Genomic DNA, 72,089 nt, shown 5'->3' on the forward strand with positions numbered 1-72,089 from the left:
ATAATCTGAGGCTCCTTTTATCTAGGGTTGGAGCAGATTTTTCTTTGTTGGCATTGAAGTTCAAAAACCTTTTGGAGTGATGAAGGCCTCTTGTGCCGTTCCAGTGTTCCCTGATTTTAGTTTGGATCCATTTTTTGGTTTCCTGTTTTATATTATTTTTGTTAAAGCTGGTAAATGCGGTTGGCACAATAAATAGCCCTTCTATCCTTCTTTTGGCACACAAGTCTGCGTTCTCGTTTCCTTCGTGCCCTCATGTCCCTGTACCCAAATCAGTGAGACCTGATTATGAGTGGCCAGTTTGTTGAGTTTGTTGCATTATTACACTCTATTAGGGCTTTTGACTTGAATGTGAAGCTATTCAAGGCTTTGAGAACCGATTGGCTGTCCCTGAGTATTTTAATTTTTACTTTCTCGAACCCTCTTTTTGATATGATTTGCACTGTTTCCATTATGGCGAAGAGCTGCGCATGGAAAATCGTAGTATCTGCACTTAGTGTTAGGGGCATTGTGTGCTTGTGGGCCCACTATTCTTGCTCTACTCCTTGGAGCGTTTTGTAATAATTTGTGTACAAATACCCATAACAGAGAGATGCAACATTCAAAGACAATAAAACAGTATATTTCAGGCGGAAGTCACTGCCATAAAAGAGGGACTTACGGTAATAAAAACGAGAGTATTATCCACAAATGAAGTCGTCATATACTCGGACAGTCAAGCAGCAATAAATCAGATAGCAGCAATGATCAGATAGGTGAAATGATTGGCTAACTCCGAGTTTATCGGAGTAAACTTCTCCACCTACTCTGTTGTCTAGTTTTGAGCTATCTGTATAGATGTTTATACCATTTTTCCTAACTTTAAGCCCGTTATCCCATTCCTCTTTGGAAGGAAATACTGTGACGAAGGATTTATTTAAGTTGATATCCTTGGTCTTACAGAAATCCGTTGTACCAGGAATGCAGGGGAATTTTTCTAAAATTGAAGAGTGTCCTCTCTGGTTCGTTCTGAGTAGGCCGATTTCTCTTAGTCTGCCAAAGCAGTTCTCTATTGGTAATAGGTTAAGCATAATATTTAGTGCCTCTGTGGGTGTAGTCCTAAGAGCCCCGCAGATGCAAAGACTGGCCATTCTTTGTACATGTAACATGGTTTTTTTAATATATAACTTATCTAAAGCTGGCCACCATACAAGTATACCGTATGTTAGGATTGGTCTGACAATTGCTGTGTAAATCCAATATACGATAGATGGGAAAAGACATCAACTTAGTCCCACCAGCTGCTTACAAGAGTAGAGTGCTATTGCCGCTCTTTTTACTCTATCTTCGACATTTGCCCTCCAATTTAGTTTTCTTTCTAGTATTAGAACTAAGTAGCGGGCCTCATCACTAAATGACAGTGCCGTTCCACCTCGAGTCGGGGGAGTTATATTTGGAATTCTATGTTTCCTGGTAAATAGGATGAGTTAAATTTTTTGGGGTTGACGCTTAGCCCATTTGCTTTTGACCAGTTTTCTACCATGTTTAGTAAATCTTGCATGACTTCACAATTTGGGCATTTGGGAAATTTCCCTCTTACTACCATTGCAACATCATCCGCATATGCTACGACGTGTTGTCCTCTCTCCCCCAGACATTTTAGCAAGAAGTTTTTCTTGATATTTGAAGCCCCTATGGTTGCGATCACAAATCTGCGCAAGATCATGTTTTTGATGAACCTAACCAGAGCCCCGGAGATCCCGAAATCAGTCAGGTCCCGGTCTAGAACGCTACAGAACTGCAAAAGGTTTTGTGACAAGTCCGAACAGAAAACTGTTAAGCTTTCTACTAAAACTTGGATAGAAAGGCGTTCGGTTGGTGGTCGGTATTATTACAGGGTACAACCATGGGTGTGCCTTTTTTGCTTGGAGGAGGCGGATAGCACTGAGCACTTTCTCTGTGAGATCCCTGCCTTTGCTAGAACAAGACTACGACTTTTGGGTTCCGAGATCGTGAAAATGAGTAATATTCGTCCTTTAAAACTGGAGGATATTTACAAATTTACCAAAGAATCTGGAAAATTCTCAGAGGACTAACTACTTTTGTCTCTGTCTCTATTCTTTTCTATCTCTTTCGCTGATACTTTTCTCCTTTTCTGCTTGACTATCTACCCTCTTTTCAGAGCTCTAAATACAATGGACTTTTTAGCCAGAGTGTTTTAGTAGCCACCAAAACTCTTGGTGTTCCTTGGCTCGACCAATTCAAATTTCAATTTCATTTCAACATGCAAATAAAGAGGAAGGAGTGAAAATTTCGGAAAATGTTTTGCGGCGCCTTATTTTATATCAAAGAAAACACCGTCAATACCGTCAGAAAACAAAAAATTATCAAAAATCAACGCAATTTTTGCGTCACTTAAAACTTACACATTTTTATATTTCCATTTCTTTTTTTGTTTGTTTTTAGTATCAATTCGATTACATTTCTGATGAGAAAAAAAGAAGTGATTAAATAATATCGATTTGTAAATATTTTATACCGAATTTCCAGAAAACTTAATTTTTCATATTTGAATTTAATGGCAGTCTTTAAAGCGTTCGCGGTACGAATAAATATTAAATAAGAAACAATAAAAAACGCATTAAGAAAAAATTTTCTGTTTTGAATCAACCTATTGCCTAGTTTCTTTACTTTTTACTTACGTTTCCTACACTTTCAATGGGCTCTACGATATACGAAAGCGAAGGTTCCATGCGTTTTTTCTTCTGTAGCAACCTGGTTAAGTGATAGCCACACCTCGCATTCAGCCAGCTGTTTCCAAATTTGCATGGATTTCATGCGTCAAACTGTGTTTATTTTTCTCTTTTATCAAAATAGTTTGAAAAATCATGAAGTGATTACAATTTTATGTTAACTGAATTGCTAATTTCTCTGTATGTTTGATGATATCTAAACTATTTATCTTTGAATTCATTTGCCGTTCCCACCTCCATTTAGTACGCTCATCTTTGAAGCCACGACTGCTTTTTACATCATTTATACATAAATATTTACTTTACTTGATCGTTTACTTTTCTTTGTCTGCGACTCTTGCAGAAAGTTTTTGGTTAAAGGTGTGTGCCAGCCTTCTGATTTGCTCTTCGAGTTAAGTGGATTTGGCATTTTATTGATGCGTTTATAAGCAGTTATTCAGCTTTGGTTATTTGTTTCTGTATTTTCTATTTGATTTTGGTAAAAGTATTTTGTTTTTCGGTACATTAATTTTGGGCTAAAACTTTTTCCACTACCTCCAGCAAAGGTGGACAAAAATTGATAGCAAAATAACAAAAGCAATAAAAATTGTATTAGATGATCACCGAAAATGCCAGAAAAGCAATTTCCATTACAGATGATTCATTCGCCAACTTATGTTATGTGGGATTTGCTGAGGTAAAAATCCATGCATATAAGTAGATATTATGAACATATTGTGGAGTGAAATATAGAAAGTATGAAGATAACTGCAATAATATAAAAATAAGCGCTAAGCTAAATGACATCTTTTGGCGAATAGAGGTGGCCAGAAACGCCAGAAACGAATATTAACAAGAGTGCGAATTATTCAATTGCCTTTTAAACTTTCCAAAAACTCTTCCCGAAACTGAAAGTTCTGATCCCAGCAGGCTCTATAAAGTGTAAAGAAGGGCCAACATTTTTCATGGTAATTGGAAATGATAACCTGACCTGTTGTGCAGTACGAATAAACTACCGCGCCGTGAACGGAACTGCGCTCACAAATACGGGGAAAATGCCTTAAATGGTTGGTTAAATTTCAAGGGCCGATGTTGAGTGTAAACCACACCTAAACGTCAAGTTTTTTTCTGCATTTCATTTAACATTTTTCAATTTCAAATGAACTCAATTTGAACCATAGAAAGATACACAATCGAACAACGCGTTAAAGTTATCCAGGCTTATTATGAAAACGGGCGTTCAAATCAAAATGCATATTGCGCACTTCGTGAAGAAAATCATCTTCAGTGATGAGGCGCATTTTCACCTCAGTGAATTCGTCAATAAGCAGAATTGCCGCATTTGGCCGAATGATAATCCAAGAGTGATTGCCGAAAAACCAATGCACCCACAAAGAGTGACTGTATTTTTCCAAAATGTGGCCGGTCAGGCAATTACTGTGAATAGTGTTCGCTATCGTGAGATGATAACGAACTTTTTATGGACCGAATTGGAAGATATGGATGTGGACGATATGTGGTTTCAGCAACAATGACTCTTTTGCGCGAAAAATTTGATGGCCGAATAATCTCACGTCGCGGCGATGTCAATTGGCCGCCAAGATCAAGTGATTTGATACCGTTGGACTTCTTTCCTTGGGGTTATTTGAAAGAAAAGGTGTACGTCGATAAGCCAGCAACAATTCAAGAGCTAAAGGATGAGATAATTCTGCACATTAACGGCATAGAACCTCAATTATGCCTTAGCGTCATCGAAAATTTGGACCATCGGATGGAGGTGTGCCGCCGAGGCCATGGCGGCATTTTGGCCAATATTTTGTTCCATATGTAATTGAGCCATACCAATATTATCATAATAAAGAGAAATGACAATAATTTCCTAAAAAAATTGTATTTTATTCAAAATCAACACCGGCTCTTAAAACTTAACCACCCTTTATAATCATAATGCTCATAATTTTTTTTTCAATATACCTGGTTAGTTAAATAAAGCTATTTCCATCGTGACGCAAAATTTTGTTCAAGCTTTTATTAATTCATATAGTAAAGGGTTTAACTATTTTATGCTTTTAGACTTATTTACAAAAATAACTCACTGAATTATTCCCTATTCTTCTACAAACCTTAAAACTTATATGCATTTGTTCTCAGTTGTTTTTTTTATAGGTGGAATTCAAACGTTTTAGCGCGCTTTTACTTAAGGGGTAACACCACTGTAGAAATTTCAAAAAATTAATTTTTTTTTTATAAGCTTAAAAAATTCTTTCAACCTTTTAAAATACAGAACAAAAAGTTTTATACGTTACCGAAGTTTATTTCATTAATATTTTAAGCTTTTAACCAAGCGTTAGTGACTGCTACCTAACGACTTCTCCAAATTTCCAAACTTTAAACGCGTTTTTCTCAAAACACGTTTTCTGAAATTGGCACGCAGCATAACTCAAACAATTTTAAATATTTTTAATCAGGTTTTTCACTACGTCTGTATAATAACCTTCTTAAGAGAAGAGCGTAGGGGATTTTCGATAGATTTATTTAAACGATTGTTATAATTATTTAAGTGCCCCTTTTTTCGTCCAAAATAGAGTTTTTTCCTTCAAATGCTTGCTAATTCCACAAAAATAAATATTTTTTAAATCCCCTACGTGTTTCTCTAGCTATTCTTATCTAGATTAAGAAAAAAAAATGTTTCTTTGTTCCAGATTAAAATTTGCACCCTCTGTGCTGCGTGCCGCGGAGCTCCTTCAAGAGAAACCACATTACACAAATGTCTCCAATGCCGCCATTTTGTAAAATTTTTCGATCAAACTTTGTAGTTTTGTATTTTAGTATATAAGTAATAACTTCCCAAATCAGAGCGATTGTTTTCCCTTTCCTTCTATACAAAAAAATTCTTTGAAAATCGTGTTTATTTTAAGCGTGTACAGTGGTGTTACCCCTTAAGCGCAGGTTCGCTACTTAAGTCTTTCCTTTCGCCGAATGCACCCACCACAGCCAAATAGAGATGCCAATGCACCTTATTCTCTTTCTGCACAATAGATATGTTCCCAAAAAATTCGTGTAAAATGAAATAGGTGAAAACAATATTAAAAAATTTCTTTCAGAGTTCACTTAAGAATTTATTTCGTGCTTACATAGTTTAATTCATTAAATATTTTTTAAGAAATAAATTATTGAATGGCGAGAGCAAAATCTATTGAGACTTTTCCTGAGACTAATTTCGCTTTTAACATGCGTCGAAATTCCTCGCCCTATTTGCTCTGTGAGATTCAAGAAAAATTCATAGAATATGGAAAATTACGTTAAAACAAAACAATTCGCGTAAAAAAAGAATTTGGCACTGCTTTATCTATGGTACACTGCCAGACCGAATGTGTATTTCAAACTCCCTAAAGCTTCCGCGTTCGGAATTTTTTTTATGCTTTGTTTTTGATGCCAACAGAGTGGTGTGGGACTTGCAGCTCGTCCCCTTTCTGTGTTAACCTTGTAACTTCATTTTTTTCTGAATTGAGATTTTTAGTGAAAAACACTCCTTAGCACTCCTGTTACGTAAAACAAAACATACAATGTTCATAATGATTATAGAATTTTTCCAAAGTGTTTCGACTTTTCTCCTATCTACATGTTCGAATTCAAAAACCTCGTATCTACTATAAGTATCGTATCAAATAAGTTATAACTTTTCATAGAAGTTAAGTAACTTTAAACATTTTTATCGATTTACTGAAAATTATGGTTTTGTAGATACTACATAAGTTAACACAGAAAGGGGACGAAATGCAATAGGGACTCGAAGAAACGAAGTTTAGCATGGAGGACCGAGAGGCCAAATTTGAGTGCCTCGTTATTTGTTGTTTTCTTCCGCTTATTAAAATCTTTGAAAGTTTGGTTACGAAATGTACGCAAATTTTGCCCCGTTTCAACACAATAACGTTTTCAGATTATGTTTTGAACATTTATATTCAGTCGGCTGTGAAGACACTTTTAGGAGCGTGGGCAAAGACATTATTTCTGTCTTTATAGGCGACAAAAAGAAATTGTCATAAAAGTGAGATCAAGTGATTTTCGTCAAGAAGCCTATTTTTGCAGTGCATACTTTTAAAACTGAGAATAACAATTGCGGGGACAATTTTATTACCGTTTATATTTGACAAGAGTCCAAATATTATGATCCCACATTTTACTTGACAAGGTCTGACACCTATTTAAAAACACATTTGTTTACTAAATTTTAGTAAAAAAGAAATACTTTTTACTAGGACTGAAAAATCCGCACTTGGAGTGCAATCTTGTCATGAAACTAAAAAAAGTATATTGTTATCATAAAGTACATACCTTGCCCTTCCATGCCCAAAAAGATTTTTTCGTTCACTGCAGAAAACAAAAGCACAGTTAACCATTACACATTATGGAAATATAAGATTGGCGGGAACAAAGATGTATGGTTAAAACAATGACTAAGTTCCAATGAACAATGCTCATGTACCAAATGCTGCGAAAATTCTGGCGTCTGTCTGTTTGATAAACCGATTATCTGCCTTCAAGAAGATTGTTTCTGTGATGAGATTAGACATATTTTTTTCGACTTATGACCGGCTTTTCCATACAAATACTCCTAGGTGCATCGCACCAAGCCCAAATTGTGCTGGATTATTTGAGCAAACACCAAGTAAATACCATCGTGAGACCACCACTTCGTGGAAGGAGATTTCAGTCGATAGAGCAGATCAAAGAGAATACAACGACGGAGTTGAAGGTCACCCCTTCGCCGGCTTACCAGGGGTGCATGGAGGACTGGGTTTAACGTTGCCATATCTATGTTGCTTCAGACGGGTCATATTTTGAAGGAAATAAAATAAATTTGCCTGAAATTTAACTCTGTTTTGGTTTATTTAAACATTCCCGGTACTTACAGGGTGAACGATGCTTGTATCTGTAAAACAGCTCATGACATCAACGTCAAAATCGTTCTAATGACAGTTCAATATATTGTTTATAAGCCATCAAAAGCATTTGCGTCTCAGTTTTATTGAATTTCTTTTTTTCTGTGATGGAATTCAAATGTAATAGTGTGATTGCGTTATATTTGGCTGGAAAATCACAACAACCCATTGTTCGTGAGCTCTGTCACCTCAGAGTGAATATAATGTTTGTGTATCGCACTATAAAAAGTTACAATGATACTGGTAGCATCGCGAAACGTCATGGAGGTGGTCGTCAAAAGACTGCAACGTCACGTGAAATGGTTCGGAAAGTGAAGGCTCGACTTGGACGAAATCCACGTCGAAGTGGAAGAAAAATGGCCAAAGAACTTTTTTTTTTTTTTTTTTTTTTATTAACGCATCTTAAAGTATAGGCAGAATAACGTTTAGAAATTACAACTAGTACAACGGAATAAAGATACTAACGAGCAATTTTTATTGAACATATATATTAAAAAAAGGAAAAAACTAAGATGCCTCAATATTCATAAATTCATTATGAATGTATAAATATATAAGGTACAGCTGCTACTGGGTGCCCATCTGGTCTAAAACTGTTTTACGCTTGAGCCGCCGACGATGAGTATTTGGCTGAAGCAAAGCCAATGCTTCAGCGTTGACATGTGTACTTAAACGTTGTCTGTGAGCCATGGCGTACTTTTTCGCCACGTCAGTGATGGGTAAGATACCAAGATCACGATGGAGGTCGAGATTTCTCACATAGTATGGAGCATTGACGATGTTGCGCAACACTTTATTTTGGAATCGTTGGATAACAGTCATGCAAGATTCGCTTGAGCATCCCCATAGCTGAATGCCATACCTCCAGACCGGTTTGAGTATTTGATTATATAGCAGTAGTTTGTTGTTCGTTGACAGAATAGAGTGTCTGCCAATAAGATAAAGAAGGTTTTTTGTTTTTAATTCCAGCTCTTTACGCTTTTTCTTGACATGCGCCCTCCAACGCAGTTTAGCATCAAGGGTTATACCAAGATATTTTGCCTCGTTGACGTACGGTATATTTACGCTGTTTATGTAGACTGGCTTGTAAATTGTTTTTTTCAGGCCGAATACAATGTGAACTGATTTGGAGTTATTTAATTTGATACGCCATTTTTTCGCCCATGTTGCAATAGAACTCACCGCTGATTGCAATTTCGTCGTTGTAGTCTCTATCACTTCTCCAACTGCTAGGATAGCCGTGTCATCTGCAAAGGTTGCGGTAACGTGTTGCTCGTGAACCGGTAAGTCATACGTATACAAGAGGTACAAGAGAGGGCCTAAGATGCTTCCTTGAGGTACCCCCGCGCGTGCTTTTTGCAATGAGGAATAGGCGTTGTCAAGTCTGACACGAAAGTATCTGCCATCAAGGTAGGAAGAAAGGATTTCGCAATAATTCCTGGGCAAAATCAATTTTAGTTTGTGGAGTAAGCCCGTATGCCAAACTTTGTCAAACGCCTGCGAGACGTCAAGGAACACCGCTGCGCAAACTATGTTTTCCTCTATCGCGCACTCTATGGTTCTAACAACTCTGTGAACTTGGTCGATAGTGGAGTGATTTTTTCGAAAGCCAAATTGGTGCGTTGGAATAACTCTCTTGTTTTCTATAATCGGCAACATTCGAGTCAGTAGCAGTCGTTCAAAAAGTTTGGACAGCATTGGTAGCAGAGAAATAGGTCGGTATGAAGACACATCATTTGGCGATTTTCCGGCTTTCAGAATCATAATTACTTCTGCTGTCTTCCAGTACATAGGAACATATTTTAACAAAAAACACAAATTAATCAATTGAGACAGACAAGTAACACAATTAATGGGCAATCTCTGAAGAATTTCTGCAGTTATGAGGTCGAAACCAGGCGTTTTTTTCGCTTTCATTTTGAAAATTTCGCTCATTACTTCTTCGCCAAAGAACTGAAAATATCGCAAGACAGCATTCGACGCATATTGAAAAATGAGCTCAAGGTCAAGGCTTACAAGTTCCAAAAAACACACGATCTTTCACCCCAGCAAAAAAAAGTTTGGTGCGAAAGAGCAAAGGAGTTGTTGCGCTTGCACGAACGTGGCGAATTTCCTAACACTGTGTTTTCTGATGAAAAAAATTTCCCAATTGAGCAGTTCAAAAACACTCAAAACGATCGTGCTTACTTGACCGAACGCTCATACGAGAATTTGAGTCTACGTATGGCCACTCGAAGCAATTTCCCATCGCAAGTAATGGTTTGGGCGGCAGTGACCGCTGATGGATGCTCTCCAATCGTTTTTATCGAGCCTGGTGTCAAAGTGAAGGCGACTTATTATCGAGAAAATGTTTCAGAACCTGCTTTAGAGCCGTGGACACGCAAACATTTCGGTCGTAGACCATGGACGTTCCAACAGGACTTGACACCGTCTCATAAAGCTCGTATGAACCAAGAATGGTTAAGAAATCATGTTCCACACTTCATTTCGTTCACACAATGGCTTTCGAATTCGCCAGACGCAATCCGATGGACTATTCCATTTGGTCCATTTTGGAGAGTAAGGAGAGGACTAAAAAATATGCCAGTATGAATGCGCTAAAAAAAGCGATTATACGAAAATGGGCCAAAATACCTCAAGATCACATTCGTGCAGCATGCAACTCATTTTTTGACCGTTTGAAGGCTATAGTCAAGGCAAAAGGTGGTCATATCGAGCTAAAGTAAATATGGTCCCCTTAGTATTAAAATAGCCTATAAATTTTTGGATGCTTTGAGAAAATGAATTTCAAACTTTTTGTCGAAAGTAGCTCTCACTCAAATCTCGTTATGTCTGTAAATATTTATTATTTTTTGACTGACGTTTTGACCCACTTTGTGGAACTAGAATTTGACAAAATTTTGACCACATATAAAATCGACGATGGAGAATCCAAAAATTCAAAAAAAAAAAATAATAGCCTATGAGCACATAGGCTATTGTTATACTAAGGGGACGATATATGTTAAAGTTGTAATAATTTTTGGACAATTTTGTCTTTGAAATCAATAAAAACTAATTCCACACAAAAAAGTTATGGTGTTTTGAATTGTTAACACTTCATATCGTTCACCCTGTATACTTAACCTTTCGCACAACCTCTGCTTCTCCTTTCAAGCGCCACCCTTTTCCCTTTGGCAAACAAAATGACACCCATAGTTTCGGTTTATAACTTTGGTTTCTTTATTATGGTTCTCCTTAAGTTCGTAATATGCATGTTTTGTTTTTGTAATATTCACATAAATATACTCATGTGCATGTGCACACATACATACCTAGATATAACATATGCATGTACAGTGTTTATTTGTATCTTTAAGAGATAAAAAAAACTGAATCTCGTATACGGTTAGCTTATTGTTTTTATTTATTTATGCATTTCGCGCGCACATTTCCGGCTTCATCGCCAAGCCTTTGATTAAATTGGCCTCATATCGTAACAAGCGAACCAGGCGAGTGCGAGACAATTGGCAATGCGCGGCGCCGCATACTACGCTTTATCACATAAATATGGAAAAATAGTGTCTTGTTGTTTTTGTACAATATTCACAATTTCTACTTGTCATTTTTGACGCTAAAAGTGCTGATTTTGTGCTTGTTTTTTTTTTTTTGGCTGCTATTTTGTTTTTCATTCGCTTTGCTTTCTCGTTTACGTGTTTTACAAAATCATAGACTGTTTTTCAATTTAATATAATTGTTGTTGTTATGGCTGCCATAATATCTCTAAATATGTAACTGTACATGTGCATGCAACAGTTTTTTGACTTTAATTACAAATTTCCATTTAATTTTCTGCAGTGTTTTTTCGTTTACCTTTCAAATCGTCTCTCTTTTAAACTAAATATTTATAGACTACCTACTTTGCTTATACCCTACACACACAAACTGTGAAAATATTTTGCATACAAACAATAGACAGTCAAAAGCCTCACGCATTACGCCCACACACACACACTCGCACCACCATTGGCTTTAGTCATCACATCACAATTGGCTAACAATAAGAATTTTTGATATTGAAATAAATTGGCGCTTGCTGTTTTTAGTATTTTGATTATTTCACTTAACAATCGGCAATCTTATTGCAGTCACCGTTGTTTGTGTGGGCGTCGGCGTAATCACATTACCGTCTTCCCAATGTCCTAACCCTAAAACCGTAAAAAGTTACAGAAAAGTATTAAATTATTACATAAAACCCATTAATGAGACCCCGCCCCCCAAAAGACTGACTACCCCCCTACACGGCACCCCACTCTTTGCACACTCCAAGCGTGCGCGCAGCGCTCACGTTCTACAACCGCACATTTGTTCGTTTGAAGCTGCTTGCTTACACTGCAGTTTGTGCAATCTCTCTTGGTCCTGCGCTACTCGGCAGTTTATCCCTAAACTGGGCCAATATCACTTTGGTATCTGACGGTCAGATAGTGAGCCGCCTCTGTCATTTGTTCTAAGCATTGGTAGAGCCCGTTCAGATGTCGTCGACAGCGTTTCGCCAATTCGGTAGCTTTGTCGGCATTGGCGGTGGAATTGGCGACGGCAGCGGCACGTGAGTCAGTATCATCACTGCCGCTGACAGATGCGGTGCTGCTTGGTCGATTGTCACTCTTATGGCCCTCCGATTCCATGCCCGAATCATTTTCATTGGAAATTTCACTTTCCGAATCGCTCAGATTGCACACCGATGTGGTGGAGACAATCGAGGCCACTGAGGCGGTGGATGGGCAACGATTGTGGCCTTTGGCGCTGTTATTGGTAGTAGTGGCGGTTGCGGTAATGGTGGCGGTGGTGGCGATAGTTGATGGTAGTGTGTTGGAATTTGTATTTGCCACACTCTTGGTAGCGGCGGCGACGGCCTCGGCCGATTGACTACTGCTCGCCACACTGGCCGCATCCGATTTGGTGGAATCGCAGCGCACATATAGAACATTTTCCATTTCAGTGTTGCGTAGCTCATCACACACGCCTTCGTGATCTTCTTCCGACTCATCCTTGCCCGTCCACAGCAAATCAGTCTTGAGCACCTTCAGCATGTTGTAGATGTTGAAGAGCTCCGATGAACTAAGGAATTCGTGTACGTTCTTGGAGTGTGCAGCGCTACGTTTGCCATGAGAACCAGAATGTTCAAGAGTGTGCTGATTGGATGTGGAATTCTTGCCAGGTGCTGGTATAATGTCTGTGCTATCACCGACCTAAAATGAAAGAGCAGGTAAGGGGAAAATAAGTTAAATGTAATTACTTAAGTATGAAATATATTTGAAGGCATAAAATGGATAGTTGGAATTAAAGGATTTCTTAAAGGAATGAATTTTGAGTACAATATAGCATTACAAAAACTAAAGGGTGATTTTTTAGCTACTATCAGTTGGTTTAAACAGCTGATCCACCTTTTGTGTTTTGTTTCACTGTCAAACATCTTCAGTTTGGTCTATAATTTAACCATGAATCGTCTTACAAACGAACAACGCTTGCAAATCATTGAACTTTATTATAAAAATACGTGTTCTGTTAAGAAAGTTTAAGATCCACTTTTTTATCGAAAAATTGTGTTCAGCGACGAAGCTCATTTTTGGATCAATGGGTACTTAAATAAGCAGAGTTGTCGATTTTGGAGTGAAGATCAGCCAGAAGCATTGGAAGAGCTACCAATGTATCCAGAAAAGCAGAAAAGGTCACAGTTTGGTGCGGTTTATGGGCTGGAGGCATCATTGGACCGTACTTCTTCAAAGATGCTGCGAATCGTAACGCTACTGTGAATGGTGAGCGCTACCGTGAAATGATATCCAAATTTTTTTTGCCCAAAATGCAAGGGCTTGACTTGCATGGCATGCGGTTTCAGCAAGACGGTGCCACATGCCACACAGCACGCGCAAAAATGGACTTGTTGAGAGGCGAGTTCGATGAACATTTTATTTCACTTCGGGACCTGTCAATGGGCCACGAAACATTGGAAAGAGTATGCCAAAATTGGACTAAGCGGATGGACCATTTGAAGCGCAGTCGCGGTCAACATTTGCATGGAATAATCTTCAAACATTAAATTATATGGACTTTACTATCGATTTAAATAAAAATTGCATGCATTTTTCTAAATTTTACGTATATTTTTTTTAAAAACTTTCCTATAGCTCTTAAAAAATCACCCTTTTAAAATCAACTATAAAGATTGGCGTTCCTCTCTACCACAGGATCAATGAGAATTTTGTTTAAACTGCGGCATGACAAGTCGGATGAACGCCAACTCATATTAGTAATACACAAGCAGCAGCAGCCAAGAGCTACAATTTGAATATCTTTTGCGACTTTCCATAATAAAAAGTCTCGAACATGCCTGCTAGGAAGTACCCTATATGTGAATACCTAGGAAATACCCCAGGTGTGAGAAGGCATGAGATTTTTGGCTAAATTTTTAGGGAAAAGTGATATGGCAAGACACTTAAAGTCATTATTCTCGGTCAATAAGCTCCCAATGGGTACCCATGGGTTCCTCGGTTAATGGGTTCGCATATCTTGATAACAGATTTGTGTAAACGTGTCAAAGATGGATGAGGGAACGGGGTCAGGTATATATGGACTATACGCGTGACATCATCAGGCGTCCAATCACAATGGACAAATATTCCACCGGCTTGAGGTGTTAGTAATACAGCAATCCTTTCCTAGCCAAAAACTAAAATAAGGTTAGAAGCGCACATTTATAGTTTAATTTTTTGAAAGCCAAGCAGTCATTAAGGATCCCTCCTCTCGAGCGTTTACGTTTAAGAAGCCTGGAAGCGCTGTTACAACCTTTAGTTTCTGGTAGCAAAAATGGTACAGTTATGTTGTGTTCTATGCCTGGCCCCAGTGGTATCGCAGTCAATAAGATCGTAGACGAACACGCAAGAGCAGTTTTGGCAGTGGGTGTGACACTATTCTCTAGTCCGTTTGCCACTTTACAATTTCTCAGTAAGTAAACTCATAGTGAAAGGAGTACTGCGGAAAAGAATAAATGCCTTAAGTATTTTAGAAAATACATTTACTTGGTCGAGATGTATATTTCGAGCATCTGGAGATCCCTCTCAATTTTTGTCTCCTCGACTTCTGTTTCTTCTTGATTGGCGCGATAACCGCTAACGCGATTTTGGTCGAGTTTAACAAAGTGTGCCAGTCGTTTCTTTCTCCTGCTAACCGGCAACAGTTAGACACACCAAGTGAAGCCAAGTTCTTCTCCACCTGATATTTCGAACGCAGAGGCGGCCTTCTTCCTTTGTTATCACCAGCAGGTACCGCATCGAACACTTTCAGAGCGGTAGCGTTTGGATCCATTTGGACGATATGATCCAGCCAACGACACGACTACTGAGGTATTTTTCAGGCTGAACTGATGGCAATAATCAAAGCTGTGATACTGATACAGTACGTGCGATACCTGGAGGTGATACCTATTTATACATTTTCATTGGCAGCCCAGGTGCCAATAAAATCCCTTACGAAACAGTCGACAACCTCAAAGCCAGCCATGAAATGGTGCAGATATCTTAATGAATAGCCTAAGTAAATTCGCCCAAATGTGACAGGGGTTCTTGGCCACTGAATTGTGGGACCGTTGAACTAGCGATACTCGGCAGCAAACTTCATAACGAGTTCATAGAAATTAATATAAGTAGACCCTTACAAACATGTCGGCTGCTTACATATTTCTGAGAAATTTGTAAGAAAAACGGGAAGCCGTGACGAACCCAGCTACAGAATTGTCCGACAATCGCAGACGACTCTGAATGCAGCGTACAGCAGCTCTGCTAAGCCGAAGTAAGCATAGTCTTAGAGCACCGATTTTCCGTTACAAAGGGCAAGACATGCCCTGAGAATAGATGCACAGTCTCATGATTTCTGCAGAAGCTGTCTAAATGAGGATGAGGAAGGGTTGAGTTTGCATCTTCTGAGTCGCCGCTATCCTGCTTTATCTATACATGGTTTCGGCCAGGTTGACAATTCTCGAATGAGTTGGAAGACCTCAGCATGGTGAAAGTCAGGGGCCTTCAAAAGTTTCTGAATGGTTAACATTTGTTATTTGCACTAATGGCTCCAAGACGATATCGGGAGCCGGAACAGTGGTTTTCTCTAAATCAGCCAATTTATTTATCTATTAAATTGCAGAATAATGCAAGATTTTTTCCGATAATCAAACCGCGATCAAGGCTCTGACGACACCCTGGGGCAGAGCCAAACTAGTCAACTCCTGTAAGAAGATCAAATCTCATGGGTGTGAAGGTAATATTTCTCTGATTTGGGTTCCAGGACATAGGAACATAGAGGGAAATGAAAATACTGATGAGCTTGCCAGGAAGGGAACTGAATTGGTCTCAGAAGCCTCCTACCGATTCATCGACATCTTCCTGACTGTTGTTAAAGGGGAATTGCACAACTTATTGCTCAGGAAAGCACAGAATGCATGGAGCTCCATTTCTGCATGTACTATTTCGAAAACCTAGTGGCCCCAGTATAATATACGCGGGACTCTCAAAGTTCTGGGGACTCCACGCCATTCAATTTCCAAACTCGTAGTTGTGTTTACCAGTCATTGAACGTTCGAGACAAGCGCGAAAAAGCTACTTCAGCATTTAACCTCCATTGCAGAAGCTGTGGAGACCTTTTAAAGAACGAGGCTGTTGAGCACTTTCTCTATAACTGACCAGGTTTGCCAGCTAGACAATTAAGGCCACTGGTTACTTCTTTCTTCGACAGCCTGCGGCAGTGCTCCAACCTAAATCCCATCAATCTTCTCCTTTACATCAACAGCTCTGGCTGGCTATAGATATCTGCCTGTTGGCGGTCTTATAATGGTATCAAAACGGCGCTTTAGAGCTACTTGGGGAGTGCCAGTACTTCAACCATTTCAGCTACCTACCTATATCGTTAATAGGAGATATCACGAGAAGTTCCCCATATGGCATCACAAGTGACATAGTGCACAACCGCCAACGTAGGCTGGGCTAATCTAGCCATTGGACTTGTTATGATATCGTCTTTGTTTTTTCATACACCGTTTAGGTCCGCCTATGGAAACAGTTGAGCTGTTGCTTAGCAACGATATGAGCTCATCTCTAAGCCTTGCTTTTTAGTCCACATGAATGACATACTACCTTTGCTTAGATAGTAAAAATGCTTGATAACCACTAACTTCAAACTTCTCTTCACTGTCCGCTTCCTCCTGCGCAGATTCTACCCACCCTCCCTAAAATAAACACCAGGAGATTCCCTTATACGAGTGAACAATTCTGGTTTAAAATAATAAATAATATAAGCATTTACACCAACCAACCTGTCGATCCATAAGCAAACATGGCACCAGAATGGTATCATCCATCACTTTAACACTTTTCAGAAATTTCTCCATCACATTAATGATACTGTCCTTGGAGAATTGTGTTTCATCGTGACGCGCAATGCGACGTAGGCAGTTTCTATAAATAAACGAAGATAAGAAAAAATTAGCAAATCAGCAATATAATATTTAAATAAATATGGCAGTATATGAAAACATAATTATTTATTATTATTACTGTACTTCCGGACTATTGCCTGCATTACCTATGGACATTGCTCGAATTGGGCCGGACCAGTTGTACGACAATAGAACCGAAACATAATAAAACAATTTGGTTTATCAGCAAAAGGCTAATAGGCTAATTAGTTAGTGGGTAATTTTAGGCGATTAGCAGAGCACGAGCAAAATTTCAATATTGCTAATCAGTTAAAAGTAATTTGTGTTTTACGATGCCATATATGGAGGAATGCCGTATTTGTAGTACTGGACAATGAAGTAAAAGGTCGGTTTGAGCGACTAACTGCAAAAGTTGGCTATAAACATGAAAACATTGCACTGCAATGTAATACTGAACTACACCTTTCAAGTTCAGAATGAGAAAATGTAAATTTGTATTGAGAAAGAGTGAATTGAATTTAAGAAATGTAAGTTCGAAGTGAGAAAATGTGAGATTATATTGAGAAAGTGGATATTGAAATTGAGAAATCTAAATTCATAATGAGAAAATGTAAGATTTGTATTTGTATTATATTGAGAAAATATAAATTGAAGTTAAGAAATGTAAGTTCAAAATGAGAAAATGTAAGATTATATTGAGAAAGGGTAAATTTAATTTAAGAAATGTAAGTTCGAAGTGAGAAAATGTAAATTGAATTTGAGAAATGCAAGTTCAAAATGAGAAAGTGTAAGATTTGTTTTGAGAAAGTGTAAATTGAAATTTAGATATGTAAAATCATAATGAAAAAATGTAAATTCAAAATGAGAAAATATCAAAATCAGAAAGTATAAAATTATATTGGAAATATTTAAGTTTATATTAAGAAATGTAAAATCATGTTGAGAATTCGTAAATTCATGTCTCAAATTCAATTCACACTTTCTCAATACAAACTTATATTTTCTCATTTAGTACTAGAAAAAGTTTAGAATGATATACAACAAAATGGCGTAGATTGAAGTATAACTACGACAGAAAACTAAAAAGAAACTGTCGTAATTGTCAACTTTTGAAAAGTTGGGTTATGTCAATCGAAATAAACAGAGAAATTTGCAGTTCTAAAAAAGCAAAAATGAAAATCATGAAAATTTCTAAAGTTTAAATTATTTTTTTATTTTTATTGTGAATTCTATACATTGCCGAAAGTGAGTATGTAGAATAACGGCGGAAAAGCTCCATAGACTTCAGCAGCTAATGTGCCCTATTAATTAATGTAATATTTTCTAATGCTCTACTAAAACACATTAATAACAATAACAGCGAAGACACGCTGTGTGTTGAAAATTAAACTGTGAACAAGTTCTGCTGTTTAAATTGATTGAATTATTTAGATATTTGTATTCTCTTATACGCGCATGCTGAGTGTAGGGTGCGCGCTTGTCGTCGGCGCGTCTGGCTGTACGCGCGTGTCTTTTAGCCTAAAGTGAAAAGGTTAAAATCGCATAGCCCTTGAAGTAAAACCTAATGACACAGCAAAATTGAGAATTTTTTTTATGGCCAATTTTGCATAGTTAATTTGTTTTTTTTTTTTTTTGTTTTTGCAATTAATAACCCACCCCTAAACATGTTGCTAACTTGAATCTGTTTTTTAAAAATAGTCGATTGTGTGGCGCACGCATTTAAAATCTGAAAGGTGGTTTTTATTTGATAATTAGAATACCAAATCCATTGCCAATCATATTCTTCGGAAGGAGCGCGTAGACACACCTCTATGCAAATTTGTCACAAAATTAAAACAACTATGAATCTACATTCAAAAAGGAAGAAGAATAAAATTCAAAAATAGTCAATAAATTGAAAAGAAGCGGAATGCGTAAAGGGAACTACATAGTTGAAAATGTTTACGGATGTAATTTCTGCTTACACTCGCATAGGAATGTGAATGTTTGTATTTACTAAGAAAACCAAACATAGAATGAAATAAAATATTGAAGTGATTAATTTTAATTTAATTTATTTATTTTCATTTCAATTAAATTTATTTTAAATTTAATTTAATAAATTTATTTTACATTCAATTTATTTTAAATTAAAATAAATTAAAACAAGAAAATAAAATTTAAAATTAAAATAAATTAAAACAAAATAATAAAAATTAAAATAAAAAAACAAACCTAATATAAAATAAAATTTAAATTTATATGTAAAAATTTTAATGCTAATTTAAATTTTTAAATTTATTTTATTTTATTTTTTTTATTTCTACTTTTATCTCTGTACTTTTATGTTCAGTTTCTTACTTTTTTAAATTTAAATTTTAATTCATCTTAATTCCTTTTTTATTTCATTTCTTATTTTTACTTTTTTTATTTTTAGATTTTAAAAAAATTTATTTATTTTTACTTTTATCTATTTATTTTTACTTTTTCATTTTTATTTTTTTACTTTTTTAAATTTAAGTTTCAATTTTGTTTAGTTTTTATTTTATATAATTTTTGTTTTAATACTTTTTTTTAATTTTATTTCCTATTTTACTTTTAACTTAGTTTTCTTTTACATTTTATTTTTAATTTTTATTTTATTTTATCTCGTTTCATTTTATTTTCAATAGAGAACGACCGAACTTCCGGCTTCAATCATATTGAGTTACAAAATTTGAGTTCGAGCCAAAAAAAAAGAAAATTTGCTTACAACTTGGCTTCGGCGAAAAAAACTGAACAGTTTAATTTTTGTTTTTTTTCTAATTTTTTCGTCATATTTTATTTAACTTTTACTTTCAATTTTTTTTTACTTTTCTATTTCATTTTAATTCTTGTTTTACCTTTAATTTTATTTTTGATTTTTCTTTCCATATTTTACTTTTAATTCAGTTTTCTTTTACAGTTTTTTAATTCAGTTTAATTTTTATTTCATTTTATCTGATTTTCTTTCATTTTGTTTTTAAATGGAGAACTTCCACTTCGGCTTCGGCTTCGGCTTCAACCATACTCGGTTACAAAATTTGAGTTCGGCCACAAAATTTCAATTCGGTTACGGCTTCGCTTCGGCGAAAAAAAATGAGCTTTGGCCGCACATTTCCATATTTTTTTGTTCGTATAACTTAATTTAATTTTTATTTATTTTATTTAATTTTAATTTCAATTTCAATTTGAACTACTTCAATTCTATTTTATTTTGCTTTATTTTACTTTCTGTATTTAAGTTCGTTTTATTTATTTTTTGTTGTATTTGAATTTAATTTAATTTTAATTTATTTTATTTTACTTTGTCCTATTTTATCAAAACGGGGCTTTAGTGCTATTTGAGGAGTGCCAGACTGGCACTTCAACCATTTCACCAATTTTTTGTCCTATTTTATTTTATTATTTTGTTATTAAATTTTATCTTTGAATTTATTTTATGTTACCATTTTACTCTACACAAAATTTTATTTTAGTTTTCACATTATTTCAGTTTTAGTTTTTTTTATTTCACTTTGTTTTGTTTTACTTTATTTCACTTTGTTTTGTCCTGCGTTATTTTGTTTTACTCTTTATTTTATTTCATTTATTTTACTTTGCTTTGCTCAACGTTTCTATTTTCGCTTTTAAATAATCTTGAATTTATATCATTTTACCTGTCAGCTTGGCAATCATCGAGCAATTTTTAATTGTTAACCGGCTGCTTTTGCATATACAAAAACAACGACACACCAATGGCCAAGGCGTTACAAACGAACTAGCGCATAGCATTCGAAAATTATTGCTTTTGTTTTAGCTAGTCAGCTGTCATCAACAACAAATACAACTGTACGCGATAGCCCTGAGGTCTCGCCAGCCAGTATAGCACTACAACAACAACGGCAACTGCTAAGCAACCACCAGTTGCTGTTCTGCAAATCAAAATCATTTTGTATACAAATTGAAATGTAAAATTTTGTGTGTGCGCTTCGTTTTATAGTTTTAAAGCAGCATTTCTAATTTTGGCTAACAGCTTCAAATGGCTCGAAGGCTGCGTGCACGTCGGCAGGTAGACACAGAGCGCGTGTTGCTTTATTTGAAATCTCTTTCACTCAACTGTTCTGAATAAACAATTTTTTTATTTCATATTTAATTCATATTTCCAATTTTGCTGCTTCCTTTCACATTCAATTAGGTTGCGAGTGTATATGCAGAAATGCGATGCGATAGTTACACGTGCCAAAAATATATTCAAGCCATTTAGAAGTGCTTAGTAAGCCACCCAATGATAGAGCTTTAAAAAAATTCCCCACTCGTGACAAGACGTCTCGCACACCTGTGGTCAAAATAATAGAAACCTAGCCAATTATGAGGTTTTGACGATTTTTTTTTTGTGGTATTTACCTTTCATTTTTTATACAGTAAATTTTTATTTATTTATTTTTTATAGTACCGTGTACAATAAAAGTCATGTAACTCAAAGCTTCAAACTGTTTTATGTCAAACATTTAACAAAAAAAAAAATTGTCATCAAATTGAAAATTTTGTATCAGAATGTTTAAAAAAATCTCTAAGTATGCAGTTTTGTAGCCCATTTAATATTAATAAAAATAATAATAAAGTGTAATTTTGTTTTGTGTGCGATGTTGCCAATTTTCTTCCACATAAAACACATATTTCGCAGTTTTTTATGGGGAAGAAAATGCGCAACACTTCCGCGAAAAAAAAATTGTCAAAAATCAAGGAGAATTTTGAACCACTTTAAATTTGCGTCTACATTTGGTAATATTGATTGCTGATACTGAATGGGTTATAAAGCTACATAACCAGAATTTTTCCCAAATTCCGAATAAAAACTTAGAAATATTGATATTTTTTTTTTAATTCTAAAAATTTTTGCGAATTTCGTACAAAGTTAGGAGCTTTGAGTTAGAGTTTTGTAGTTTGTTTTGCACTATCCTTAAAAAATTAAAATTAAATACAGCAAAACAGAATACTTAAAACTTGGCAGTCCGTCCGTTTCCATTATTTTACACAAGTGTGCATACATAAAAGTATTAGTGTATTAGTATGTAGCCGTGTAGGTGGTCATTTTGACGTGCCCCTCAACATCTGCAGGGAGCTATAAGTGCTAGCTACGAATTTATTGCGAAATTGTGCACCCTACACACACACACACACACACAAAAGCCGGTGGTGCATGCATACAGGTACATACATGCGTACATGAAAAGACACAAAGTCGGGCCGACTACTCGTCCCGCATATTGATTAACCTGTCCAACTTGCAAAAAAAAATTTTGCTGCGGTCAAGTTGACCGATTCACCTGAACACATTTGCTATTCACCTAAGCATTTGTCATTCAACAAATGTGCCACGCTGCAGCGCCGACAAACAATATTGAGTGTCTAACTGAGGGCCGAACCCTGCACTAGAAGCCAAATTCATATTGAGGAAGGCAATTGGTAAAAACAAAATCAGTGATTTTAGTGACGACTTAAACCAAACGCAAGCAGCGGTTGTTTGAAGTCTCAATCTATATACACTAGGGCGGGGCAATTTGTGTGGAATTTTTTTTTCTTTACTTTTTTATGTTTTTTTATTTTTTTTTCTATTTAAGTATATTTAAAAATCAATATATTTAGATTAGGGCGGGTCAATTTGTATGGACCCTTTTTTACTTTTTTTTTATTTTTTTTTTTATTTTTTGTATATTGTTTTTCTATTTAAATATATTTAAGTTTCAATGTATATTATTTAGATTAAGGCGGGTCAATTTGTATGGAACTATTTTTTTTAATTAGTTTTTTTTTAATTTCTTTATGTTTTTTTTTCTATTTAAATATATTTCAGTTTCAATATATTTAGATTAGGGCGGGTCAATTTGTGTGGAACTTTATTTTTACTTTTTTTTTAAATTTTTTTATTCATTTTACTTTTTTTTCTATTTAAGTTTTATTATATTTAGATTAGGGCGTATCAATTTGTGTGGAACTTTTATTTTACTTTGTTTTTTTTTTTAATTTTTTTAAATTTTTTTCTATTTAAGTATATTTAAATTTCAATATGTTTAGATTAGGGCGGGTGAATTTGTATGGAACTATTTTTATAAATTTGTTTTCATTTTTTATTTTTATTTTTGCTTTTAATTTTTATTACCTGTTTTATTTTTTTATATTGCTTTTTATTAATTCATTTTTTTATTTTTTTTTTATTTAATTACTAGCATCACCCAGTGGGCTTCGCACCACCATACATACAATGTTTTTTTTATATCGCAAGGAATTTTTCATATTAAGTTTTCTTTATAGAACTCGTAAAATGTTTAAACAGTTGAATTAGTTGATTTTTTTCATTCAACATACTTTCTAAAGATGTCACAATAGCCTTTTCTGTACTTTTTTAAAATTTGATTGTAGTGGTCACCTATATACAGGTAAGGTGAAAGAGCCGATAAAAACTTGTAATTAAACTTTGATTCTTTAATTTCCATTTCAATTTTTTACGCTAAATAAATTATGCTAAAATAAATAAAGTTAAAAATGTTTTTCCAGTTCCTTGAATGCTCCAGTTTTTATTATATTTTCGCCCAAAATTAATATTAACATAATACACTTACAACCACAACAGTACAACAGAAACGCTCATAAGCGGCTGTGTATTTGTTATTGTTTTTCCCATACGGGCATTTCGTATGAGAGGAAACCATTACTCACATAAAATATCATAACTCAGGAACGGCTGCACCGATTTCAATCAAACTTCACACAAACCACCTCCTCAAAGATAGAAAAGGACTCTAAAATTTTTGTGTCAATCGGTTCGACAACTTGAAATAACCCAGGATCAGCAGTGTGGTTAGGAATTTCAGCTGATATAAGGCTATCGATTTGATTCGGAGTTATTTTATGTACCAGCCAAATTAGTATATGTGCGTGCGGCAATCCCCTTTTCTGCCATTCGATGGAGTACATATGGCAACGCACCTCCCCAAATACATATAATTTCACAATTAAATCCATAAGTGCTTTACATTTTTGCCGAAATGGATACTCATGTGGTTCAAACATATCCTAGGGTTATCCAGGTCCACGTTTTGGTCTATATCTCGAGACCCTAGTTACGGAGGGGCATTAAAAATACTCGATACTATAGAATCATCAGCAGCTTCCATTTGCTACCCATATTGTACAAACACATCCTTAAGTTATCGGGGTCCACATTTTGGGCGATATCTCGAGACGCTAGCCACGGAGCGGCATCAAAAATACTCAATACTATAGAATCATCAGCAGCTTCCATTTGCTACCCATATTGTACAAACACATCCTAGGGTTACCCGGGTCCACGTTTTGGATTATATCTCGAGACCCTAGTCACGGAACGGTATGAAAAATACTCTATACTATAGAAATCATCAACAGCTCCCATTTGCTACCCATATTGTACAAACACATCCTAGGGTTACCCGGGTCCACGTTTTGGATTATATCTCGAGACCCTAGTCACGGAGCGGCATCAAAAATACTCTATACTATAGAATCATCAGCAGCTTCCATTTGCTACCCATATTGTACAAACACATCCTAGGGTTACCCGGGTCCACGTTTTGGATTATATCTCGAGACCCTAGTCACGGAACGGTATGAAAAATACTCTATACTATAGAAATCATCAACAGCTTCCATTTGCTACCCATATTGTACGAACACATCCTTAAGTTATCGGGGTCCACATTTTGGGCGATATCTCGAGACGCTAGCCACGGAGCGGCATCAAAAATACTCAATACTATAGAATCATCAGCAGCTTCCATTTGCTACCCATATTGTACAAACACATCCTAGGGTTACCCGGGTCCACGTTTTGGATTATATCTCGAGACCCTAGTCACGGAACGGTATGAAAAATACTCTATACTATAGAAATCATCAACAGCTCCCATTTGCTACCCATATTGTACAAACACATCCTAGGGTTACCCGGGTCCACGTTTTGGATTATATCTCGAGACCCTAGTCACGGAGCGGCATCAAAAATACTCTATACTATAGAATCATCAGCAGCTTCCATTTGCTACCCATATTGTACAAACACATCCTAGGGTTACCCGGGTCCACGTTTTGGATTATATCTCGAGACCCTAGTCACGGAGCGGCATCAAAAATACTCTATACTATAGAATCATCAGCAGCTTCCATTTGCTACCCATATTGTACAAACACATCCTAGGGTTACCCGGTTCCACGTTTTGGATTATATCTCGAGACCCTAGTCACAGAACGGTACGAAAAATACTCTATACTATAGAAATCATCAACAGCTTCCATTTGCTACCCATATTGTACAAACACATCCTAGGGTTACCCGGGTTCACGTTTTGGCCTATTTCTCGAGACCCTGGTATCCGATTCTTAAAATTTTAAAACACAAACCATCTACTGAATAGTCCAAACAAAGCCTAAAAATTTGGTTTGGATAGGTGAGCCCGTTCTTGAGTTATAAGATTATCAAGGAAATGTAACTTCTTTTTATATATATAGATTTTTTCTATTTATTTAGTTTTTTTATAACTATTTTTTTCTTTTTTTTATTCTTTATTTGCTTTTTGTATTTTGTTTATTTTTTTTGTTTTTTATTAAATCACGTTTTTATATTCTTTTTATTTTATCATTTTTTTCTATTTATTTATTTTTCTTTTTTAATAAATTTGTTTTCTTAATTTTATTTCATTATTACTTTTTTTTTGTTAGTTTTTATTTTTTTTTATATATTTTTTTTTTCAACATCGTTGCTAGCTGTTTCGGACTATACATCAAATCATAAGAAAGAAAGTATTTAGAGCACAGCACAGCTAAAATGAATTTTGAGCCTCCCAAAATTTAAAGTACGCGTATGCTTAAACCACTTCAACTTTTTAGAATATTCGCAATATTTTCCATGCTAATTTTTTCGTAAATTTCTCATAAAAATAAAATAAAATATCTAATAAAAAAATGTCAAACTTCGTACAAAACTCATAAAACTAATAAGATCGCAATAAATTCACAAATTTCAGAAACTTATTATCAAAATTTTAAATATTTTAATCAGAGTCTTTAGAAAACCTCTGGATATGCCCATTAAGTTTTAGTATAAAGCAGTGTAAGTTTACAATCTATTAAAATTAGCGTTGATTTTTGATAACTTTTTTCTGCATAAGATGTTGAAATTTTTCTTTCATAAAAAGCAAATTTTCGGTAGTCTTTGGTATCGAAGAAAATCCTCGAATTTTGTAGCTAACAACTTTTTTTGATATCTTTTTCTTATTTAGGAAATCGATGATACAAAGCAGTGGAATGGCATTTTTTCATATTATAATAAAAAAAGTTTTAATTTTAATTTTTTTTTAACGCGGCAGCACGAAATTTTTTATATGCAAATCAAACTAAAACTTGCGAAAAATTATAACTAACAAAACAAAATTTTAAAATTTAGCAGCATCTTGCGGCTTTTTAAATAAAAAATAGATAGAAGAAAACAAATGTGTCGTACCAGAAAATTTCCCAACACAAGCTTGTATTAAAAAAATAACAGTCAAACGACTTTAGTAAATATTTTCTAGCCTTAGTCTCTTTATTTCATACAAATCTTCGGCTAATAAATAATATTAGTTTGGGGAAAAAGAAATCCATTTTTTTTGCGTAAAATTTTTTAAAATTTAAAACTGTTTTGTAGTTGATCTTTAGCTACTGGGCGATACTGCGACTCCTAACATAAGCGGACATCTGTTTCAGTTGATATCCTAAATCCTTGAGAATTTTTTTTATTTAAATTTTTTTCTCTTGAGCGAACAACCCCTCGCATAACACCTTAACCCTCCCATAACACCTTGACCCTCCCATAACATATTAACTTTTTCTACACTTTTCTCAGAAGCGGACAAATTTTTCAGTCCCTTAGGTGTCCGGTGAGAGAGAAAGAGAGTTCACTGTATATATTTTATTTAATAAATTGAAAATTGTCTACCGAACTACTGTAGAGACATTATCGAACTGTAATAGCTGTCAAAAAAACAAAAACAAAAACAGTACTAAACAGAGAACTCCAAGCCTTTGCATGCGCTGATGGATTAACACAAAAAATATGGTTGTCTGCATTGCAGTTCAACTAATTTACAATATTAATTATATATGTAAGTTTATATGTACTTATGTATGTGTTAGTGCCGTTTGACGTTTTCAATATGAATAAATTCTTATCACGACCAATAAATGGATTATCGGCAAGTATTCAATAAATTTTACGTGGCATGCAATCTACCTATACCTGTGTGTATGTATGTATGTATACTTGCATACTTGTATCAGAACGATTGACAGCTATTCAAGTGCAATAATTTCGATTTATTATTTTATATTGAACTATTAGTTAGACTGTATTAGTTGCAGCAGAGTTCGCCTTGGCTAATGGTTAATTTGGTGGTGAGCTGACTGCGTGATTTTTATGGTTTCCTTGTGCTCAATTCATTTGCAAATTAAAAAAAAATGGAAATACGTTATTTATATATATAAATATGTGTATGTATATAAACTTTAACTTGTTGTGCTTTGCGGTTGAACGCAAAAGGGTTGAACTTGATTAAAATGCAATAAATTTGAATATCAAAATAATTTTTTAACTAAAGTTTTTTATTTGATTTTATTGCGCTTTAGGCGTCAATAAATGATAAAAACTATAAATAATGAAATAAATCGCAATTTTGGTGTGGTATTTGATAAAGTAATAAAAATGAAAACTATTTGGAATTTTTTTTTTACAATACTTAAAAAAAAACATTGGAATTTTTGGTGTGGTTTTTAATAAAATAATAAAAATCAAAACTATTAAGACTTTTTTTCACAATATTTTACAAAAAAAACAAAAATATTTGAATTTTTGGTGTGGTTTTTAATAAAATAATAAAAATCAAAACTATTCAGAATTTTTTTTTTTTTCAAAAATAAAAATATTAATTTGGGTCAAAGAGTAGAATTGCTATTACTTATACAGTCCAAAAAATTACCCTTTATTTTAGCTGCATGAGAACTATCGATATCCAGAACTACGGTTTGGCAGCTGTGAATGACAAACTCTATTGACAAGCTTGCAAATTGTCGAAATTTACTTTGAAAAAAATCTTTTCGTTCATCGAGCGAAGTGTTGAAAATGAAGTCGAAATCTCGATTCGTCGTCGTTCTCAAATTGTTGGCCTGTTTCCTTCGACTAGTTGGAAATTTTACGTAAAGATCTTGTGGTGGTAGTCGGCCAACTCTCCAGACCTTACAACAGGTCCTTTGTGATACCACTGTGCGACAAGGGAACCTCATTTACTATTCTTCGTGGAACCATTTTGTGACTCTTATGAAGAATCTTGGCATGCCTGCCTATAAAATACAACACCTGAAAGCATTGAAGCCAAATGACCATCGGCGGCGTCGCATTTTATGCAAATTGAGCGCATTTAGAATTGCTATTCAGACTTATTGAAAAAAGTAGTCAAATATTATACGAATCGAATAGACCATGTAACTTATAGTCGCGGCGCTCATATGACGAATATTATATTTATTTTTAAATTAACCAAATAACTTAAGTAAAAATAAAATAAATAAATAATTGACGCGTACACTTCTGTTAGGTGTTTGGCCGAGCATCTTTCCCCATTTGTGGCGTGCGTTTTAATGTTGTTTCACAAGTGGAGAGATTTACAGTTTTGAGCCGACTACGAACGGCGAATTGTGGTTTTTTGAGGAGATTTTTCATGGCAGAGATGCACTCGGAGGTATTTGAGTAGGCTGCAGGCGCTTCAAAACGTTACTCTAAGCAGGTAATGTTTTGTGATTTTTATTTACTCTTATAAAGGCAACTTTTTATTGCTATGCTATTACAAAAAAAAAATCGGTTACTATCGGCTGTGCATGCATGAGTTACAATCTAACAACAATCAAATGTAGATGGTAAACTGAGTGAGTGCCTTCTCCCCTTCAGGTTATTTATCATCTGTTATTTATCATTTGAGTTTAATATACATATGTAAATACAAACCAGTGCATAATAGGGAGTACTCAAATTGGCGCTGTAATTTGTATGGAAAATTTAAAAATTGTTTTTTTATTTTATTCAATGCCTACATCAATTCTTAATAGCACAACTTGGAAAATAAACTTCTAATTTTTCGATTTGTATTCATGAGTAAATATTTTTCCATACAATATTTGACCACTTAATATTTAATCAATTGCACTGAAGCAAAGTCCAACACAAAATAACAATTGAAAGTGTGACTGATAATAAAATACAACAAACACTAGAATTTATCCTTAGTTGATTTTATTTCCAACAGCGTCACAAATTTTTTGTTTTTTACAAACAATAACACGAGCGAGAAGAAAATAATGAATAGCGCAAAAAAAGCACAGCAAAAACGCCTGTGACGCCAGCCGGTCTGCTACTTGATTTTATCGCAGAATTAGACGCCCTCGAATGGGACGCCGTCTGAGAAGCGGTACATGCCGCTTTGCATGCTTTTTTACAATTTGATGAAGTTTTTTAAGTAGTTAGTGAATTTTCTATACCGCAATCGAGCATGAAATGCGTGAGTATCACCACGCTACGTCACCATGCAAAGGGCTAAAGAAATCAACAATACAACCAACCGCAAAGCCATAAGTTATTCGAAAATAGAGTAAACGGGTCGATAGCCAGTGAGCAACGCAATCAGTTGGTCGATCAGCTGTTTAAGCGTCTGCTGGTAACGCTGATTGTGCGCGCACGCCATGATCACGCAACAACGGCGTGAGACGCACGAACAGCATACGGCTTACATACATATGTATATGTAAAGTATATATACATACACGTGTACATACATAAATGCCTACATACTTAGCATGCTCCCACTCACTTTCTACTGTGAGAATCATGGAATTTTTCATTACCGCTTGCAGGAGAAGAAATTAAGTGGAAATGTTTCTCGTTAAGAGCGCAGAAATAAAACAATTCGACAGAGACGCTATCATGGAACGCTAGACGATACCACGCGACGCTAGTCCATGTGCGTACATTCGTACCTACATACATATATAGGTATAAGTATGTACATATTTGTATGTATGTAAGTTCTTGAAAGTGTATACATTTACAATATTGTTTATTTTTGTTGTTGCTTTCAATAGAGTCAAATGTGTAGAAATAATGCGTGCTCATAAAACGTATGTAGCTCTTCATGGCTTTGTTGTTGTTGAACATGCGGACAGCGCGTGTAACTCCAGACATCAGGCAGCTAGTCAAAGAAGTAAACCATCCACCGCTTAAGAAATTCGTCTCTTTCCACATACATATGTACACATGTATGTAAGTATGTACGAGCGCTGAAATTGTGTGAGTGTCAAGGTACAGCAGCAAACACTAGGCCTCTAATCATTTCTACACGCATTCTAACATTCACACACACATACAAACGTATACATTGTTTATGCGGTTAAGCGTGTGCGCCATTTACACAATTAATGGAATTTGGACGTCGGGAGACCGGCAAGCCTGGTGATCTTTGAAACAGAGATACAGTTATACTTCAACTATTATGTTCATACACTCAAGTTAGCACACATACACACGTATGTATGTACGATTATTAAAGCTAGTTAAGCATTCCGTCAGATATGATAAAACTTTTTATTTTAGTTGGGTTTGAGGTCCTATGCAAAGTATCTCAGTAGTATGAAATAGTTCAATAACTCATTTGCTAAGCCACTTATGAGTGCTACACATTTCTTATCTAATCAAAAGATAGCGCCTCTAAAGAGGAAGCGCTTGTCTGGCGGCGATATGCGTAAAACACTTGCAATTTAGATTAAATAACTAAAGTAATTAAATTAATATGTATAAACGGCAACCCTAGAAGAGAATGTGAAACACTTAAGACTTCTCTGAATTTATGAAATTTTTGTTACTTTAATTGACCTACATATGTTCATACGCATTTAGCGTGCAGATCTGTTAAAATTTGAAAAGTTTTATTGGCCTTTTAATTTTTAATTCGATTTACAACAATTCATACCAGTTAATGTGGAAATGGGATGGCGTTGAGTGTAATGAACCCTCTGCATGATTTATTTATACTTTTGTAACAAAAAAAGTTGAAAGGGCAGTGAATATCTCGCATGATGTCATATAATCAAGATATGTATGTACATATGTATGTATGTGTCTGCACCTCTGTGCACAATCATGGCATTGCGACGCATTGCAAAGTTTTCACTATTCATATAATTTTATTTTATAAAAGCATAGTTTATGCAACAACAAAAGCCATATGACTTAAAGTTTCAGTCTTTGTACAAAATTTTGCATATTCAACAATTTTTCATTAAAATTTCAAATTTTTAATGAGAATTTTTAGAAAAATTTAGAATCTACAGTTTTGTAGCCCATTGAATTTTAGTAGAAAGAGTGTGAGTTTGAAGAGGCTAAAGAATCGCACTAATTTTCTCTCTATACAAAAACTGCAAGCGTTCGTTGTATAGAAGCAAACTTCCGTCAACAAAAAAGGATGAAAAATCAACGCAAAACTTTAAGCCACCATATTTTTGGAAAATTATAACCAAAAAATTTTTATTTTGATGAAAATTACGGTAACGGTAAAGATAAAGATAGAGATATAGAGAAAGGGATAGTGATAGTGATAGAGATAGAGACAGAGATAGGGATAGAGATAGAGATAGATGTAGAGATAGAGATAGAGATAGAGATAGGGATAGAGATAGAGATAGAGATAGAGATAGAGATAGAGATAGAGATAGAGATAGAGATAGAGATAGAGATAGAGATAGAGATAGAGATAGGGATAGAGATAAAGATAGAAATAGAAATAGAGACAGAGAGACAGATATAGAGAGATAGAGATAGCGATAAGGATTTGACTCCAACGTGCCAGAGGTTAGAATTTGCCCAAGGTAAGGTATGCCTGTCGTTAAAGGCGACTAAAATCTAGGGTGACCAGTCCCTGAGTAGGGGAGCTCAACTGGTAGTGTCTTCGGGTGCAAGGTCTGACCGAAGACTTAATCTCAGTACCACGAGGAACAGAACCCCTCAGAGTTCGCTATTACCTTAAGCGTCAAAAACGGAGAACGTGGCATAAGAGAACGCTCGTATAAAGGCTATATCGATAAGGTTTCTGTGTTAAAGGCGATTCAACGCCGCCTTCAATAAAAAAAAAAGTGTCCCCGTCACCGTGCACGAGCATGGTGAACAATAGAAAAACCCAAAAGCGACTGACTCTTAGTGGGCGGCTACCTGGTCATCGTCTATTCTCCATGTTAGGAGCGGCTGTCTTTTTGATGAAGTGGGGTGGCTTGCGAGCCATCAGGATTGATTCCAGTACGAACCTGATTGTAAGGAAAATTAGTTAAAAAAAATTTTAAAAAATTTATAGGAATGTTAGATGGAATTAAAAATTATAAAAATTATTTCAAGAGGTTGAATTTCATTAAAACTTCGCACAAAACTATTGTTGTTATTCAAAAAATGTTTTGCCACAAATTTGTCGCAAATAAGGTGATGTGCAATTAGTGCAGAAATAGAATACCAAGAATTGTTTTTCTACCAAAATGTTTATGTCTTTTGCTGACCATTTATTTATTTCGAAGAATTCAAAATAACGTACAAAATAGCTTTAAGAAAGTCATACGACGTGTACATGTTTTTTATTTTTGCAACTCAACTGCCCGCATTTAAAAATTTAGACAGATCTTATCTTCATGGAATGCGGCACTAATAGATCAAGATGGCATGTGTACATACATTATAAAAAAAACAATGTCTCATATTTATAAGTGCAAATACTCATCGCCATTGTCTGAAGTCACTTATGTGAATATACATATTGTACAATCACAGCTACTGCATTACAATCTGCTATATACATATGTACATATGCTGACAAATAGATATATTTGTTGTTGTGTCTATGTACCTGATGCAATTCTGCCCAAACAAAGTGCAATACCTACTTATCCTCCCACCCAGTTAAAGAAGCGCGCGCATCAGGTGATAATCAGGCCATCTGCGCTATATTTTACACCACATTTCACATGTAAGTATGTAAATATATTGGCATAAAAGTGCATCTCTTAGCGCCAAAATAAAAATAGATAACTTAAATAAAAATAAAGCGTTCATTACAGGCAAAAGTGTGCGCAAACTTGGCATCTGGCCAATGAGAAAGGAACTGGGGACGCCCTCCAACACTTTAGATTGATTCGATTGTAACAATGAGGTTGTCAAGTGAAAACAAAGAAATGGCGTAAGGTTGCGGTAAATGCGCAAAATACATACATACAAATGCACATACACGCATTCACATATATTAAAAGGCGAGGTTATGGTAGGTGTCATCTGCGTAGTGGGTGGGTAGTGAGTGCGATCAGAATTGGGATGAAACTGCAAATAAACAAAATTCATACGATTTTTATTTTTGTAGGCAGGCTTCTTAGCGACCAGTAGTGTGTGAAAAGCCCAAAATTTTACAAGCTGTTATTTCTTCTTCTGGTTCAACTTATTGATCACCTCTTTACCATGAACCAAAAATAAATCTTCAAAGTACTAATTGCAAATACACAATTAAAAAACAAAATAAAAATAAAAAAACGTAAAAATTTAAATACATTTTTAAAAACCAAATTAAAAAACAAAAAAAAACAAATAAAAATTTAAATAAATTTTTAAAAACAATATTAAAAATTAACATTTAGAAAAAAGTTTAAATCAAAATTAAAAACACAAATTGTTTAAAAATTAAAAAAAAAATTTTAAACAAAATTAAAAAAAAAACTAAAAAAAATTTTAAATTACAAAAAAAAATAAATAAAATTTAAAATAAATTAAGAAAAATTAAAAAAAAAACTAAAAATTAAAAAAATGTTTAAAGCAAAATTAAAACCAAATGAAAGAAAAATTTAAAAACAAAAAAACATTAAATTAAAATTATTTTTAAATAAAATTCAAACAAATTTTTAAATTAAAAAAAATTAAAAAAAAAAATTGTTTAAAAAATGTTTATATTTCTTTTATGGCGAAAATGCGATGCATCGATTTTTTTTTCTCTTTTTCCATGCACCGCATTTATTTTATGGAAAAACGCGAAACATCGCCAGGGAAAAAAATAATCAAAAATCAGGCAAAGTTTAAAGGACTATTTACTACGTACCGAATTAAAAAAAAAATGCTGATTAAAAATCGTAAATTTTGATGAAAATTGATTTATAAATAATTTATAAATCTTGTAAATCGAAATTAAAAAATAAATAAAAAATTAAAAATAATAATAAAATAAATAAAATTTAGAATGAATTAAAAAAAAATAATAAATAAATAAAATTTTGAATAAATTAAAAAAAATTAAAAATAATTAAAAATAGAATAAAATTAAAAAAAAATTAAAAAAATGTTTAAAGCAAAATTATAACAAAATTAAAGAAAAATTAAAAAAGCAATTGCAAAAAAAAATTAAATTCAAATAATTTTTTTTAAATACAATAAAATAAAAAACAAAAAAAATTAAATTAAAAAAATTACAAAAAAAAAATTGTTTAATAAATGCCGTACATTTGTTTTATGGAGAAAATGCGAAGCATCGTCAGGAGAAAAAATTATCAAAAGTCAGCGAAAGTTTTGAAAGCCTTAAAACTTGCACTTTACTAAATGTTACTAAAATTTAATGGGTTATAATACTGCGGACCCAAATAAAAAAAAAATGCTGATTAAGAATTGTGAAATTTTGATGAAAATTTATCCATAAATAATTTATAAATCTTGTACAAAGTTTGAAATAGGATTGTTATAACTCCTTGTTACAGGCTGAACTTTACTTTCATAAGAAAAAATTTTAATTAAAAATGAAATAAATAAATGGTTTAAATTGGTGAACAGGTGTTGCCTTTAGGATGCTTTTGGAAGTGTGTATGTAAGCCTGCATATGTATACATATATAAATATATAATTGGCGTTTACGCCCCTTTTATATTTTTTTAGGGTTATATTGTATACATATAACCTCTATAAATAATAATAATAAATTAAAAAATATTTTTACATTATGTGACCTTTTTATTTAGAATTTTTTTGATTAACCGAAATTTATTATGAATATGAAATTTTTTTGTAAATTTCATACGAAAATGTTGTTTCTAAAATTTGCATAGACTTAAACTACTTTCACTTGCACTAAAAGAGTTCGAAATAATGTTGAAATTACAACCAATAACTAATGGTGTAGCTTTGACGATACCGTAAAAATTATATTGAATAAATTTAGTTTAAATCAGTGTGGTGTGAAATAACAGATAAACTATTTTTGTTTTTTTTTTAATTTTGACTTAGACCACTTCATTAATTATGGGCACATATGTACGTATAAGACCCCTCTTAAGAAATATTAGGTGCTCCGCTGACCGCTAAAAAATGTCTTTCAAATAATAGTTTTTATTTAAAATAATTAAATATCTACCAGTTCATAAGAACTTCCTGTGAGATTTCAAGAAACAACAAAGGCCTAACAACAAATCATAAATTTATAGACATGCTAATAATATGTTGAGTAACTTGTTTTGCAAACAAGATCTATAAAATTGTAGAGAGCAAAAAATGTCTGATGTTAAAATAAATTTTTACATCATAGTAATCGAACGTAATTAAATATTTAAATGCGCCAATAAATGCAGCAACGTAATTGTGACTCCAGACGTTTATGGATGGTTACTTAATGTTTTTCCGGTTTATAGATTTTTCATCGATTAAATTTATGCTTTTTGGGCTTACGCATTCAGTTATTGCAAAGCGCTCCACCGTATATTTAAAGCCGCTCTCAGCTTTTCAACTTTTCAGGGGAAAGTCTACTCATGTGGAGATTTTATTTGTATGAGAAAATTGAAGTCCGGGCACAAATCACTTGGGAGTGTACAGAAGAATAGGGATTAGGTTTGAGAGGAAAAATCTACTCATATGAGTTTATAGTTGGAGGATGTTTTTTTTTGGTAAAGTTTCAGGGACAAATCAAAAGGGGGTTTAGATGCCTCTCATACAAGTTTAGAATTATTTACCCGAAAAATAATGTTTCAGGGACAAATCAAGAGGTGTTTAAGATGCCTCTCTCTCTCTCTCTCTCTCTCTCTCTCCCTCTTATCTTAACAATCTGTAGTGGACCATAACTTCAACAACAATCCTCCTCCAATTCAGTCTCTCTCTTGCCTCATTTCTCCAATTACGAACGTTCATCGCTTTTAAGTCTGAAATCTCTTTCTTGGTCGGCGTCTCTTTCTTCCTCCAATTGAACGCAAAGTAAACACCTCTCTTGGGATTCTTTCGTTGGGCATACTTATGATGTGGCCAATTCATCTAATGCCCTGCGCATTAATAGAACGTATTACATTTTTCCCACCAATAAGGTTTTCAATTTCGTTAGTGTAACAAATGCGATACGTGCCATTTTCAAGCCGAATACGGCCGTAGATTTTTCTCATTTTATTTCTTTCAAATCGCATTAGCTGCTTTATATCATTAACTTTCAGCGTCCAGATTTCAGCACCATAAGTAAGAAACGGACGTACCAAAATAGCTGCCCGCAGAAATGGTATGTCCAGAGACTAAAAACACTCCCCCTCGTTTGGAGGGGGAACCGCTTTCGCATTACTTCAGTGTGGCGTTCCATCTGCCTCATTACAAAGGTCTTTCCTTGTGTGACTGCATCCAGGTCTAACTTTTTCTTGAGGCGAATTTCTTCTGCTCAACCACTGATCCCCATGATTTCCCCAGATTTCCTTGCTGCTTAGCAGCTTGTCGATTTGTGAACTGGAATTTTATTGCTAGCGAAATTTCATTATTTCATTATTCTTCCTACTAATTTCAAACATGTTTACATTAATTATTTTTGACCTCGCTTTACAACAGCTAGCAGTTCTTGGTCACACTTAAACCGTAGACAACGGACAATGCATAAAAGTTCAATATTGAATGACGTGTGGAAGCAAACTTGACTTAATTAAACAGCTGCCGTAATTCACAGGATTTTAGAACGCACAATGGTTAGCGCTAATTGCTGTATTAATTATATATGTAAATACAAGGTGGCGCAAAATTAATCATCAATTGTTGAGTGCTATTCTGCCTTTGAAGCTCAGTTGTTCGAAGTGTTCATGAAATAAGTACAACAAATTAAAAACAACCTTTTAAGCTGCCACTTTACAACTTAAAAAACTTAAAAACAAGTGGAGTCAAGAATTTCTACAATCTAAGTTTCAATCTACAATATCTTTTTAAATTACTAGCAAAGCTTGAAAAAATTCAACTGTTTAAATAATTTTTGGTACAGGCACTATATTCTTAGGAATAGAGAATATTATGTCTAATCATAAGGTCTTTTGGCGATATGTTAAATCTAAAACGTCAAACGGCCGCCGTAGCCGAATGGTTTGGTGCTTGACTACCATTCGGAATTCACAGAGAGAACGTAGGTTCGAATCTCGGTGTAACCCCAAAATTAAGAAAAACGTTTTTCTAATAGCGGTCGCCCCTCGGCAGGCAATGGCAAACCTCAGAGTGTATTTCTGCCATGAAAAAGCGCTCGTAGCCAATTTGTTTGCCGTTGTTTTCAAATGAAATTTCACCAGTGATTATGCATCTCGTTTTCTGCTTGTCATGTTAATTAGCTTTCATATTTGAATTTTAACATTTTGAAGCTGGTTTCTCTGGACATTGAGAAGGGATCTTGGGTTTAAGAACTTATTCGCAGACTGATAAGGATGGCCTGTCTGTAATTTTTCTCAAAAGCTCCCTGGCTTTTGTTCTACCGCTCAAACTAATTTTTAATAAATCTTCATCTATTGGGGTTTTGATCAACGATTGAAAAATCACAACTATTAGCCCTATTTTGAGAAGTAGCAAAAATAATGAAGTATGCAATTACAGACCGATCTCGAAGCTTTCTATTGCATTCAAACTTTTCGAAGGAATTGTAAAAGAACAGATGTACTTTGCGACTAAGAGACTAAGCGCTTAATTTCGACCAATCAACATGGATTTTTCAAGGATAGGTATACAGTTTCCAAGTTTATCTACAGTTTGTTTTTTCAACTTTTGCTGAAGATTTTCAAGTCGACTGTGTTTTGTTTACATGGGTTTTTCTAAAACATTTCATAGATTTTTCTAAAACATTTCATAGATTTTTGTAAAACATTTTATGGAGTTTCTCACACGTAATTCTCATTACATAAATTAGCCTCGTTTGGTTTTCATTCAATGGTTGCAATCTTATTTATCCGATAGACGAAGTGTCGTAACGATTGCGGGCGAATGTTTGGAGCCTTTTATTACATCTTCAGCGGTGCCACAAAGCAGTATTTTAGGGTCTCCTCTCTTTGTGCTATTTATGAACAATATTAGTTAGTACCTGTGTTTCGTTTGCCAATTTTCTTCTGTGTGCTGCTGTTTTGAAAATCTTGTCTGTGATTAGAAAAACTAAGGATGTTTCTATGTTGCAATCGAAAATTATTGCGTCCATTCGCTGGTGCAGTAACTCTGGCATCTCGCAACATATGAAGACATTTTTTCATGTTACTCTCGCCATGGTGTTCAATCATCTTATAGTATTGCCAATACTTTACTGCAATCTGTGCTTGAATTCAAAGGTCTAGTTGTGATCTGTGACTACCATTTTTCATTCAATAGTCGCATTAACTTTGTTATATGCACTTCTTACTCAATCTTAGCTTTTATACGGCGTAATAGTTTGCAGTTCTCCAACCTTTACACTCTCAAATTACTGTTTATTTGCTTTGTTCGCTCTGGATTAGAGTGAGCGCCAATTATCTGGAAGCCTTGCCACCACTTTGCAATTGAGAGAATTGAACGTGTAGAGAGAAGGTGTTCCTTAACTCTTTAGCATCATTCGACGAAATAGTCCGCGAACAAAAACGCTCTCTTATCACCAAGAACGAAATAATCTGCAATGAACTTTTTTTTTTTTTTCTTTGTTAAAGTTTGAGGAAAATAAGTAATTTTGGTAATCCTGTACCATTATAAAAAACAGCAAAAGTCTTGCCGACGCAAGGTATTTTGAGTACATCGCGCATTTCGAGCGGTGATGCTCTCAAGCCGTTAGAACTCTCAAATCCTCTTCTCTTTTAATAACTCCCATTTGCTTTTAATTAATTTAAAGTATCTAGGGAGTCGGGCTATGCTCTCACTATATTTTGTTTTTAGTGTAATTAAAGGGGAAATCGATTGTTCATCCATGTAGTAGAGCTCTACGCAACACTTTATTTCATCTTAAGCCAGCCATTTCATTTTAAATAGCTTAATATGAATTATGCGCGTAATGCTCCTATTGGTCACGCTCTAAGAGAATTCAATGAGCTCTCGATTTCTATTCCGCTTGACTTTTCGGTGTCAAAGAATGAATTTTTAAACTCGTTTTTTTTCTAATTTATTTATTTAACTATCTGTGGTAAATTAAGCTTATATTAGCTCTAAGCGATCTGTAAAAACTGCAATTATGTTTTAGACTTGAAATAAACGAAATGAGATGAAACTTTGTTTTAGAATAACTTTTTTACTAAATAAAAAAAAATCAAAATTATTTTGAGTGATGGAAATTTTTATTTTGAACTTTGCGCGCTCCATTGTTTGTCTGTTTGTAAACTATAAATAAAAAAATTAAAAATCTTGCGCCAAGGTGATTAATTTTGTGCCACCTTGTATATACATATGTACGTATATATGTGCATATACGCACATATCGACACGTAATTTACATCAGCCATGTATTTGGCATTAAATAACCAGTTCGCTGCATTAAATAACTGGCATTACATTAAACTATTAAGACTTAATCAATTAAGAGACGTAAGCTTATTATTCATGTTTCTGCTAATATATAATATTTATGTATGTGTATTCATGCCCGCGTCCATGTACTTTTGTACATTCAAAAACTGGGTTATTACAAATCCCCGTCTGCGTTTTGGTATTACGTCAAAGCGCATAACACCAATTGCTTATCTCATTTGCGGAAGTACTAAATGACAGAATGAAAAACTCAATTCAAGTTTATTTGTTTAATATGTATGTATGTATGTATGTATGCATGTTCATCGAATTCTTTGGAAGGTTAGATACATAAGCACATACATACATACAAATTTTCCATGAGTTGATGAGTGCATGTGCCAGCCAGCGCTGAAGGCAAGCTGCCTCACCTGATGCTGAATCCAGGAACAATACCACATACACACCAGCATACATATGTATGTATGTATGTACATATGTAAAATACACACATATTAGTTTCCATTCTTCCAGCTAAATCGCCTGATATGAAAATTAATTGGCAAACAACAGCGGGTGGTGCATATGTCTCGTGGATGAGCGCCGCGCGCGTATGGAGGGCTTAAAAGCCGGTAGCCGTTTCATCGCGTTGTATATTTGAAGCCTGTATGTATGTACGTGCGTATGTATGTAGATATCTCTATGTAAGCTATGTACATGATAAGGTACTGTAAAAAGTATCTTGAAAAATACGAAAAAGCAGAATTAATTTATCATCAACAAGTCGGATGATTTATTTCTAGAACTTATCGGACCTAATGTGCCGACTAGTACAGGCAAAGAGGTCATGCGAAAGGGAGAGTGCGCGATGCGCCTAATTGAATGAATTGTACAGCCATTTATAGCGCTTTTCTGTTTTTTAACTACAATTCTAGTGGTATGCACATTTTTTCATGCAATGCCATTAGCGTAAATATGTATGTATGTATGTTTGTTCAGTGACATTTTCTAGAAACTGAAAACATGCCAAAAATATTCTCAAGCCAATTTAGCACACACACACACATATACACACATACATATTTGTATGTATGCAGTAACTGTTTGTCACTCTTTGTTGAAATTTCCCCCTAAATAGTTTGTGAATAGCAATTACACTAAAAAGTAATGTGGGTGGGTGACGTTGATGATGAGAAAGAGGTGTGGCCGCAAGCGCTGACTAAAGCTAGGATTGCCAGAATACACTTTTTTTCGTTTTTTAACATAAATTGTAATTAAAGAGTTTCTCATTTGCAATTTTAATGCAATAAAAAATGAAAATAAAAGTTTCTTCTGTATGGAACTGTCAATTTAAAGATATTTAGTTTAAAATATTTTCAAAAATATGTATTTATTTATTTAGATTTTTTTATTTATTTATTTTTCAAAAATTTTTATTTATTTTTCAATATTTAGATAAGGTCTGCAGCAGAATTGTAAGTTAAAAATGAAAATTTACAAATATAAATCCATAAAAATATTCACATTACTTTATTATTAAACTTAGTTGGATTAATAATATTATTTATTATCCCAAGGTTTGTATGAAATAAAAAAACTAAGGCTAAAAAATACACATTACTATGTCTGGAAGGATGAGCTTTGCACCAACTCAGCGAGCACTGGGCAAGTACACGAACGTGTAAGGTCGCGAAGACCTTCTGGCCTCGTTTGGATTGGAGGCGTTCGAGGGATATTCTGAGGATTACAAAATCTCATCTCTCAAATTTCGTGGGCATCCTCACTGGTATACATGTAGTGAGACTCGGAATTACTTCGATTCCTTTAGGCGTCAGCTGTATGGAGGATGAGGTAGAATTATCTCAGCACCTGCTCCTTAGCTGCCCAGTTCTCGCAGGACTAAGATTCAAGTATCTTGGTTCTCACTTCTTTTCTGCGCCTGCTGACAGAGCAGGTCTTGATATCAAAAATCTGTTGAACTTCATCAGCAGCATAAAGAGGCTAACACAACCGCAAATTAGTCACCGTTCATAGTCCACAAATACTCAACCCTCCCCACCCCTCTCCTTTTCGTCCTGTCGTTTTTTTCCTTCACCTCCTTTCCACACTCTTGCAATGGTATCACAAAGGATGAACGAAACTTCTTTCGTCCAAGTGGGCTCACTCTCTGGGCAACCATTACTACCTAACCTAACCTAACCTATGTCTTGTGGTTGATCTTTATAAAGGTCATTTTTTAATTTTTGTAATCATGCTTCAATTTAATGGACTAATCAACTAATATTCGTAAGACATCATAGTTCTAAAATATGACGAACACAACGCAGTGGACGTCCAAATGATGCGGTAACACCTGAAAACATCAAAATAATCCACAAAGTCATTTTGAGCGATCGAAAAGTAAAGTTGCATGAGTCAAGTCAGCTGACATCGTAAAGATATCAAAAGAGAAAAGTTTTGCCTTTATATTGCATGACCATTTGACTACGAGAAAGCTCTGTTCAAAGTGGCTGCCGCGTTTGCTCACTGTTGACCAAAAATAAGAACGCTTTGATGATTCTGAGCAGTGTTTAGCCATGTTTAAAAGCGAGAAACCCGGTATTTTTGCGTTGATATGTGACAAAGGATGAAACGTGGATCCACCACTTCATTCCAAAATCAAAACGATTGTCATTTGAGTGGATAGCAATTGGTTAACCTCGTCCAAAGCGCATGAAAACGCAACCATCGGCTGGAAAGGCTTTGGCCTCGGTATTTTGGGATGTGCGTGGTGTAATATTCATCGACTATCTTGAGAAGGAAATACCATCGACAGTGAATATTATATTGCGCTATTGGAGCGCTTGAAGGTCGACATTGTAAAGAAACGTCCGCATATGACAAAGAAACCAATTTTGTTTCATCAAGACAACACACCGTGTCACAAATCAATCAAAACAATGGCAAAATTACATGAATTGAACTTCGAATTGTTCTCACATCCACCTTATTCGCCAGATTTGGCTCCCAGCGACTACTGTAGCAAAGTTGTTTGTCTCTGAAGAAGACGATTAGAAATAAAACAACTATCTGTTTATATGATATTTTCGAAAACGATGTATTTTTTTAATATAATTTTCTTGCTTCTGGCATTCAAGTAAATTTATATTTATTTATTACCTTTTGCATTAAAATATATTTATTTATATTTATTTATTACAGTCAAACCATACGGCCGTAGATTAGTTTTACCATGATTGGCCTTAAGAATAGCCTGCTAGATAAAAGCATTAGCAATCAAAATAATATTAAAATTATATAGTAACTAGTAGCAAAGAAGTTGAATTTAGGGAAGGTGTTTAAGAAAGAAATAAAAGATAACAAATTTTGTTAAAAGGCGTACTACTACTTATATTTTTAATTGAATTAAATTGAAATTAATGGAAATAAAGAGAAATCATTTCAGTACATTCGGCAATTTTTGGCAAGGTAACGAAGCAATTTATATTTGAAGCGCAAATTCTCTTTTATACACTTAAAATATATGTTTTTAGAAAAAGTGGACTTAGCAGTTTTTCACTCTCAGCTTGCTAAAATTATGAGCAGAAGCTACACGAGTCCGCTGAAAAGCAGTTCCTTGACCTAAGTCCAGATTTTAATGAGGTATTTGGTATTTCGAGGTTATAGTTTTTACTATTCGACTGGATACACAACATTTAATAAAGAGCGTTCTATGCACATTAACATAGTGTAATTATTTTTTAGCACAAAAAACAAAACGAAAAAAAATTAATAAATAAAAAATAGCATTAAATTTTAGATGTATAGGTTAGACTCAAAATATTAAAATAATAGCACATTACAGTACGATTTATTAATGCAAATAAATGTATGTTAAGATATTCCAAAGACTTGACAAAGTTTCTCATACAAAACCATTTACAGTTCAGATGCGCTATAAAACTATACAGCTCTTGCACTTTGCACTGTGAAGAAATTATACATCTGGCCACTCTACATTTCAGCCAATATTTCAAACAGTTTACTCATTTACAAGAACGTACATACATACACACATACCTGTATTAAAACCCTGCTTATGAACCGAAATCATATGCTTCTACTTGTCTCTTTGTAATTCCTTACCGGCTTTTCAATTTCAATGCCAGCCGAACGCTCTATGGCGCATTCTCTCACCTTCAATGTGACTCTCACTCTCTCTCCTATTTTGCCAGTTAGTAAAAGCTGTGCGTACGTCATTCACGCCCGCATATACTCATTCCCTTCGGCCCAGTATACACACAACCATCGCCACCACAGTTAGCTTGCAACCTGCACAGAGCAAAAAAATCACGACCAACGAACCACGCCATATTTTCAACCAATCGGAAAGCCAAAAATAGTTGCTTACCCCGCCAAAGGCAACTTATTCGCTTATTCAACAGTGTGCCACACTTACACCGACCGCAAAATGTCTTCGTTTCGTCGTCTTTAACGAAGTTGTTGGTGACTATCCGACATTTAAGCGCTAAGCTTGGTTGTTTTGCTTTTTCATGGAATCATTCGAGAAGCTTTTTGTGTCTAAAAGATATAAATGCATGCGCTAAGTTACACAACAACTTCAACGATTGCAAAATGTACATACATACATACATGTGTACATACAAAAAGAAAGAGGTTAATACTCGTAGAAAACGAAAGAGTTATGAGCGCCAACTATTTACGCATTAAGAAACCGGTAAATTGTGCTCACCTCAAACAGCCTACCCTGCTGTGTAACAACAAAATACCAACACACCGCGTACTATCTACCGGCATTTTGACACATTTATCTACCTACAAATTTCGGTCATGCGCATTGCCATAGTGCAATACCACACGAAAATCGTATGATTTTTCATATGGCCTAACACAACACCAACATCTCAACAAATCTACCAGAATGTTTCTGGGGAAGAGCTGAAATTGGAAACGGCGATTGATATAGTACATAAATGGCCAAGGCAAAGCAGGGTTGGGTTGCGTACTTAGAATTTTCTCTTTGTATGCTCTTGCACTTAGCACTTTAACTGCTCAGCTGATTATATGGGTTGGGCCGGCATTATTACTAATATTTGTTTGTTTGAAAGTATCCACAAATCGGCGAGCAAAAATGTAAACTTAAGAGACTGCTAAGTTGGGAAAGAGCGTACATTATTTAATTATTTTCAGGGAGCATAGCATAGAAGTGAATGTTTGATAAAATAACATAAGGTGCTTTACCTGCGATCAGTTATTTAGGTTAAAAGATTGTTTTGAAGGAAGGCTAAAACTAACCAAAACGAAGCTAAAACTGTTTTTGCTTAAAAATACTGAAATTTTAAAAACAGCACATAAAATAATATAACAAATGCCTTTAAATTCAAAGTAGGGAAATTTTTAGGTAACCAAATTTTAATGAATATGTAGGCACATTGATTTCCTTCATAAAAAAGGTTCATTGGGTTGAAAAAAATTAATAAATTTATAATTAATAACTAACGGAAAATATTTAATTTTTAACACAACCAAATTTAATATAATTTATGCGTGTTTGTATATTTGTAATAGCCTTTCTAATAATATATGTATGTATGTATGTGCATACAAATGTTCAATATATTGAGGTAATTCATTAACTCTGTGCGAGTCTTGTAAGTTTAAAAGTCATGACCACATTTACCAGTAATTCGGTTACATACAATTTTTACACAGTGTGGCGCAGCTTGAAAAGTTTTGAATAAAATGTGGAGAATTGAAAAAAAAAAGTTATCAGCATTTTTTCTATACTCATATATATATTTTTTTATCTAAAAATAGCTAATAGCAAAACTCACATTTCTATAGCTAAATATTCAAAAGAAAAATCTCAAATAGGAAGCATGGCTGAGTTGAAATAATAGAACTGGTTTTGGAGGCTACTAAAGATGGGCAAAATATGTTATAAAAAATATATATATATGTTGAGTTGAAGGTCAGTTAGGTAGGGTTTTTCAAAATTTGACCGAGCTGATAAAATAAAAAAAATAAATAATTGGCGCGTACACTTCTGTTAGGTGCTTGGCCGAGCTCCTCCTCCTATTTGTGGTGTGCGTCTTGATGTTGTTCCACAAATGGAGGGACCTACAGTTTTAAGCCGACTCCGAACGGCAGATATTTTTATGAGGAGCTTTTTCATGGCAGAAATACACTCGGAGGTTTGTCATTGCCTGCCGAGGGGCGACCGCTATTAGAAAAATGTTTTTATTAATTTTGCTTTCACCGAGATTCGAACCAACGATCTCTCTGTGAATTCCGAATGGTAATCACGCAGCTGATGGCAAACAAAAAAATCGGTTCCTGAAACTGATCAAATATTGTTAAAAAGTGTATTCAAAATGTGTGAGCCATACAAGTAAAAATATATTTTCCGAAAACTTTGCTACTTTAGCGTAATTTTATAACGATGAGAGATATATCTAGACAAAAATTAAATGTACCATAAAATTAACTATTTTTTAACCTTTCTCATAGCCAATATTATAGCCTAAACAGAGGGCGGCGTTAATCCAGATTAACGGCGCATTTAATTCTGATTAAAATTGTAGTGTATTTGTAGTGTGATTTTTACGTGAAGTAGCTGATTTGTTTATAGGATACATTTGTCTGTAAAAGATGGTCCGCAGCAACAAATACGGGGTTTAAATAACATGATACTAAAAAATAATTAAAAAATAGAATTTATTTCCAAAAAAATCTTAAAATGCAATTTTTCAAATTACTCCGAAAATCAAAAAAATTAATCACATTGAGTTAGTGAAAACAGCTTTCTTGTTCTTCTCTTGAAAGGTTTCGATAGTTTTCATTAACAATAGATATTAACTGTCATTTTTCTTCAACGATGCCATCGAAAATTCACTTAATCCGCTCAAATTATGAGGATTAAGTGTAGTTCCGAACTAAGTCTTTAATCCAGATTAACGCCACCGACTGTCTAGGCTATTAAACATTGTTAGTAGGCCTTATTATATAATATTACAATCTCTAATGAGGACAAATTTCTGCTTTCCAATATTTTGGTACTGGTCGAAAATACAATATAAAAAAAATTTGTTTTAATTTCCCACTCATTTAGCAAAAGTCTCAGCTGAAATAACTTCAAAACGGATGAGTAACTGTAAATTAAAATTATTTGTTTTTATACATATATTTTAAAATTTTCTTTAATATCCCACGTTTTATTATTAGAAATGTAACGATATTAAAGCGGATTTGTTTTTTTTTCACTTTCTGCGCTTTTGGAATAAAACTTTTTCAAACAAAACATGTTTATAGATTTCCTCTACTAGCTAGGAATAAGGGGGAGAAGTCATATTTTGCCTATTTTATCTAGGATTAAAACATCTCTTCATTTATTTTTAATTTAAATATAAAATTGTAATTTAATCAACTCGAAGGTTTGACGTTGTTTGACTTATTAAAACACTTAGAAAAATCGAAAAAAAAAATTGCAAAGAAATTTAAGCATTTTTCGGAGTACACATTTTTGTAGCTCATTTAATTTTAGTTCCATATGGTGCAAGGTTTTTATGGTTACTTTTAAAAGTTTAGAAGCGTACGGCTGTCACAGACGAAAAAAATTAATTAGAAAATTAATTAATTCTTAAAAATATTAAGTCTGTTCATGAAGCAAATAATTTGTAGCAAACAAATAATACCAACAAATAATAAAAAATGTTACAAATTATTTAATTTTTTATTATTATTTTACTTATTAAGTTGTGTTGTTAATGTATCCAAAAGACTTGCAAAGTAGGGGAAAGTGAGAGAGCAAAGTGGAATTTTATATTCAGGGGAAGTAGCAAAGTTTTACTGGATAAATTTTTACTTGTCAGAATTTGCACGTGAGAAGAGCAGCTGATCAAAGCTGAAACAGCTGAAAGTCAAAGAAATAACTCACGACATAAAAACTAACTGGAAAATCACGAAACGCATGATTTTGCAAATAATTGAACTTCTAATATTGTAATTTGACAAGACGATGAAAGAAGGCGAATTTACCCTTTGTTCTCTACAATCAAACGTACAAAACATAATTGTTGTTGTAGCGCCGCCACCTTTAATGAGTGCGCCTTGGACCTGTACAATGGTTCTAATACTCTGTTCGCGCTCATCTTTTGATCTTCTCCATGCTCGATAGTTAAGTTGTACTCGCATTGGTACGCGTTATGCCTTTTCAATGCTCCAACAAAATAGTCAGTAAGTACGGATTGTTGCGTTGGCGACACACACTGACCAATAAATGATGCCCTACAGGTGTATGTAAGTATGTATGTATGTAAAGTACATGCACGTTATCAGACTCGTGGTGAAGAGCGAATGCACATACACACATACGTGCACTTGTACGGTCAGGCAGTGCTAACATAATATTTGCAATGTTGAGCAATTTTCCAAAAAAATATATACACACGCGCATACGCACAAACAAACACAATATTTGCTGTTGTAATTTTAATACTTTTATTACGAACTGAGGCAGGTTTAAATTTTTTTTATTTCAGATTTTTGGGCTATTGGTTTTTTTCACGCCCTAAAAAATCGGCTGGAGCAGAGGTGTGTGGAAAATGAAATACAAATACATACACACATACATGCGTGCATATTTGTTGTAGGGTAGATATTGAACACATATGCGTTTACACTCACGCAGTCAAGTGTACATATGTGTTTATGGGTTATAAGTATGAATGTGTGTATGAATGCGTGCGTAAATATACATATAATCAATGACCTTCGATTTATTCATATGAATTTATGAATTTCGTGTTGTAATTGCATTTTTCGGCATCTTCGTAAAGGGTTATCCGAATCGGGATGCCGAAAGTATCTGCAGGGTATCTGACAATGAAAAGTGAGTGATGAATGTTTGACGATATGCATTTTTTTATTAACGTGCAATTTCGGAACAAGACATCGCAAAATTTGTGATTTTTTGGTGGAAATAACCCTTCGACCCATTGTCCGCAATTCGAAGGTTGGTGAAATGATTTCAAGAAACTGTTTCTGTCGAGTATAGAAAAATAACTGGCAGTCCAAAAAATGGACATTCTGTTGGAAGTATTGCTGCTATAGCGCGAAAGATGTTGCTGAACAACCTACAACATCGACATCTCGACGTTCTTAATAAACGGTGGTTAAATTTCAAGGGCCGATGTTGAATGTGAACCACACCTAAACGTCAAGTTTTTTTTTGCATTTCATTTGACATTTTTCAATTTCAGACTAACTCAATTTGCACCATGGAAAGATACACAATCGAGCAACGCGTTAAAGTTATTCAGGCTTATTATGAAAACGGGCGTTCAAATCAAAATGCATATCGCGTATTTCATCTTCAGTGATGAGGCACATTTTCACCTCGGTGGATTCGTCAATAAGCAGAATTGCCCCATTTGGGCGAATGATAATCCAAAAGCGATTGCCGAAAAACCAATGCACCCACAAAGAGTGACTGTTTGGTGCGGTTTATGGGCCGGCGGCATCATTGGGCCGTATTTTTTCCAAAATGAGGCCGGTCAGGCAGTTACTGCGAATAGTGTTTGTTATCGTGAGATGATAACGAACTTTTTATGGCCCGAATTGGAAGATATGGATGTGGACGATAAGGGGTTTCAACAGGACGGTGCCACTTGTCACCCATTTAACGAAACAATGGCTCTTTTGCGCGAAAAATTTTATGGCTGAATAATCTCACGTCACAGCGATGTCAATTGGCCGCCAAGATGATGTGATTTGACACCGTTGGACTTCTTTCTTTGGGGTTATTTGAAAGAAAAGGTGTACGTCGATAAGCCAGCAACAATTCAAGAGCTAAAGGATGAGATAATTCGGCACATTAACGGCGTAGAACCTCAATTATGCCTCAACGTCATCAAAAATTTGGTCCATCGGATGGAGGTGTGCCGCCGAGGCCGCAGCGGCCGATATTTTGTTGCATACGCAATTGAGCCATACCAATATTATCATAATAAAGAGAAATGACAATAATTTTCTAAAAAAAATTGTATTTTATTCAAAATCAACACCGGCCTTTGAAACTTAACCAGCCTTTATTTAGGCATTCATGAAACGACTGTTTGGCGGATTTTATCCATAGACGTATTCAAAGTAGATGTTTAAATGATGACATTTTTCACCGCATTTTGAATAAAAATAGTCAAACCTGAAAGAATCTAAATTTCATTTTAAAACAACATCTAGACGCGCCTTTTGGAATACCCTTTGTGTGTGTGTTCATGCGTGTATGTATGCACACATACATATGTATCGCACTAAAATATATATACATACATACATACACGCACCCAGTACAGTCGAACTTCCATATAGTGAATTCGCACGGGACCTGAAAATCACTTCACTATATATAAACTTCATTATAAAGAAACATTGATTTTTTATGTAATTTTATTTAAAATAATCAGTGAGTTTGGTTTGAATTACAGCCTTCCATTTTTCATTTTCAATAAAAGCTTCCAAATCATGTAGAGAGTTGAAAACATTAATCGGCACGTCACTCCTCATTTCCACAAAGGTTCTAATTACGCTAATGGATGAAGCAGCTTGTATCAACGTAGGTAATGCCTCCTCAGTGTCTGCCAATTTTTCAACGGTCAAATCGTGTTCATCGTTATCTGAAATAATATTTACATATTAAATTTTTGTTTGACTATAAAAAGATAAATGCTTACCAGGTTCAGCTGGAACTCCGCGACTTTCAAAAATGCTGTTGAGAATATCTTCTTCTTCGATATTTGCTACTTTTTTAAATGAAGACTGTAAAGCAGCCAAATCTGATATTGAAAGAAGGTCCTCTTCAGCCCAATGCTCAAATGGAATCTGCATAGCATCTTTTGAAAATCCAGCCTTTTTAAAACAGTTGGCAATTGTTTCTGGTTTAACATAGACATTCCATACATTGCTAAGATTTCGAACTGCTTGCAGCAAGTCTATGGCCTTAACAGAATTTCCCTCATCCACTTGAGTCAATATATTCGTTAAAATTCGTTTTCTGCAATGTTGTTTCATATTGGAGAGAATGCCTTGATCCATTGGTTGCAGTAACGAAGTCATGTTGGGAGGAAAATAAGCGAGATGAATGTTTCTCAACTTGTCTCTTACATCTTTAGGGTGGGCAGTGCAGTTATCAACAAAAAACAACACCTTTCTGTTTTGATCACAAAATTTTTTGTCGAGTTTTACAATCCGTTTCGTAAAAATCTCACTGGTCATCCATGCTTTTTTGTTAAACTCATAATCGACACCTAAAGATTTTATTCCCTTGAAGCTCCTCGGATTTTTGGCCTTTCCGATTACCAGCAATTTTAGCTTTTCTGATCCAGTCATATTGCTTCCCACCAGGACAGTTATTCTCTCCTTGCTTTGCTTCCCACCAAAGCATTTTTCATTTTTGAATGCCAGTGTTTTAGTTGGCAAGCATTTGAAAAACAAAGCAGTCTCGTCGGCATTAAAAATGTCGTTAATGTTGTAATTTTCAATTAATTTCGGTAAGACGTTCGTTACCCATTCATCACGGTTTTCTATGTTGGCGTCAGCACTTTCCCCACATAATGTCTTTTGAATAACGCCATGCCGACTTTTTAACTAGTCTAACCAACCTGTACTTGCCTCAAATTCGTGGTGTCCTAGTGCTTCTGCAAAATCTTTGGCCTTTTGCTTCAATAATGGCCCACATAAAGGGAGATTCTTACCACGTGCAACGAGTAACCATTTCAGCATTGCTTCGTCAATATCCTCAAAATGACAAGGTCGAAGTCTTTTGCGTTTGGTATTTACTGCCAAATCCTCCGCATTTTTTAAAATCACTTCCTTATTTTTTAAAATATTTGATAAAGTGCTGGGAAGAACTCCGAATTCATTGGCAATATCTTTTTTTTTTTCTTTCCTTCATTAACTTTGTTAATCATTAATAACTTTTTTTCAAGCGAAATGCTGCTTCGATGCGTCATTTTAACTTCAATCACTGAATAAAACTGTAATAGCTCAGCTTTTTCTGTTTTAATTTCGGGATTCCCCTCATTACAGTTTGTCCACATCTAACTGTAATTTTTTGCAACAGAAAACTTTTGAAAAAATTCACTATATGGAGACAAAAACTTAGGACGCTTGAATTTCCAGCTGTAAAATTTGTTCATTATATATATTAGAAAACTTCACTATATAGAAATTCATTATAAGGAGACAAAAATACACCGAAAGTAGAACGAAAAAGCAGTGTCTTCGAAACCAGTTCATTATAAGGAGAGCTTCATTATATGGAAGTTCACTGTAGAGAAGTTCGACTGTATTACAATAAATTATTTGAGCCCAACTAGATTTTGGTTGTAAATGATTCATAGGCAGGAAATTAACAGTTTGAAATGAGTAATGCGCCGACTACTAAGTGTTATTAGGCGCTAGCTGATAATAAAAGTAAATCACATACAAATATCGATTAGGTATGATAAATGGGTGAGTCTTAAAGTTTACTCATTGACGTGCAAGCACTTCACAGAAATTTATTCACTTGATATACAAACCTACATACATTTTCCAAACATTTCTACGAGTTATGTCAGCCCCGGTAACCAAATAATTTTCTTATACTTATACGTACGAAAACAACAACAAAATGTGCAATTAGTACATGAAAATTTGACAACGTCACGCCATTATCACGGCAACCCGCACAGAAGCCAAAAGAAAAACCGCACAGACATTCATATAAAAAACGATATATGAATGTACGTATAAAGACTACAACCAATTATAAGCAAAAGCAATAAAAAAAGCAAATCAAAAAAACAAAAAAAAATCACCTATACTTTGTATACATAACACCCAAGTGAGTGTATCATTAATTTGAAATTAAGCAATTTTAATTGCCACCAGAAATTGTTTGTTTTTCGCTACCACTTGGGTAAATTTACGAATTTTCGAAACTCCAGCATTCGGCTAAAAAACGGCGCATTCACTCTCACAAAGTTCCATAACAACTATCTACCCCTTTTTGCCCGCTGCTCTCATTTGCAACTCTCACGCTGCCGAAAAAGAAAAGTATTTCCTCCACATACAAGTCTATGCAACTATGAAAAATTTGTTGCTGAAATGAATGCTGTTGTTGTTGTTGAAAAAAAAAAAAAAAAATGTTGCAAATATCTGCCATACGCTATGGGCGCAAAAGCCTCCATTGCTCGCAGAATCTCTAACTCAGCTGTTGACATAACTATGATGCTTTTTTTGCTTCTTCTTGCTCCTAAGTGCTCATATGATTTCTTTGTACAACTCTGTCATATGTTTTCTGCATACAATTTTTCTCTCCCTCCCTCTTTCAACTACAAGCATAGAAACTTGTATGAGCAGCAATGATATGCATGCATACATATAGAAGTACATACCTATGTGCGTTTATATGTGTGTATGTATGTGTGTACATTTGTATTTAGTACAGTAAAAATGCAAAATTAGTTTGATTTGCTGCTCGCAAACACTCCAAACACTGTACCTATACATGCTTAGCATGCACATAGGCGTGTACGTGTATAAGTTTTTTGTATTTTGCTTGTTGGCACTCTTTTTTTTTTTTTTGGATATAGGTGAGCATACATTTTTATTGTATTGTGTCATAGTTGCACAGTGTAATAACCTCATTAAGCGAATATGTCGAAATTAAAAATAAAAAAATTAAAAACTTCAACAACATAGTATGAAAAAATTATTTGTTAAGTTGTAAATTGTCAAGAAATATGCTTATACTAGTATATATTTTAATTTATTTTTCTTAACATTTAGAATTTTTATTTCATTTATGTGACTGACGTAAAACGTCATTTGCAAATATTATACATTTTCCGATAAGGTGATTAATTTTGCGCCACCGTGTGTTAACAACTCGAGCAAGCAAAAGATGGGCGCTGATAACAGACTTTGTTACAACAAAAAACCAACAGAAGCTGTTAATAATTTGAATAAAACCCCACAGATGGGTTGTACATATCTGACATCTCTACTGATTCCAGTATTTTTGGTATTTTGCACGCTTCTCATCAAGGATCTATGAATAGTTGCAAACTGGAAGGAGTGTTTTTCCTAATTTTAATTTTCATTTGTATTATTGTTTTGAATTGAATGAATTTAACTCTACACTTATTTTAATTTTTTTGTAATAAAAATTAACGTTTTCTTTTACAAATATAATATTAGCTGGGGCAAAAAACTACATTATTTTCTCGGTAGATGGCTGTAGTGAAATATCTCGAAAAGTATCGATCAAACAAATTAAAGTTTATGCTCGTGTGTTGTTTATGTTGTTTTTGTGTGTTCTATTCAGATTATAAGTCGTGAGTTACAGTTACAGTCAAACATGGAAATCAACAAAGGGAAAATTCGGCACATTAAAATTTTTTTTTTTTTTTGATAAAAGCGACGCTGTGAATGGTGTCGATACTGTTACAGCTAATTAGGTGCAATTTTGGTTTCATCGATTCCATTCAGGCATTTTTGATGTTAAAGAAAATATCGATAATGTTTAGATTTTTATCCTTTTAACTTACACGATTTTTTTAAGTTGAGGAACCCATCCCCAAACATACAATATGTCGCATGTATCCTTTTTACACGGTTTTTCTCACGCTTTTCTAAGAAACGTATCTACCGTGTAAAAAGAGAATCGGGTATCTTATACACTAATAGAATTAAACTTTTGACGAAGCATCTCCTTTAGCTTTTTAGCAAATTTTCACTTACCAACTTCTATAGTACATTTACCTCTCATACGAGTACATTAATTTGCTTCGTTGCATAGTTGTCACGAATTTGCAATAAACTTATCACAGTACTTTATAATAAACCTGCTCTGGGTGCCGGGTCATAGAGACATAGAAGGCAACTGCAAAGCAGATGAAGTAGCGAGATTGGGTACCACATTACCGATCCAACCAGACAAAGCGAACATACCTATACCTTTAGCAACTTGTAAGATGCTTATAGATTAACACACTATCACTGCTGCCAACAGGCTATGGTCTCAGTCCCTGACCTGTGCAACAAGTAGAATGACGTGGTCGGAGTGGAACATGGACCGCACAAACCGACTGTTGAAACTAAACAGGAAAAACATGACAAATCTTCTCGGGGTCCTAACATGCATTGTCTGATTGGCAGGCATGCCAGCAGACTGGGAGCGCCCTTTAACGACTATTGCAGAAGCTGTAACGACATCGAAGAAGAAGATACTATAGAACACTTGCTATGCGGGTGCATGGCTCTGGATAGAAGAAGGTTAAATATTTTAGGAAAAAGTTCCCTGAATAACTTGGCAGAAGTAGCCAATATAAAACTCGTTAGATATATTAAGGCCACAGATTGGTTCAATGAGGACAATGTAGAGTGAGAGGGGACAGCCCCGGTGGTATCACAATGGGCCTGCAGCAGGCCTAGGTGTGTCAACCGACAACCACTATACCTCCTACCTACCTACCTATTATTTTAAATTGCAAAACAAAACAAATCGAGTGAAGGAATATTTATTAGAATGAAATTCACGACAAGGCCGCATCTTCAATTTATTACAAATATTGTATATAAGTATGATACATACAAGTGTATCTGTCGTCTTAGGCCCTAACTCGACAAAAGTTTGAATAAAGTACTGAAATTTCCCATGAAAGGCCTAAAGTACAAACTGCTAAGTTCAAATAAGTCGTACTGTAAAAAGTTCACAGAAGTGGGTTGTGCAAATATTTTGTTATACGTAGATATTGAATTTAAATGCTTTAAAGTCATATGGGTTTTATTTACTATTTATTTATTTATTATAAATGAAGCGTAAATAAATTTGCAAAACATTTTTCTTTGAATAAGCTGGCGCTATGAATTCGTTCCATATATGCATTTTACTTTTCAATGTATAACGAAATTAAAAGCTTAAACTTAGGGCTATAAATTAAAAAACAAAAAAATTGGTTATAAGGTTTTTAGCCAAGGATGATTTAAAACCTAAATTTAAAAACTGTTATTATAGGAAGTATATTAAGGAAACTTTTTTTTTAATTCTCGCGTGTTTTTCTTTCCGCTGATTTAATAAGTTCAATATTTTTTGATATGCAATAAGTACCTATGAAGTAATTCTTACATCAAAAATTTATTTGCAAGTCCATACATGTATTGTTTTCTTTCATATACCAAGTTTGTCAAAACTTAGTTGCACACATTTTCAATTCTTTAAAACACTTACTAATATGCAATTTAAACTTTAAATAGCTTTAATTATTCGCAGCTACACAGGTGTTTAGCTAGTCAACAATTACAAATGTAAGCTGTCAATTTAATAACTTCAAGGCGTTTAACAGTAAATACTGCTCACTTTATAGCATTAAAAATATTCAAAGAAAATTCAAAGAATAGAGAAACTGTTTAAAGCCCACTTATATCTTTAATGAAAAAGTAGAAATGTTACTTTAATAAGGATTAAAAATCAGCGATCCACTAGCATTTTAAATAAGATTTTATTTTTTTATTTTTAAATATTATATTTTTATTTGGAATGGCTCTTAAATGCAGCGTTCGACAACTACATAAAAGTGTTTCCAATATTTAAAAAACTATAGAGTTAGATATTAGAAACAAATAAATTAATCTATACTATAAAGGTCTGTACGTTGTCCGCGCATCACTACGAAACGACAACACTAAATGACGTAAAAATTTTAATCCATTCATATTTTCACCCAGTGAAGGTTATAGGCATGTTTTTATGATGGAACTCCCTTTCCACAGCCCCCAGGCTGCGCCACTACTCTCATTCGTCACTAATAATCGAATATTTGCTTAAATTTGATCAAAAAATCCTAGTTTTTCCTATTTCCCACTATTTGCAGCACACTCTAGACTTCATAATCCGCATAAGCTGTTCAACTATGACCCAAATGCAAAGTTCAAAAACGGTTTGAGATAGAAAATTAATAAAAATAATTTTGCTTGATATTTTTCTGATTGGTTGTTTTGATTTTATTGTACGAGGCATAGCAACGGATGCCGGGTATTGTAATATTATGGTTATTATTTAATAAAAAAATATTTTCTATGAAATTATAGTTTGTAATTCTTTTATATACATATCCTAAATCCCTCAAAACTACTCCTACGCGAGCGGGGCCGCGGGTTAAAGCTAGTAATTAATAAATTCAACAGAGAAAAGAAAAATTTAAGAAAATTTCCGAGGTGAAACTTTTAACGTACTCATATAGTATGTGGAGGTGGTAGTAAATTTTACATCATATTTTTTACTTATATAGACATTTTTGTAGCCTACTCGTAATGGTTAGATATACAAAAACACGAGCCTTAATTCCCATTACAGTATGCGGGAAGAAAAATATAAAACTTTTCTTTTTCTTTTGAAAAACTGCTGATTTATTTCAACAATTATTTTTCGTACATGAACAAAAAATAGAGGTATAAAAGAAGGAATGTTTGGGAAATGCTGCTGTAGCGACAGTCCTTGGCGGTGTACAAATACGGGTCGTTCAGGTAACGTAGAACCGACTGTCATGGAAACGATTTACTACTTTGGAGTAAGTTAAAGGTGAAAGGTTCCTAACCCAGTTTAGCAACAACAGTAAAATTTACCTGACTATTTTGCCAGCGAAAATATGCAGCACAAGTGGAAGAACAAAACGCTGGGAAACCCAAATTTAGGTCTTCATTTCATTATTGTACTTTTACATATTCTTTACATTTTACTTCATTACATTATACTATACCTATGTACATATATACATTTCTTTACGATTTTGTAACACGTAAAATACCAGTAAAAATACACTGTATTCATTGCACTCAATGCCGAGCATGTACTGTCCAAAAAAAACAAAAAAACCGTTGATGGGAGAATCCATTTATTTAAGAAGCACACACATACATACTCGTACATGCATACACATTTAAGTACAGCAGAAGACTCCCCGCGTTTCACCTCTTACGCACACATTGCCGCACCCCACCGTATCGTACGATACATTTTTGCTCTTCATACGTCACAGTGTGGCGCGGTTTTCTGCATACCAAATCTATGCGAATGAATAAAAGTGCATGTGTATGTGTATTACTGATGATGGTCTGGTGACGGCAGCACGCACCAAAATCATGTTCATTCAGCAGTATTTTGCACAGTTCGCCTGCGAATTTACTGAAGAGATTTTCACGAGCTCAAAGAGAACAGAATATCTATGAGCAGGGAAAAAAAGTGCAAAGTAAACTATAAATAACAGAGGGGGTGGAAGGTACTGCAATTATTCGCTTGACCAACATATGCTAAGGCAGATATATGTATGTATGAATGTATGTATGTAAGCACATACATATGAAGATATGGGCGTAAAGCTCACACGTCGGTTCGGTTTTTTTGATGAACTCAGCGCGCCTTTCGTTTTCCTTAGCAAATATAATATTTTTATTAGCACAAATATGATTTTCGTCATATTTGAGTTGTTAAGAATAATCACATTTTTTCTGAGCTTTAAATCTTTGAAAACACATGTCAGTGTGTTTAATGCTCGTTTTTCATTATTGCGTTAGTCAACTTAGTTAGTTAGCCAGTTAATAGTTTTATAACTGCTAAAATACAACGATTTTTTATATAAGAATATCTACGACCGAATGTAGTAGGTTCCACCGTAAATAATTTGAACACCTACCGACTGTTCTCCAGTTTGGACATCTCTCTGTATCCGCTCATTATTGCTGTTATTATTGTTGCTCTTTTCGCTTTTATTGTAAAAAAGTTGCACTCGCTATTGTGGCAATTCTGCTGTGGCGCTCGCCCTGATTGATTTTTAGATTTTATTTTAATTAAGTTTCACTGGGAAAGACTTTGGCTTTCGATTTTTCGCTTTGCTTTGGGTTTTTTGGCTTCAAAGATTTATTTTTTTTTGTTAATTTTGTTTTTTGGTAAAATCTCAATAAAATCACACCAGCGCTTCTTTTTATTTGGCTGTTTTTATTATGAGTATATTTTGCGTTTTCGTTTAGCTATTGTGTCAGACTACAAAATCCAATTCAATTTTGACTTGACACTTTCACTTGGGCCTTCTATGCCAATTTTCAGTAAATTTAACAGAAAAATTAAATTATAACGAACGATTTTTTGAGCGATTCGTACGGAGAGAATAAATTACATCCCATTTATGTGTGTACAACAAATTCAATAATTTTTTATATTTTTTTGTGAGTGTCTTTTCGTGAGTTTTGTGTTGATTGGGTGTCGATTGTAATTATTTATTTGTTAACTGGTATGCAAATTGCACTTTTGTCTGATCACTGTCAACTCTTCCCGTTTGCTGCTTCGTACGTCTGTTATGTTTTTGTTCAGATGCGTTTCTCGCCGCTAACACGTTTGTTGCTTTTTTTTAATGCTGTTGGAATCAACTTTGTGCGGATTACGAAATATTTTTTCGTTTTTTGTAATTTTTTTGATACAATTCGAGCTAATAAAGAACTTTAATAAAGTCACTTTTGTGCTTTTATTTCGTTTTGAACGACTCTTCGACGTTGTAGGAAGTTGTAAGCGTTTTTGTTTTCAAAAATCACAAAATATTTGCTCCTTTATTTGCGAAAACTTCGGAAAAATCTTAAAGGTAAAACTTTGTTAAAAGAACACCGAATGAATGAAGTATCTCGCAGATATACACAACCAACACGACCGAGCGCTATTTTACGAATGACAGCCCACCAAACGTGAGTCAACTTTTTGTATACAGAGTGGAGAGCAGCACTCAGTGGCGCGGTGAGCACGCACAGTTGTGGCGGCGGCGCTGATACGAGCGTTCAACGGCGGCTAGGCGAGCGCGTGAAATGGGGAAGTATGACAAGTAGAAGAAGGACAGAGGGATTGTTAATTGGTAGAATGTTTGGCTTTAATGAGGGGATTCGGAAAGTTTTAGTTTCTTACAAGAACTATGGACAACTCAATATAATTATATGTACATATGCGCATGTTCTAGGGATGCAAGGAGAGGCCAGGGGAATGTAAATATGGTGGATCGAAAAGCCTGAGAGATACGAAGAACGTTTTTAGATATCTATTTATTTTGAAATATTTTTCTATTTGATTTTATAAAAACGGGTTTCCAATAACAGCTGTTACAGGTGAATGGATTGCGCAATCGAGAGAGATGATTAACGATTTTTTATGACCAGAATTGGATGGTATTGAACTGGACAAGATTTATTTTCCACAATAAGGCGCTACGTGCCACACAAGCAACAAAACCATTGATCTTTTACGGGAAAAGTTTCCGGTCCACGGTCCATCTCTCGAAGAGGTGATCACAATTGGCCACCGAGATCTTGTGATTTAACACCTTGTGACTTTTTTCTTTGGGGCCACGTGAAAGAGAGGGTCTACGCCAACAGCCCAGGGTCGATTCAAGTACTCAAAAGTGGAATTCGTGAGCCTATCGAGGACATAGGGTAGCCACTTTGCAATTCGGTTATGGAAAATTACATGAAAAAGATATTATCCTGCAAGCGTGGTCGTGCTGGTTATTCGCCTGATGTTATTTTCCGCTATTCATGGCGTAACTCCCTCTTTATAATGAAATAAACATCCGAGAATTTATATTAAAAAATAGCATTTTTCTTTGAATATGAAAATAATACCTCTTATTAAAAAATCATTTTCTTTTACTAACGAATATAGCTACCATATAAAATTAGGCACTTGCATGGTGACTGATTTGGACACCTTTTTTAAAACCTTCGATTGGGCACCCCGGTTTGGCCTTTTTTTCGCCCTATGCGAGTATCCTTTTTAAAAGGTTATATCCACAAATAAATAAAAACAAAACACAATTTCGGAAGCTACTTGGAAGCTCAACTCGTTAGCTATAATAGAAATATGTTAAATTCACATCCAAAGTCGAAAAAGTCGGTCTGGGCAGAACCGGTTGCCCAACGGAGGGTTAAAGGTCAAATGCATGAAAAATAGGCGAGCTCCAGTTATAATAAAATCGTGTTTTATAAGCGTGAAATGATGCCTGATACTTTTTTACAACTCATGACATTTAACAACAAAAGCGTATGAAACGGACTGAATGAGAACGCAGAATTTTCTTAAAATCGTAAAAACACTGATTTCTAATCCCAATTACGGCTCTCAGCATTAAATAAAAATTTGCTTTTTTAATTTTTAATTTTTGCTTACAATTTAGCTGATATAAAGAAACTGGTATAAAAAATATTCACAATAATAAATTAAAAAGAAGGTCCACTATTTACCAGAAAAACTCAGATCTAAAACAAAGCTCCACCATTTACCGGAAAAACTCAGATCTAATCTAAGCCAACCAACGCGTGTTTGATACTACAGAGTTGAGTATGATTGAAAAGGCACTCTTGAGATTTACACAGAATTAAACTGAACTATAAATAAAAAAGTGACAAACGAATAAGGAGTCCAGCTTACGCCAGCTATCACGCAGGAAATGGAGTTGGAGTTGGATAGGTCACGCTCTTAGAAAACCGTCCCCCAGCACTACAAGTAGTGCTCTAGATTGAAGTCCTCAAGGAAGCAGAAGGAGCGGCCGGCCAAAGAACACCTGGAAAAGATCCATCCGGCATGAGTTATCTTCCATGAACACAAACTTGGACAATGCTAAGACGATAGCATCCAACCGTGTACGTTGGAATAGTATTGTAGAGACCTACACAAAGGAGTACGCAGGAGAAAAAATATAAATAAAGAGTAGCGCCAGAAAATCTTTCTTGGATGTCATGAAGCTTGAACAATTCAAATCGGCTTAAACTTAGAAATAAAGACAGCAAAGTTGGCGGCCGCCGTAGCCGAATGGGTTGGTGCGTGACTAACATTCGGAATTCAGAAACAACGTAGGTTCAAATCTCGGTTAAAGACCAAAATGAATAAAAAGTTTTTTTTTCTAATAGCGGGCGCCCCTCGGTAGGCAATGGCAAACCTCCTAGTGTATTTCTGTCATGAAAAAGCTCCTAATAAAAAATATTTACCGTTCGGAGTCGGCTTGAAACTGTAAGTCCCTCCATTTGTGAAACAACATCAAAACGCACATCACAAATAAGAGGCGGAGCTCGGCCAAACACCCACATACAACCTTTGCGCCAATTATAACTTGAAAATTTTGCAAAATACTTTGTTTGGCTCTGATTTTTATTATCAACATCAACATTGCATCACAGTTTGCGGAGAGCCACTGCTTTTTCTACAATTCGGCTCCAAGTCACTTGGTCTTCAGCTGTTCATTTGACATCAGATATGCCCATAGTTCGTTAGTCTTCTTCTATGCCATCTCTCCATCTTTTTCCCGGCGGACCTCTTCTTCCCTCGTCTTGCGGATTTGTTTCGAAGACCGTTTTCCCGGTTCTTTCACTACTCATTCGCAGAATATGACCTTGCCATCGAAATCTTTCCGTTTTAACGTATTTGATAATATTTGCATCTCTGATAAGTGCCTCTAACTCATCATTGTACCAAATGCGGTAGACATCATTTTCAAGTCGTATAGGGTCATACATATATCCTTCTGAGAATCTTTCTTTCGCAACAAATCGATCGACTTCATTTGATTTCAGTACCCATACTTCGCAACCGTATGTGAGTGTAGGTCTTATGACGTTTTTTATATTCAAAACTCCAGGTTTCTCGAAAGTAGTATCGACTTCATCAGTTTTTTTGTGCGCGAAGTACAGTTTTGTATCCCGTCTTGTATGGCCCTTGATGTATCTTGAATTCATACCTTGTTTGTCTCTGGCTTAAAATCTTTAGTCCATCTTCTTTTTCTCTTACTTTATTTGCTTCAAAATTCTTCTCAATTTGTTATACTTTCAATTTAAGATGTTCTTTTTTTCTGCTTTTGTTTACTATCTTTAAATTACCATTTAAAGTGCATGCTTGTTTTTTTCTGAATAACACTGAGTGTTTTGACCTTTCACCAGAGCTCATCATTTGAATAAAAACAAATTAGCAACGCGTTTTCATAATTATAAACTGTTGATCCCTGCATTAAAACTTCATCCCATAAAAAAATACAACACAAGTATTGCTGCTAAAGTGCTTTAATTCCCTACTAATAACCATGAAAAAGTCAGAAAAAGTCATATTCCCAGCTTAAGTGAAGTCCATCCATCGATTCGCACCTTGTCAGCGCAGTAATCTGAATTCTGTCCGTCATTTGCCTCTGTGTCCACCAACCCGTTCAACTGCTCATAACGAAACAATTTGTTAGTATTGTCTCTCATTCTCTCACCTGTTCTTCCTCTTCTACTCCGTTTATCTATTTAATTTTCTTACTCGTAGATATCTGCCACGAAATGTTGCTCTCTTACTTTTACTTTGCTACGCTTGCTATTCGTACTTACTCTTATCCACTGAGTTCTCTTTAAACCATTAATTACTGCATTCATTGAGTTATACATACATACACACACTGGCAGTCACACTCGCCTTCAATGTAATAAATGTTCGCTTCTGCACTCTCAGTAATGTGAGTAGTTTATTCTTCTCTGAAAAAAAAAATACGATACATTTGAAATTTTTTGGCAGCTGTCATGTGAAATTTTCGTGTATTCATGTGATGATTCCCAAATAATGGAGATGGTGTCTTGTCCTCCGCAATAAATATATTATATCTACTCCATATGTTTGTGCATACGCACGCATTTATTTATATATGGATTTACTTTACTTTATTCTATTATATTAAAATCGAAAAAAACCTGTCTTCGTGTTTGTTATTGAGTACGTAGCATCGTTTTGTTGTAGTTTAAGTGGTCAGCTGATTGACGTCATGCCTGCTCTCTTAACATTGAGTGTTTGCTACTCATTTTATATGAATTCTCACCAAACTGCTGCCAAATGGTATAGAACAATGTGGCTTATCTTCGAAGAAAGGGGAATAAATTTGCGCTATAAAATGTTGTTAAAAAATAGTTTCCTTTTTACTTATTACTTGATATTAATTGGGGTAATTTATTTGCTCAACTTGGCACATTTAATAGTTTTTCTGACTTTAAGTTCATTTTGTCTAAACTCTGCTTGAATAACATTTCGCTAAGCATATAAATTACTCTGGTATTGTAAGGATTCAAAAAAGCTTAAAAATAATTATTTCAAGATGTTTAAATCTACTAAAAATCACCTGTGATTCGTTGAAGGAATTCAACTATTTAAATATAGCTCACTATAATACCCGTATTAATAAAATGGAGTTGTACGAATACATTAAATCAAACTCCGAAGTCTTCTGGAAATACATAAAATCTAGAAGAAATAGTGCTCCCATCGGCCTTTTTTGTGAAAATAGTCAAGCGCGTGGCTCAAATGAAGCGGCAAATCTACAAGGTGAAGTCCAAAATAAACAAGACTGAGCTCAAATATTATAGGAAAAACAGCAGCTTTGTTCTGATAATTTCGAGTTCATTTATTCCAAATAGTCTCTCTGGCCTCGATCCACTGTTTTGCGTGATCTAAAAGCTTTTCCAAAGAGTGTTTCAGGTCATTGATCGGAATGTCCTTCAGTAAGTCGGTACAAGCCTTTTGGATGGCCTTTACGTAAAACGTTTTCCTTTCATGGCCAAATGCAATTTTCCGAATAAGCAAACGTCACAGGGAGTCATATCAGGCGAATACGGCAAGTGATTGATGGTTAAAATGCGATTTCTAGTAAAAAAAATTAGTCTCAAGAGTGTATCGATGAGATGGCGCATTGTCATGCAATAAGCGTCAACTTCCTCCTTCGCGGTAACCAGGCCGAATTAAATGAATGCGATGCAACAAACGCTTCAAAACGCCCAGATAGAAAATTCCATTGACCGTTTGCCTCTTTGGCACAAACTGCCTGTGGACATTTCCCTTGGAATCGTAAAAGCGAATGAGCATCGACTTGATTTTTTGGGTGGTAGCTCGTCTGGAGCCTTCCGTTCAGCACTTTGACACTCGAAATTGAAATTTGAAAAGGTCGAGCCAAGGGGCACCAGGAGATTTGGTGGCTCCTAAAACACTCAAGCTGAACAACCCATTCTATTTAGAGCTCTGGAAAGAGGGTAGATAGTCAAGCAGAAAAGGAGAAAAGTGGCAGAGAAAGAGATAGGAAAGAATAGAGACAGAGAGAAAGGTAGTTAGTCCTGTGAGAATTTTCCAGATTCTTTGGCAAATCTGTGAATATCCTCCAGTTTAAGAGAACGAATATGACTCATTCTCATTACATCGGAACCCAAAACTCGTAGTCGTGCTCTAGCAAAGGCAGGACACTCACAGAGAAAGTGCTCAGTGCTATGGGCCTCCTCCAAGCATGACAGGCACATTGGGTCCTCAATGATTTCAATGGTGGTAATATGCTGACCTCATGGGTTGTGTCCTGTAATGATACCGACCATCAACCGAACGTCTTTCCTTCTAAGTTTTAGTAGAAAGTTTGACAATTTTCTGTTCGGACTTGTCACAAAACACTTTGCAGTTGTGCAGCGTTCTAGACCGAACCATCGCTCTTTATGTAGATTGCCTTTGACACTTAGTTTCAGGTTTATGTTGGAAACACCTCGTTTCATCACCAGTTAAAATGTTGTAGAGGAAATTCTCCACCTTTCTCGCCTTTTTAATGAGGTATTTCGAAGGTTGAATTCTGAGCAATTTGAAGTCCTCAGTTAACTTTTGCGGAAACGTGTACAGACATTCGTTAGCCCAAATGATCAGTTAAAATGCGACAAATCGATGTTTTGGAGATACTCAACTCCGATTCCATGAATTTCAAAGACGATTTCGGTTCATTTTTGATAAATTTATGTACAATTTCGATGGAGTTTTCGGCGATTACTGATTTTGGGCGGCCCGGCCGGTATGTTCATTGTCATTTATTTCCTCACAACCATCTCTGAAACGTGTAAACAACTCATGAAGTTTGGCACGAGATAGACAATCATCGCCATAAACTTTTTCCATCAATTGAAAAATTTTGCTAAACGTTTTACCGATTCTCAAACAAAATTTGATATTAACTCTTTGTTCGAAACTCATTTTTGTACCGATGATACAAACATACTGACACTTTAGACGCAATAACTTCGCTCCACTGAACCGAATGTCACCCAACTTTCACTGGAAGTCAGCTAGGGATGTAACTTCCAACGCACGAACTCATTAAAAAGATGGTGGTATCGAAAACATTCTTATGACGCCAGTCTTGTTTATTTTGGATTTCACCTCGTATTTGCTGAAATGTCTTCATATGTCCCAACCCTTGTTGATTCCTTCCAGTTTTTTATCTTGAGTTTCTTCAAGTCGTCTTCTAGTTCATCAATCCATCTTGATCTTGGTCTGCCTCTTGCTTTCGTTGCAAATGTTTTAGGGTCAATTATTTTTCGTTGAGCTCTCGTGCGGGCTATTCTCATGGTATGGCTTAGCCATCTTAGTCTTTGAGCTTTGATGAACCGCACAACATTTTTCCCTCTAAGTAAGAAAGTTGGTCCAGTTAATGGTTCCATCTCATACGCCACTCGCCGTTGTCTTTGACTGCACCGTAGATTAGCCTCAAAAGTTTCTCTCGAATACTTGGAGTTTGTTTTTGTCTTTTTCACTTATTGTGCAAGACTGCGAACCGTAGCAAAGAACCGGTCGGGCTACAGATTTATGCAGCGAAATTTTGTAAGGTCTGTTCAACAAATTTGGCTCAAAAAATTTGATAAGTGAGTAGAATGCTTTATGTGCTGCTTGTATTCGCTCGTCGATTGTGATGCCCATTATTCTGTTATGGCTGTGTTTAAACTCCAAAAACGTGAAAGTTTTCACCGCTTCGAAGTCATATGCCCTTGATTTTGATTGTACCAGATACCACATCATTTTTCTGGACATCAATATTTATTTGGTTTTTTCCTCGATCATTCTCAGTCCAATGAAGATGTTTGTAATGTTCTACTTGAAACTGAAATCTTCCTCTCAAATGCTGATGGGCTTTCAGCAGTTTTGATAGAAAATGGGCCGGCCTTGGTCTATCCGCGGAAAGTTATATTTAACAAACCTCTATCGCCGGGGAGTTTCATTGACGCATGGCCAGGGCCGTAGAGAGCATATCCGGGCCCGGGGGATAATCCGGGCCCCGGGAGAAAATTGCAAATGCGGGCCCTTTCAAATGATGTCTAATTCATATAAATACGTATAATCTCGAGTCCGGGCCCCTCTGAAAACTCCGGGCCCGGGGGAAAAAGTACCCGATCGCCCCCCGCCCCCCTCTCGTCGGGCCTGCGCATGGCAGCTCTCTTCCAATTCGCTCTCCTGTAAAACTGGCAATAAAAATGACGTTTGAAATTATAGGTATATTTCAAAGCTATCGACTGAGCTTTGCGGTTAAATCTGTAATTTACTCAAATCTATCTAATCTGTTTTTAGTGAATACTGCATTGATTCTCTCTCGGCTCGTTTCCAGGACGACTGTATTTACGCTGACTTTTCGAAAGCCTTGGACAAAGTTTCTCATAGAATCTTAATTAAAAAATTAGCTTGTTTTAGCTTTCATTAAGCTTTTGTGCAATGTTTTTGTTAATTATTAATGAATAATTGGTTGCTTTATGCAGATGACCTTAAGGTGTTCTAAGCGACCAAGACCCAAGAGGTTGTGTTACGAAAATCGACGCTCTGTGAAAAGTATTCATCGCTCGCTTAGGCCAACTGTGGTGTTCAGTGATGAGGCCCATTTTTGGCTTAACGGCTACGTCAACAAGCTAAATTTCCGTATTTGGGTTGACGAGCAATCCGAAGCCATTCAAGAACAGCCATTACATCCATTGAAAACAATCGTTTGGTGCGGTCTATGGACTAGAGGAATCATCGGCTCATATTTCTTCAAAGACCATACCATGATAAACGACTTTTTGAAGCCGGTAATTGAAGCCCGTGATGTTCACAACATTTGGTTGTAACAAGACGAACGATACGGCACTACTTGCCATAAACAGTGGCTCACAGCTTATTTGATACAGTTAAAAACAAGTATTAAAATATCAAACATATTCTATGGTATTTCCATTACAGAAAAGAGTCTTATATTTTTTTATTGTTAACTAACATGCTTTATTTAATAACAAAAAATGTTTCTTCATAAGAAAGTTATGGCAAATTAAAATAATTCAGTTTCAGTTTTGAGGTCACAGCTTAAAAGATGCACTAAGTTAAAAGTATTCAAAAGACATAAACACATTAATATTTCGATTTCATGATTACGGCTAATACTTAGTGGGGTATCCCTTTCGATTCAGAGCAGCTTTTAATCGGGAATTCACAGATTCTACTACATTTTCTTCGCGTAGGGTTACAGATCTTGCCTAAGTATTTTTCGACTTCGTTCGTTAATTTTTGGAGCGTTTAAATCGGGTTTTTCTTTAACTTTGCGAACAATCCACCTCTTATCTGCATCAGTAAATATTTTATTTGGTGCAGATCTGCCCTTATCTTCTCTCCTGTTTTCATGGCAAAACCTTTCTATAATATGCTGGATAGTTGAGAAACCAATAGCAACAATTTCTGCAATTTTTCGTTGTTCCACAAATTAATGGACCTACGTTTTCAAGTCTATTCCGAACGGCAGATATTTTTTATGAGGAGCTTTTTCATGGCAGAAATACACTCGAAGGTTTGCCATTGCCTGCCGAGGGGCGAGCGCTATTAGAAACATTTTTTCTTAATTTTAGTGTTTCACCGAGATGCGAACCTACGTTCTCTCTGAATTCCGAGTGCTAGTCACGCACCAATCCATTCGGCTACGGTCGCCGCTTGCTTGCCATACAGCCCTTGAAACAATGGACTTACTGCGTCGTCGTTTCGGTAAGCAATTTACCTATTTAACTCTCGTCTCGAAACAGTGGATTGGTCATCAGGATCGTGTGATATCACACCTTTGGACTTCTATTTTTGGGGCATATAAAGACTAACTGCTCTTTGGATTCTGGAGAAACCAGCTCCAATTGAGGTATTGGAAGCCAACATTACCAAAGTTATCCCAAGATACCGGTTGAAGTCTTCCAGCGAATCATTCAAAATTTGAGTTTACGGATGACCGAATTACGGCGCAGTTGCGGCCAATATTTGAAAAGAATTATCGTTAAAAAACAAATGTCTTGAATGGTTTTACACAGAAATAATAAAAGTTTAAAATCCGATACCTCTAAATTTATCATCTTCTATATTTAAACAATTTCAATAGCTTAGATAGTTGGCAACGCTGCAAAAAAAAAAACTGCCTTCTGAAACTGGGAAAAGGCTAACTGAACTTTTATAGTTACGAGGATAATTATGTTTAATTATTTTGAATTCTGCGCCCTAACTGAAACTCTGTCATCTTTGAAAAAAAAACATACCAACCTGCAGGTGCATACTTATCACATCCAAGCTTCAGTATGGAAATTATGTATATGTATCGCTCACCATATATGTGTGTTTGTATATGAGAAGTTCTACTATAACATAAAGAGTGGTTAAATGTCAAGGGCTGATATTGAATGTGAACCACACCTAAAGATCAAGTTCTTTTCTGCATTTCATTTGACATTTTTCAATTTCAGACTAACTCAATTTGAACCATGGAAAGATACACAATCGGGCAACGGGTTAAAGTTATTCAGGCTTAGGCTATGTTCAGAAACGCATTATAATGCGCAGTACTTGCAGCGCTGGCAGCACTGTCAATGTGACAATTCATGCAACTGATAGATTTGTTGAAAAATTGCAAATAGATTTGTTGCATTTATGAACGCGCTGTGCAGTAAAATGGAATTGTTACTAAGTTTGGTCATGGACGATGTATGTGAGGAAAAAACCGATAGTCTTTTATTAAATTTAAGAAAAAAAAAACCGTGTAAAGCTTAAAAGAAGGACATATCTTGTCAAAAGTTTAATATCAAAACGGAAAATACCCAAAAATAAGTCTTTTTTTGAAACAATAAAATCGTTTCCCGAGGATATATTATATTTTATTCTCATTTTCGAATGAATCTACTAAAGTAATCACTAAAACCAAGAAAATTATAATAAAATAAAGTTTAAATATCGTATTTTTCATCAATTTTTGTATTAAAAGCTAAAATAAATAATTAAATACCCATTTTTCATCAGACATTGTACTAGCGTATTTATTGGCAGTGTGAAAATTTTAGCTGCAAATAATGCACGACTTTTGATACAAAAACGATGTTTAAGAACGCGTTGCATTTGCAGTACTGCCATATTTACATTTTTGAACGCACTGCTCACTCTGAAATGGTATGTTGCGCTTTATAATGCATTGTTGAACATACCCTTATTATGAAAACGGGCGTTCAAATCAAAATGCATATCGCGTACTTCACCTTCAGTGATGAGGCACATTTTCACCTCAGTGGATTCGTCAATAAGCAGAATTTCCCCATTTGGGTGAATGATAATCCAAGAGTGATTGCCGAAAAACCAATGTACCCACAAAGAGTGACTGTTTGGTGCGGTTTATGGGCCGGCGGCATCATTGGGCCGTATTTTTTCCAAAATGAGGCCGGTCAGGCAGTTACTGTGAATAGTGTTCGCTATTGTGAGATGATAACGAACTTTTTATGGCCCGAATTGGAAGACATGGATGTGGACGATATGTGGTTTTCAACAGGGCGGTGCCACTTGCCACACAGCTAACGAAACAATGGCTCTTTTGCGCGAAAAATTGATGGCCGAATAATCCCACGTCGCGGCGATGTCAATTGGCCGCCAAGATCATGTGATTTGACACCGTTGGACTGCTTTCTTTGGGGTTATTTCAAAGAAAAGGTGTACGTCGATAATCCAACAACAATTCAAGAGCTAAAGGATGAGATAATTCCGCGCATTAACGGCACATTAGCGGCCGCCGTAGCCGAATGGGTTGGTGCGTGACTGCCATTCGGAATTCACAGAGAGGAACGTTGGTTCGAGTCTCGGTGAAACACCAAAATTAAGAAAAAACCTTTTTCTAATAGCGGTCGCCCCTCGGCAGGCAATGGCAAACCTCCGAAATGGCAACCTCCATCTGCCATGAAAAAGATCCTCAAAAAAAATATCTGCCGTTCGGAGTCGGCTTGAAGTTGTAGGTCCCTCCATTTGTGGAACAACATCAAGACGCTCACCACAAATAGGAGGAGGAGCTCGGCCAAACACCTAAAAAGGATGTGAGTGCCAATTATATACCTATATAATATATAATATAATATTATATATATAACGGCATAGAACCTCAATCATGCCTCAGCGTTATCGAAAATTTGAATCATCATAATTTCTCAAAAAAATTGAATTTTATGCAAAATCAACACCGGCCCTTGAAACTTAACCACCCTTTATAATCCAGGAAATCAACAACACACATCCCCATGTTCATACATTTTATAATTTTTAGTAAATTTATTTCGATTTATGCAGTTTGAGGGAAAGCGTAACAAATTGTGGAAAAATTACTTATTTTATTATTTAATTATTTTAATATTTTGTTTGCTTATTTAAGTACGTTGTTTTTGTATGCTTTCGCATGCTACAGAAAATGTGCATACATACATCAATATATATTATGCATACATATACGAGTACATGTATGTAGTGTATGCAAGTATATGTATGGACTCTCACAACTTTATTGTTGAGTTTGAGAGAATTTTGAGAGCGGTTTTTGTTTGTAGTTTTGTAGTTGCAACTGCAATGCAGGCTCAACGCACATTTACTAATGCTTAATTCTGTGTGCATGTATGTATGCATGTATGTACGCTTCTCTTGCACAGTGCAAGCATTTTTTGCTAATTATTTACTTAGTTTTGCAAAGAGTTTTAGTTTTAATTATTTTTCTCGTTTTATCTGTATTGCTGTTTTGTTGTTGTTGAGTTTGCTTGTGTCTATGTATATTGCGTTTCTTAATTGATTACCACGAGTTTATTAGCTTTTTGTTGCATTTTGCTTCGACTGCCCTTTGCATTACTTAAATTGTTTTTTTTTTTGCTTTTTTTGATGTATTTGTAATTTATTATTAATTTGTAATATTTTGGAAAAAATGTTTAACTAATGCATACTTGCATGTCTGTATGCACTTATACACTCGCATACACGTTTTTGCATAAAA

The 72,089-nt window shown here is 35.0% G+C and overlaps 1 protein-coding gene across 1 annotated transcript; it reads right to left on the reverse strand.

Moving 5' to 3' along the window:
• Nucleotides 1-10,849: 10,849 nt before the first annotated feature.
• On the reverse strand, nt 10,850-59,702 carry LOC128868614 (uncharacterized). The gene is made up of 3 exons (XM_054110905.1): nt 58,665-59,702; nt 16,989-17,130; nt 10,850-12,879 (listed from the first exon to the last, which is right to left on the reverse strand). Exons 1-3 carry the CDS (start codon nt 58,703-58,705, stop codon nt 12,073-12,075), a joined length of 990 nt encoding a protein of 329 aa, XP_053966880.1. The 5' UTR covers nt 58,706-59,702; the 3' UTR covers nt 10,850-12,072.
• Between the last annotated feature and the right edge of the window lie 12,387 nt (nt 59,703-72,089).

Source organism: Anastrepha ludens, chromosome 6 (genome assembly GCF_028408465.1).
Source record: "Anastrepha ludens isolate Willacy chromosome 6, idAnaLude1.1, whole genome shotgun sequence".
Classification (NCBI taxonomy): domain Eukaryota; kingdom Metazoa; phylum Arthropoda; class Insecta; order Diptera; family Tephritidae; genus Anastrepha; species Anastrepha ludens.

Coding starts and splice junctions, on each gene's coding strand:
- LOC128868614 (XM_054110905.1), bottom strand. CDS start 58,705: ATGAGCGGATACAGAGAGATGTCCAAACTGGAGAACAGTCG. Junction 17,131..58,664: donor TCCAAACTGGAGAACAGTCG/GTAGGTGTTCAA, acceptor GTTTATTTATAG/AAACTGCCTACGTCGCATTG. Junction 12,880..16,988: donor GTTTGCTTATGGATCGACAG/GTTGGTTGGTGT, acceptor CTTTCATTTTAG/GTCGGTGATAGCACAGACAT.